This window comes from Lathyrus oleraceus, chromosome 7 (genome assembly GCF_024323335.1).
Source record: "Lathyrus oleraceus cultivar Zhongwan6 chromosome 7, CAAS_Psat_ZW6_1.0, whole genome shotgun sequence".
NCBI lineage: Eukaryota > Viridiplantae > Streptophyta > Magnoliopsida > Fabales > Fabaceae > Lathyrus > Lathyrus oleraceus.
Genome location: NC_066585.1, coordinates 507,417,428 through 507,489,516, shown reverse-complemented (window position 1 = coordinate 507,489,516; position 72,089 = coordinate 507,417,428). Strand labels below are relative to the sequence as shown.

Here is a 72,089-nt window from a genome sequence, read left to right as displayed (position 1 = left end):
AGTCACAACCAATGTCACAACATCATGGAAACAGGAGGATTAACCATCAAAAGAAGAAATTTCAAAGATGGAGATGCTACTACTGTGGAAGATTTGGTCACATAAAACCCTTTTGTTACAGGTTGCATGGTTATCCTAACCAGACCCCTCAAGTCAGACCTAAGAAGAAGGCACCTAAGCATAATTCCCCTATCAAGAAACAACAATGAGTTGCTAGAATAGCTCACACATCTCTAAGGGCATCTACCAAAGAAGACTGGTATTTTGATAGTGGGTGCTCAAGACATATGACTGGGATGAATAACTTATTGGTAGATATACAACCTCATACTACCAGTTATATGACCTTTGGTGATGGAGCTAAAGGAAAAATCAAAGGTGTTGGTAAGCTGGACAGTCCTGGAGTTCCAGAACTGAATAATGTGTTGTTAGTAAAAGGACTAACTGCTAATCTCATCAGCATAAGCCAACTATGTGATCAAGGCTTCAATGTACAATTCACTAAGGAAGAATGTGTTGTGACAAATGGAGAAAATAAGGAAGTTATGAGAGGATCCAGATCCAAAGATAACTGCTATCTATGGGAACCTAAAGTCTCAAACTACTCCTCGACGTGCTTCTTAGCCAAGGAAGAAAAGGAAGTGAAGTTATGGCATAGAAGACTTGGACATCTTCATTTAAGAGGAATGAAGAAGATCATATCCAAGGAAGCAGTTAGAGGAATCCCAAAGCTGCTTATTGATGAAGGAAAAGTCTGTGGAGAATGTCAGGTTGGCAAGCAAACCAAGATGTCACATCCTAAGCTTGGACATCCTACAACATCCAAAACTCTGGAAATTTTGCACATGGACTTAATGGGACCTATGCAGGTTGAAAGTCTTGGTGGGAAGAGATATGCTTATGTGGTTGTTGATGACCATTCCAAATACACATGGATAAGCTTCATCAGAGAAAAATCAGATGCATTTGATGTCTTCAAAGATCTATGCATAAGACTCCAAAGAGAAAAGGATAGTAGTGTTATCAGAATAAGAAGTGACCATGGAAAGGAGTTTAAAAATTCCAAGTTTGATGATTTCGGCTCATCTGGAGGAATAAGTCATGAGTTTTCCTCACCTATTACTCCTCAGCAAAATGGAGTAGTTGAAAGGAAGAACAAAACTATTCAAGAATCTGCTAGAGCTATGATTCATGCAAAGAAGCTTCCTATGCACTTTTGGGATGAAGCTATGAATACAACTTGCTATGTTCATAACAGAGTTACCTTGAGAAAGGGAACCTCTTCCACTCTGTATGAAATATGGAAAGGCAGAAAACCTATTGTGAAGTACTTTCATATCTTTGGAAGCAAATGTTACATTCTTACAGATCGTGAACAAAGAAGAAAAATGGACCCCAAAAGTGATGAGGGTATATTCCTGGGATACTCTACTAACAGCAGAGCATACAGAGTTTTCAACTCTAGAACTAATGTCCTGATGGAATCCATAAATGTTATTTTTGATGATAAAGATGAAGAATCCAATGTCATAGAGGATGTTGGAACATTCCTTGAGACTTCACCAGAAAATGTACAGGATACTCCTCCTGGACTTGAGTTAGAAGCATCCAACAAGGTGCCTTCTATTAGGATTCAGAAAGACCACCCTAAGGATCTTATCATAGGAGATCCCAATAGTGGTGTGATTACCAGATCAAGGGAAAATAGCTCAAATTCCTGCTTTGTATCCAAGGTTGAACCTAAAAATGTGAAAGAAGCTCTGACTGATGAATATTGGATCAATGCTATGCAAGATGAACTGGAGCAGTTTAAAAGGAATGAAGTATGTGAGTTAGTTCCAAGACCTGAAGGGACTAACATCATTGGTACCAAGTGGATTTACAAGAACAAGTCTGATGAGAAAGGAGTAATCACTAGGAATACAGCAAGACTAGTGGCACAAGGGTATACTCAAGTTGAAGGGGTTGATTTTGATGAGACTTTTGCACCTGTTGCAAGACTTGAGTCAATAAGGTTGCTGTTAGGTGTTGCCTACATTCTGAAGTTCAAATTGTTCCAAATGGATGTGAAGAGTGCCTTTTTAAATGGCTACTTGAATGAAGAAGTCTATGTGGAACAACCTAAAGGGTTCAGTGATCCTAATCTACCAAAACATGTGTACAAGTTGAGGAAAGCTTTGTATGGATTGAAGCAAGCTCCTAGAGCTTGGTATGAGAGGCTGACTGAATTTCTGACTACTAATGGTTACAGAAAAGGAGGGATAGATAAGACTTTATTTGTGAAGGATGAAGATGGAAAAATCATGATTACCCAAATATATGTGGATGATATTGTCTTTGGTGGAATGTCAGATAGAATGGTGAAACATTTTGTTAACCAGATGCAATCTGAATTTGAAATGAGTTTGGTTGGGGAATTGACTTATTTTCTTGGACTGCAAGTTAAATAGATGGAAGATTCTATGTTTCTCTCCCAAAGCAAATATGCCAAGGACATAGTTAAGAAGTTTGGTATGGATAATGCTAGTCACAAAAGAACTCCTGCACCTACTCATTTAAAGTTAACTAAAGATGAAGGAGGTTCTAGTATTGATCAATGCTTGTATAGAAGCATGATAGGTAGCCTACTATATCTAACTGCTAGTAGACCTGATATTGCCTATGCAGTTGGTGTGTGTGCTAGATACCAAGCAGAACCCAAAGTGAGTCACTTAAATCAAGTCAAGAGGATTCTCAAGTATATTAATGGGACTTGTGATTATGGTATGCTCTACTCTCATGGCTCTGAGCCTATCTTATCTGGGTATTGTGATGTTGATTGGGCTGGGAGTGCTGATGACAGAAAAAGCACATCAGGAGGATGTTTCTTCTTGGGAAACAATCTCATATCTTGGTTCAGCAAGAAACAGAACTGTGTATCATTATCCACTGCAGAAGCTGAGTACATAGCAGCTGGAAGCAGTTGTTCCAAACTGGTATGGATGAAACAGATGTTGACTGAGTACAATGTCACTCAGAATGTCATGACATTGTTCTGTGACAATCTTAGTGCCATCAACATTTCAAAGAATCCTATCCAACACAGCAGGACCAAACATATTGACATTAGACATCACTTCATAAGAGATCTGGTAGAAGACAAAGTGATTACCTTGGAACATGTGGCAACTGAACTACAACTTTCTGACATATTTACAAAGGCTTTGGATGCTACTCAGTTTGAAAATTTAAGGGGCAAGTTGGGAATATGTCTTTCTGAGGAATTATAGCAACTAAGGATGTTAGGAATTTACTGTTTAATATTTCAAATTATTAAACAATTGAAAGTGTGCTCTGATTGGTCAACAGATAATAGTTATTTTACTTGCAACAAGTGTTACTTCTTCCACTCTTTCAACTTCCATTCACGCAAGCATCCTCTCAGAGAAATTTTTCATTTCGTCTCTAAGATACTCATCATGTCTCAACAATCTAACTCTTCTCCTTCCAAGAACATGCCTTGTTCTCCTAGCGCTGAACCAAGCAACCCTAACAGAGAAGATCCTGTTGCTGACTCTGTGAATACCCCACATGCAAGAAGACCTAAAGAAACTGAATCAGGCTTCTCCTCATCCATCGTTCTTGAGGAACGAACCAAAGAAGGTTCCAGGTATGTTCACAATGCCATTGCCACTATAGTGACTGGAATACAGTCTGGAAATCATGAGGTCCCTGGGGTTTCCATTCCCTTAAACACTATTGAACCTGATAGTGTTGTTGATCAAGAAAATACTGAGTCTTTAGGAAAGAATATCTCTGATGATGTTGAGCAAACTGATGCCCATAAGGAGTCAAATGTTGACAAACCCTTAGATAATGCGGTTGGTGAGGAAGTTCATGTCACTCATGATGTCAGTGACAACCCTAACTGTGAGGTTGAAACAGTAGACCTGGAGGAATTTTCTGATAATGAGTTGTTGTCCTCTGTCCTCCCTAGCATAGCCAAAAGGGTTAGGACTAGGAGAGAAAAGAAAATTGTGGCTCAAAGGTCCCCCAGAAAGAAGATTGATGTTCCAACCTCTTCCAAGACAACGGTGGCAGTCGAGAGTTCCCTCAAGAGGAAAGTTCATGGTCCAACCAAATCTTGGAGCAAAGTGGTGCCCAAGAAAAAGAAGACCAAGTTTGTTGTTGTTGAGTCTGACTCAGATGTTCCTTGTAATGTCTCTGACATTCTGTCAAAGAAGAAGCCAACCACTAGCAAGCTTGCAGCTAGTGTCCCTGAGGTACCAATTGACAACATATCTTTTCATTTTGCTTCAAATGTAAACAGGTGGAAATATGTTTATTAGAAGAGGCTGGCTTTGGAAAGGGAATTAGCTCAGAATGTCCTAGACTGTAAGGATATTATGGATCTTATTCAAGAGGCTGGTTTAATGAAGACTGTGACTCAGTTTTCAAAGTGCTATGAGATGTTGGTAAAGGAATTTATTGTTAATTTGTATGAAGAATGTGCTTATGGCAAGTCTAAGGAATTCAGGAAAGTGTATGTGAGAGGCAAGTGTGTAAATTTCTCTCCTTCAGTGATCAACAAGTATTTGGGAAGGCCTGATGAAGCTCAACCTGAGCTTGAGGTGACTGACAACAAAATCTGTCAAGTCATCACTGCTAATCAGGTAAGGAAGTGGCCTCTCAAAGGAAAATTGGTGGCAAGTAAACCGAGTGTCAAGTATGCAATGCTGCACAAGATTGGAGCTGCTAACTGGGTGCCCACCAATCATAAATCTACAATTGTTGTAATGCTTGGAAAGTTTATATATGCTGTTGGAACCAAAGCCAAATTTGACTATGGCTCCTATATTTTTGATCAAACTTTGAAGCATGCAGGAACCTTCAGTGCGAAGGGTCTTATAGCCTTTCCTTCTCTCATTTGTGGTATTGTTTTGATTCAGTTTCCAAACATCTTAACTGAGAATGATTCTGTGAAGAAAAGAGACAGCCCTATGTCTTTCAATCATAAGTTGTTCCTAGGTACCCATGTCCCTGACATTGTCATGACATCAGGTGAGACATCACGTGTAAGCAATCAGCCAGGTAAAGCTGCTGTCATTGCAATGCTCAAAGAAACCTGCAGGGAATTAGAGGCAAGGAAGCTGAACTTGGAAAAAATGATTAGCTCTTTGGAGATGACTGAAGGTGATGTGCTAGCTGATGGTGGAGAATTTGGTGAAGCTGTTGCTATTGCAGAAGAAGCTGAAAGACAAGGTGAAGAGGGAGAAGCATATGCCAATCCTGATGATGACACAGATGATGATGCTGACTCTGAGTCAGATGACTAGAACATTTCTTGTGTTTCTGATAATTGCTTGTATTTTTATTTTTTTGGTATGTAATATTAAGTGTTGCTTTGGCAACATTTTTGACAAAAAGGGGGAGTAACACTTGTACCCCAAGACAACAGATTTCTTTGAAGTTGAAGGTCCTCTAAACAAGAGGTTATATTACTGTTTGCTCTCTGCTTGATCTTCTCTTGTGTTGCTGCTGTTTGAAGTTTAACTTCTATGTTTGCTAAGTGTATTAGCTAATTTAATTCTCTGCTTGGATGTGTGCTTTCTGCTGCTGTGAACTCTGTTGTGATGCCAAGTTGTTTTAGCCAAAAAAATTGCCAAAGGGGGAGTTTGTAGATGTTTTTGATTGGCTGCATTTTATGTTAAAACACTTAGTGTACTTAGATGTCTTGACTGATGTCATGACATGCTTAAGTAGTATACTGCATGATTAGCTAATACAGGATTTACTGGATGTCAAACTGAATGTTATGACATTCATTCATGACAACATTTTCTGGATGTCAAACTGAATGTTATGACATTCATCCCTGACAGCAGATGCTAAAGTATAAGCTAATTTTTCTGTTATGTTTCAGTATTTATCTCAGGCTGATTTTCAGGAAACTAACAGTTGTGCTAAAATTAAGAGACCTAGCATATAGCCTATTTGTTAGCACCCTAATGTGTGGAAATTAGGTTAACTTGCTTAACCCTAATTTTATGAAATTCAAGTTCAAGGCCCAAGTACTGCATTATAAAAGGATGGCAATCCTACTTTTAACAATTCAGTGATTTGAAGCGTGAAGAATTCAATATATCATTATATATCATTGATGTACTTTGATTGTGTCTTGAATTAGGTTTTACTTGTGAGCCAAGCAATTATCACCTAGATGATTGCATTGGACTAGGGTGTTTATTGAGTTGTAATTGTTGTGTGACTCTAAGCTTTTAAGAGTGAGTGTTGTGTTTCTTGATTAAAGCTTTTAAGCACAATCAAGAGTTGTTTGAAGTATATCTTCACCACTGACTTTAAAATTCTTAATGGTTGTAATCACTGTTGTGATTGAGGGGGAGTGAGTAGGTACTCAGGTCTTAGTTTAGATTGAAATTGCATTGGGTATGTCTTAAGTGATAGGATTAAACTGGTGGTTTAAGTCCTGAATTAATACCTCTTATAGTGGATTTCCTCCCTGGCTTGGTAGCCCCCAGAGTAGGTGTGTTTGTCACCGAACTGGATAAACAATTCTCTGTGTCATTTACTGCTTTTTACATTTACTTTCTGCATACATTACCTGTCTGCGCAGAATTGGATGTCATAACATCCAATGTGACATCGATAGTCTGTTACTAGAATTTCAGCTACGCCCCTCACCAAGAGCATTACTTGATCGACCAACAGACCATGGAGATTGACGAAACTCATGAGCTTACCTACCTCGATAAGAGAAACATAAGATTTCTTTACTTCTTGCAGATACGTATTCAGCTGAAGCGTCAGCTTAAAAATACTCTCCTCCGATTTGTGTTGTTATTCATACTGAAAGACATCCAACAACTGATACCACCGTTGGGAAAAACAGCAGAAGCACACCGAGTATAGTATGCCTTATTTTTTTCAGCTCCTTCTCAAGAGGCTCGCTTGTCAGATTGGCAAGATAAAATCAATCTTATTTTGAGGTAGACACCTGATGCTCTTTGGAGGTACGCAAACCCATCCTTGCAAAGACTGTAGAAGCCAAAAGACCTGACACATACAACGATGGCTAGGAATTATTAAAGACATCAAGACCTCACTTCACTCCTTTTCAGTTACCCTTTTTTTCTTTGTTAATCTTTTATTATTTTACTATTTTTTTTATTTCTATTAACCTCGATTACATATACCAATTGAGAGGTAATATATTGTGTCAATATTTATTAATTACTTTTTTCAAAAGCTTCTTTTTTTATTTACTTTATGAACTCATATACCTCGGTTTTCTTTGAAAATCGACGTGAAAGCTTTTAATTGAGTTCCCTGAATATGCTGCTATATGGTTTTTATTCTTTTTTTAATTAATGAATACACGTCGATTTTCTCTAAAAAATCGATATAGAATTTTTTTGTATGAAATACTTCAAACAACCAGTCTCTAACTTTTCGTTTACCTATCAACACTCTAACTTCATCATCATTCTCTACGCATAAACCCTAGGTGATTTTCATCAAAACTCTCATAAAAACTCTTCAAAATGTTGGTGATTTTCATCATCACTTTCATCAAAACACGAACATCATCTGTATTTCCGACTTCAATTGAAACTTTATCATCACATTTGAGGTGTTTCTTTATCACATTTTTGTTTATATTACTGAAATGGTTTTAGTTCACTGAAATAGTTTAGTATCACTGAAATGTTTTATATCAACAAGAACATCATTTATATTCCCATACAACATCACTGAAATGGTTTCTCTTAATCATTATTTTTTCATTTTGTTTATATTTCATCAGTCATGGTCCAACTGCATTTGTTTTTCACTGAAATGGTGTCTCTCCATTTGTTACCCTTGCATTATTTTTTCACATGCATTAGTGTTAGTATCATTGAAATGGTGTCTCTACTATTATTATTTATTTAGATAGTCATGGACGATACGACAAACAACTCTCATACAACATCAACGACTCACCGGGAAGATGTTGGTGTCTCGATGAATCCAACCTCCACGACTCATACAACTACCTCTACAAATACAAAATGTAAAAGAAAAACTAGAGGTGCCATGATGTATACCAAGGTGAAAAAAGCCCACGAAAACGGTATTCACTACCGGATTATAGTTAATGTTACAACCGACAAGACTTATGGTGAACATCCTGAGGATTTTACGGGTTACGTTGCATTACAAGGTAGAAGTAAGGTGAGTATTTTGTTTGATAGTTGGAAATACATTTATGGTGATTCTAAAGGTAACTTATGGACCAATATTACGGTATTTATATTGAATTTTATGATTTGTTTTACAAGTATGTATGATCATTTAATTTTTTTAATACTAATAACAATTGTATTGTGTAAACATAAGAGGTAATTGATGTTAGTCCAGATGATAGTAAGGTGAAAACGAAGGTGCTTACATATGTTGGTGAGCGTTGGAAGGACTTTAAGACACAACTCGCCCATGATTATATTACTAAACCAACAACTAAAAGTAAAGAAAAGCCTCCATACGCGACATATTCATTTATTGATCAGGATTGTTGGGGGGGATTTGTAAAGTCTCGCACCATTCCCGAATGTTTGGCTAAGAGATAAAAAGGAAAGCTTAATAGATCTAGAAATGTCTATCCACATATATTATCTCGTGAAGGATATGACAAACTTGAAAAGAAGGTGATTGAAGAAAAAATAAAACAAAAGGAACAATAGCTGGGTGATTCTATAAGCCTTGATCGCACTCCATCTCCACCATCACGCAATGAGAAATAGAAGAAGGCACGTCAAAGAAAAGGCAGGGAGTTCACATCAGAGGCTACACATAAAGTGGCTGAAAAGATTGTGAGTAGATTCCTTTTTCAACAATATTATTTATTTTGGTTAAATCAACTTGGTAAACATGAAATTGTATATGTGTTGTAGGATGTATTGGTTGAAAAATCCAAAGTCGTCCTTTTTGTTCCATAAGATCGTCATGACATCTTGGTTGAAGCGATTGGAACTGAGGATCATCTTGTATGTGTTCATGGTCTTAGAAGAGGCATTGGCTTCAAGATTTTTTTGGACGATCTAAATCAACTAGAGTAGTACACAATAAAGAAGAGATTGAAGAGATAATTATTGTTGAGTTGGTGGAGGAAAGGGAGGAATATAATTAAGAGGAACATTGGAGGGTGCAAATGGAGGAGCAGGAGAGGATGTTGCAGGAGGAAACTAAGAGGTTGTTGCAGCATGTGCGGAGCAGATCCAGAAGGAGCAAGATGAGCGAGAGAGGTTGGCTGAGGTGGAGCAAAAGAAGACGAATGATGAGGGGTGTGAGAGGATATTCGTGAAATGTACCTACGATTTGTTGGAGGTAAAAGTATACGTTAAAAAATTGTGTTGTATGTTATTATTATTGTTTGCGTTTTGATTTTTGTATTGTATTTCTGTTGTTTTTATGATGCAAAAATTGAGTTCATTGGGTTTATTCGACCAAACAAGTTCAAATCAGTTGGACATTCAAGAGAAAGTAATGAGTGATACAAGCATAAAATAAAGTTGTTCTTCCCACCAGGACAATATTGAAACTACACCACAACAAGTAGATGACATTTAGAGACTAAAAATGATAGTAGAGAGTCTTCCAGATATCTGCGAAAATATTCAATTATGTCATGTTCCAGAATAGTTATAGTACTTCTTAAGTATATTATTAAGGTATTTTTGGAGGAGGGTGAATGGCTAGACATTACCATATTATAATTGTGGTGCTCGTAAGTATAATTTTTACGATGATCATTTCTATTTATATTCATACATTCTCGTACTTTAACAATAAACATTTGACTCTTACATGTACTTGCATGAGATATGTGTTGAAAGAGGTTTAAGAAAGTATTTTATCATATATCCAAATTTTATTAACCTTCATGGTGGTACGGTAGCAAACAATATCAAAATTTACTTAAAAGATAAATTAATAGAAGAGAACAAAGAATGTTTTTGGCCCCGTTTTACCACGCATAAGTATATATTAATTTGTGTTTTCATTTATAAATCAAATATATACATATTATTAATTATTTTGAATGTTTATGCAATAATCATTGACAACTAATTATTATATGTCTGAGGCAATATATTGTAGTTATGCTTTGCTCTATGCACAATCCCTTTAATGAAGTTATGTTAAACATTTTGTGTGGGTAAGTGATATTAGTTTTTATTCAAATTTGACCTTTAGTTTTGAATATTTTTTATGTGTGTTTACTTTTTACCGACATGTATAGAGTGATGGAGGAATACAATGCAATCAAACATAATTTTATTGGTAAAAGACCAAGATCATTTCCCCAAAAGTAAATATTCCTTGTGCTTTTTGATATTATTTTATTTGTGTGTATTGATTAGTAACTATATGAATATTATTTGTAGTCGAGAAGGCAACCTGACATCTATTTTTGTGGATACTATGTTATGACACATATTCATTATATTGTCACGGAGGCATTACAAATGGATGGACCAAGCGTAAGGTATTAGCTTAATCCATATACATGTAATTTATGTATATTTCTTAAGTCAATGTTGTTGTTATTGTTAGCTTACCATAATTTAAATTTTGTTCTAATTATTAGAGTTTAGTGACGATACACCATTCTCACAATAAGAGATAGATGATATTCGATCAATTTGGGTTGGTGTCTTCTTATCATTTTGTCATGAATTTCAACAACAATAGTTTTTCTTTTGTTTTAAGTAGAATTTGTACATATAAAGGTTTTGAAATTTTCATGTGCAAAACTCTAACTTTTGTATTATGTGTTGATGACAACAATGTAAATTTGTATTTTTAGTTTTGCCACAATGTAAATTTGTAATTATGTATAAAAAGGGAATACCAATTTTGTCATCTGATTCTGATTTGATATTTTGTAGCAATTTTATAGTTTCCGCATGTGTACAAAATGATACAGGCCTGCTAGTAAAATGAGAATTAAAATAAATTTATGTAGCAATAAAATTGATTAAGCCCATCGGTTAAAGTAAAAAACCGATGTACAAACATATCTTATTATCTCGGTTATTAAATAAAATCGAGAGGTATATTACACGCGCTAGTCAGTTTTGAAAATAAAAATATGATGTTGTTAGTGTTGGTGCAAAGGTAGAATATATGATGAATGGAAATATTCTTATTCAAAGAATGATGGCTACAAAAAGGATTAAAAGTTACAATGATTGACACCCTATTTATAAGCCTCTAACAAACTTAAATATGAATCAAATCTAATATTTAAATCTAATATCTAACAAACTTAAATATGAATCAAATCTAATATTTAAATCTAATATCTAACAAACTTAAATATGAATTAAATCTAATAATTAAATCTAATACCATCCCTTAATTCATATTCCATCAAAACTTGTAACACCAATTCCATCCCTTAATCTGAGAAATTGATCAGTCTTGATAGCTTTCGTCAGAACATCTGCCAACTGCTTCTGAGTGCTGCAGTGTACAACTTCTAACACTCCCCTCTGAACTTGATGTCTCAGAAAATGATACTTGGTCTCAATGTGCTTGCTTCTCCCATGCAACACTGGGTTTCTGGCAAGATTGTTTGCAGACTTGTTGTCAATCATCAGCTTCAGAGGTTTGTTTACTTTAATCTTCAGATCCTGCAATAGATTCAGAATCCACACAGCTTGGCATGCAGTAACAGCAATCTTACAATTCTTCAGATCAAATCTCTTCAGAAGTTCTAATTCATACTTGAGCTGATGCAAAATAATACCTTTCTCAGAGTATCTGAACTCCATCCCTAGAAAGTATGTCATTTTGCCTAGATCAGTCATTTCGAATTCATTCATCAGAACTTTCTTGAACTTGGCTATCTCTTGTTCAGAACTTCCAGTCTTGTTTCTCTCTATAGCATCAAGTTCTTCTTTCATGGCCTTCAGCCAGAGCTTCTGCTTAAGAGCCTCTTCTGTACTTATGGGTTCAGAGTCTACTAACATGGCACACTGAATAACTTCTCCTTCAGAGTCTACTTCAGTGTCTTGCAGCATGTCAAATTCTGCATATCTTCTGGGGATGTTTCTTATTCTTTGTGGTCTCTGAACTTGTTCAGAGTCTTCAACTTCAGAGTTTCTACCTTCAGATGGTTGACTTCCTCCAGAGCTTTGACCATCTTCAGGGGCTGGCATATTTCCAGAGTCTGAATTGCCACTAGAATCTGGATTACCATCAGAGTCTGGGTCATCAGAGTCTGGATCACTATCAGAGTCAGAATCAACGTCAGAGTTTACTCCAACCTCAGAAATTCTGAACTCTGACCTTTCTTCAGAAGTTCTAACATCAGAATCAGATTGAGACTTTTCCCAATTCCAAACTTCTGATTCCTTCACAATCACATCTCTGCTGAATTCAATTTTATTGGTTTCTGGACAATAGAGCTTGTATGCACCTGTACTGTGGTACCCTATCAGAATCATCACTTTGCTTCTATCATCCAGCTTCTGTCTTCTGGCTTCTGGAACATGTTTATAGCAAACAGAACCAAACACCTTCAGATGACTAACACTTTGCTTATCTCCAGTCCACTTCTGTATTGGAACTATTTCCTTCAACTTCATCGTAGGACATCGGTTGAGTACATACGTTGCAGTGGCAACAGCTTCTCCCCAGAGCTTCTGAGGAAGCTTCTTCTCCTTTAGCATGCTTCTCACCATATCAAGCAAAGTGCGGTTTCTTCTTTCAGCAAGACCATTGTGTTGAGGGGTATAAAGAGCAGTAACCTCATGCTCAATTCCATTCTCCTCACAGAACTTCTAGAACTCTTTGGAGTTATACTCACCTCCACCGTCAGTTCTAAGAATCTTCAACTTCTGACCACTCTGATTCTCAGCCTTCATTCTGAACTTCTTGAATTCATCAAACACCTCGTGTTTAAACTTAATAAGGGATACCCATGTCATTCTTGTGAATTCATCAACAAATAACACAAAGTATTTATTCCCTCCAATCGATGCTACTGGAAATGGACCACACACATCAGAATGTACAACTCCCAAGGCATGTTTTGCTCTTGGAGCAGTTTCTGACGCAAATGGCAATCGTGGTTGTTTTCCTTCCATGCAAACTTTGCATGACTTTTCAGGCTTCTTAATTGCAGGAATTCCATGTACCAACTTCTTTGAATTCAGATGTTTTAAGCTTCTGAAATTCAAATGACCAAATCTTCTGTGCCACAACTCACTCTCCTTCTCAGCACTTGTTGCACTAAGACATTCTGAGTCTGCAGTTCTGACATTCACCTTGAATGTTCTATTCCTTCCCTGTTCTGACTCCATAATCAACTTCTGATTGCAGTCATACAACTTCAGAAGATTGTCTTTCATGGTAACTGAAAAACCTTTCTCAATTAATTGTCCCACACTCATCAGATTGCTTCTGATGCCAGGTACATACCACACGTTCTGAATCAATGCTGTTTTCCCATTGTTCAGAATCACTCTGACATTTCCCATACCTTCTGCATTAAGATATTTGTCATCAGCACATCTGATCTTTGTCCTCTTTTCAGAGTCAAAGTCAACCAGCCATTTCTTGTTTCCAGTAAGATGATTTGAACAGCCAGTGTCCATATACCACCAGTCTATCAGATCCATATCATCAGATTCAGAGGCCATCAATAGCACAGATTCGTCATCAGAACTTCTGGCTATATTTGCTTCTTCTGATTTTCTCTCCTTGTTTGACCAACAGTCTCTAGCAAAGTGACCAAACTTCTTACAACAGTAACATTGGATCTTCTTCTTGTCATACTTCTCTTTTCCCTTCTGAGCATTCTTTTGTCTATCAGAGGTTGAGCTTTCTGACTTCTGACCACCATCAGATCTTCTCCTGGCTTCTGACTGCTTCTGATACCTCCTATCAGAAGTTGCTTTCAGAGCCTGCTGCTCTACTTCCCTTTCAGAAGTTCTCTCAGTCAAACGCAACTCTTGCGCTTCTAGACTGCTCTGCAGCTCTTCAATTCTCATGGTGCTCAGATCTTTGGAATGTTCTATTGCTACCACAATGTAATCAAATTGAGAGGTAAGGGATCTCAATACCTTCTCCATGATTGTTTCTTCAGAAAGAGTTTCTCCACACGCTTTCATCTCATTAGTGATCAGAATCACTCTGGAGATGTATTCAGAAACTTTCTCATTATTCTTCATGTTGAGATTCTCATATTGCTTTCTCAAGGACTGAAGCTTCACCTTCTTCACTGATGCGTCACCCCCATAACATCTAACCAGTGTGTCCCACGCAGCCTTTGCTGTCGTTGAATCTGCAATCTTCTCAAACACATTTACATCAACACATTGATGAATGAAGAACAATGCTTTCTGATCCTTCTTCCTTACTTCCTTCTGCGCGTTTTTCTGTTCATCCGTCGCATCTGCTGCTACCGGAACATAACCATCAGTGACAAGATCTAGAACATCTTGAGCACCGAACAATACACGCATTTGGATCATCCAACGATTCCAGTTTTTACCGTCAAATACTGGAAGTTTGGTGTTCATGTTGCCGTTTCCGTTCATCTTTCTACCTTGCACAGTACACTCAGATTTCTCACACAGTGTTTCCCAACCCACAGAATTAAAATTCTGATCAGATTTTGTTCAAGATTCAACACGAATCTAAGAATCAAAATCAAACACACAAGACCTCACGTTCACTCGTGTTTCCCGTGTTTCCCAATGAATCCGAACCGGAGCTCTAGATACCAATTGTTGGTGCAAAGGTAGAATATATGATGAATGGAAATATTCTTATTCAGAGAATGATGGCTACAAAAAGGATTAAAAGTTACAATGATTGACACCCTATTTATAAGCCTCTAACAAACTTAAATATGAATCAAATCTAATATTAAATCTAATATCTAACAAACTTAAATATGAATCAAATCTAATATTTAAATCTAATATCTAACAAACTTAAATATGAATTAAATCTAATAATTAAATCTAATAGTTAGGGATCAAACTATTGAACTTTGCATTTAAACATCGACTTTATAAAAACCGAGGGGTAAAGTTCCCATTTTTCACGTCACTCTTCGTTACCTCGACATTGTAATCGAGGTGAAATCCATTCCGCATTTTACATGACATGTGTTATTTATAGTAGTGCTTATATCTTACTGCATTTAGGACTGACATTATGTTTAGTGTATGCATGTGCACTCAATATCAATTTGCTACTAAGGAATCACATTTAAAATTTATAAAGTGCATCCTTAGATACCTTCATATTACATCTAAGCATGGGCTTTGGTTTTCCAAAGGTAGCGATTATAGTTTGGTTGGTTACTCACATTCTTATTTTGTCGGTTGCAAATCGGATAGGGAAAGTACTAATGGAACTTGCCACATATTTTCAAACTCCTTAGTTAGTTATCATAGCAAGAAGTAAGTCTTCGTTGCTTTGTCGACTGCCGAGACAGAATATGTCACAACCGATAGTTGTTGTGCTTAAATTTTATGGCTTAAACAATAACTGCTTGACTTTGATATTAAGCTACAACATATTCTGATAATGTGTGATAATACTAGTGTGATTAACCTAATCAAAAATATAGTGCTACATTCTCGTACTAAACATATTGAGATAAACCATCATTTCCTACGAGACCATGTTAAAAAAAGGCGATATCATTTTTGAACATGTTGATAGTAAAAGTTAACTTACTGATATTTTCATAAAACCTCTTGCGATTGAGCCGTTTTTCAATATTCAACGGGAATTAGGTATTCTAGATATCTTAAATCTTGCCTAATATATTTTGTTGTATGCCTTGAATAAATCCATATTAGGTCTACCAAATGTCTTCATTTTTCAAGTCTATTTGTCTCTGCTCAGTATGTATCCATACATAGAGATTTGAAGTCAATACATAGACAATATGTATTGACTCCTAGAGTGTATGAGTCGATACATAGCTTGTATTTCTCTATTTATAAAAAAATTGTTCAGTATGTGTCGATACATTTGTGGTTTTGTTATTTTTCTCTCTCTCTAAAGTTGACTCCTTATGAACTGAAGTCGACCCATGTGGTACCTTGAGTTTTTTTCTCTCTCCACGCGTTTTGACTATACTTAACCACTCATTTACGATTTTTTTCAAACTTCTCCTCATTCCAAGCCAACCAAAGTTAATTTTTTTTCCAGTTCCTAAAAAAAACCTTTCACTTCTTATCATTTCAAAATCTCCATAAAATCTCATCACTTCTCATTTCCAAAAATCACATGTCTTCATCTATTCTCTTCTAATTTGTGTGATTAGAAACTAATTCTTATAGATTGGGTAAGTTGGTTTCTATTATATCATTCAAAATCTTGACATTTTCATTCACACATTTTCTCAAACACCTTGTGTGCATACCTTCAAATCCAAAATTCACGGCTCCCAAAGTGAACAAAGGGAAGAATGTTGTGGGCACATCCTCATCCACACCCGTAAGTGCTTTCTCACTTCTACATCACACTTGTGTTATGGATTTTGAAAAATCCTTCAGAAATAGAATTGTTGTGAAGCAACATGTTTATGACCTTGCAGTTGCCTGTAAGTTACACATTCTAGAGATTGTTAATCTTATGGAATATCAAGAGACTACTTTTTTTTAAAGTCTCCACTAATTATAATGAATACTTAATACGAGTATTTTATGTGGGTTATAATCAAGGGAATGGTGCTCTTTTCGTTTTAAGATGGGGAAAAATTCCTATCACTTTACAACAGATTTATGGAAAGAAGTGTTTGGAGTTTCCGTGCTCTCTCATGAAGTAACCCTGTCTGATCATGCTTTTCATCGTGATTTCGATTTGAGAAGTTACCTAAACTTTTGTCTCAAATAACCAAGGCTAGAAGAAAACTTTAATAAAGTATCAACGAGTTATTTAAAGAGAAATCTACATATTCTTCACTGGATTGTCACTCATGTGTTGCATCCAAGAAAATGAGGTAATTCTCAAATTGACACAACTGATATACATCTAATGTATATTCTTAAGAACACATTTAAGATTAATTAGACAAACTACTTTGTGTCAAGAATATTTTCTGTTAAAGATTGTAACATAAGGTCCTCCTTATGTTACGTTTCAATCGTTGCGGAGATTCTGAGGAACTTTCATATTGGTGTGTCAAATCTTCAAAACATATCACATGGCGAGGCTCAAGAGTTTAACACGAGCATAATGAGACACATGGAGTACCATTAGGATAATGAACTCAAGGTTTATTACTATAATATTAAAGAATCTGGAAATGTCATATATAATTATGATGATCTTGCTGAATTTGGTACAACTAATGTTTAATAACAATGGGTGGAAGACAAAGTTCACCATGTGGGCACAGACATGGCTGATACTCGCCATGATAATGATTATGCTTGGATACATGATGCAGAGTAACATGAATACCCACATGTGTGGGGTAAGTGGCAATAAAATTCCTAGACCAAACATGGGACGACTTATGGCAACTGTTATGGTATTGGCTAAATTGGTGAAAAATCATCTATTATCACCTTGTTGGAAAACATGTGCATTGAGCAACGGGAGCACCACTAAAAGGAGTCTCAAAGACATGACGCTTTTGAAGCTGCTAAAGAGGAGCGATTCAGAGTGGTTCATGAACATCTGACTTCCCAAGACAACAATTTCAATAATTTTGCCACGTATGCTACGGAGCAATTTAATGAAATCTGTCAAAACATGGATTTCAACCATGGTGCCACTCAAACCGACATCAATGACACGATTCATTATCAAAATGACAATCACCATTACTATCAACAATTTTACAAGGAGATGCGTGAATTTTTCGATGTTGAGTATGGAAATGAGGGTGTAGCTTGGTATGGGGGTAAGACACATGAAGTTAGGGATCGTAGAGGTCGTGGTCATGGTTATAAGCTGAGATTTATTGTGGACCAAGTTTATGTTGCATGCATTTATGTTTTCATGTTTTTATGTTTATTATTATGTTGTTACATTATGACTTTCTTATGACAAAATTGTCATGAATTTCATTTCTTTTGTCTATATTGGTTGCTTATTTATGTTTATGCATGTTTCACCTTAACACAATTCTATGTGAGTGCACGTTATCATTTAATATTTTATCTTTACAATGCCTTTGAGTGTTATATATGTTGTTGTATGTGTTTCATGATGCTTCTTACATTTTGTTGCTTTGCCTCTTTTTGATGTTGTCAAAGAGGGAGAAGTTCATGCAAGGAACAAGAGTTTAATGCACATATTCAGGGAGAGCTATGATCAAGACACCAAATGCTTCATAAGTTTTGCCATCGTCAAAAAGGGGGAGTATGTGAGTGCCCTATCCTTTTAGATATATTTTGAATGATGTCAAAACTAGGACACTTAGTATTTGTGTACATTGAATCTTACTGTCCATGTCTAGATGTGCATTATCATAATAGGACACTTAAAGTCAGGTTAGATAGGCCATTACAAGTCAAAATTATGATTTTCATGAAAAACAAGTCTATGGATCGATACATCAAGTCTATGGGTCGATACATACTGAACGGATTTTTTTTAATGAAAAGCAAGTATATGGGTCGATACATCAAGTATATGGGTCGATGAATACTAAGGATTTTTAAAAATAAAAATTATGCCTTCAATGTATCGATAAATATGAGTATGTGGGTCAATACATAATGCGTTTGAGTCGACTCATCCGTGTTTGGAGTCGACTCCAACTGAAGGTTTTGGCAAGCCAATGGTTCTGCCTTAATTGTAATGACTTCTAGAGTCTATATATCGACTCTCAGGATTATGTATTGACTCATGCTTATATGGAGTCAATACATTCTGTTTTAATTGTACAAAACATGTAATTTTTGCTAGAAAATCTGTTTTATTTGTTTTTCTTCTACACACACATACATATAAACATGCATTATTGCACCATTTCTCATTAATTGAAACCAAGAATATACAAAGAATTTTCTCATCATCTTCAACCGTTTCTCTTCATACATTCAACAATTACACATAATCATTTTTGTTAAGTGTCATATAGATTAGATTTATAAAGTTTAATTTAGGATTGTTGTAGTCAAATTGGGTTTAGTATTCTTTGGGGGTTTCATTGATAAAACCAGTTAGGATTTTTCTCCACGATCAAGGATTGATTTGGGGTTTTTTTTACAAGATTTCACAATGAGGATTCATCCGAGTGAAAGCTTTGATGAACGAGGTTTTGTCAAAGGAGTAGTGGTAACCGGAAGATCGACTTGGAAGTCTTGGGTCACTTGATCTTGCTTAAGATCAAGGAGAGAGAAGAAGTCAGGATCAACATCAAACATATGGTTTAGGGGTTTGGATTGGTACTTTTTCTCTTGTATACAACTCTTGCAAAGGTTAATTACATATCTCAATTATATTTGGAATTAAGGGCAGACGTACCCATAGTGAGGATAATTGGGAAATTGCCTAAACAAATCTTGGGTGTTCTCTCTCTCTCTCTCTCTCTCTCTCTCTCTCTCTCTCTTTTTCTCACACACACACATACTCTCTCTCTCTCTCTCTCTCTCTCTCTCTCTCTCTCTACATTTTGATAATTTACTTAGTGTGCAATTTGATAAACTGATAATTCTGTTTGTATTGAAGTAATTCAAATTGTTTTGTAAGATAATTGCAGTCTAAACAATTGTAATATGTTTTTCATATCTTCAACACAAAGGAAAAACTACCTGGTGTTTATTGCATACCAAATGTTTGATAAATTGTTTGTGTCAATTTTTATTTCCTAATTCATTGGAAATTGGTTACAAAGTGTGACATTGTTCAAACGATGATCTTGCAAAACATATTGGTTTACCTTCTCATCATAGTTATACGTTTTGTTACGGTTTATGCGCATATCTGATTCTTCCGATAACAGTTCGGGATAGACGAGTGTCAATCCGGAATTGCTTTCGCTTATCATAGTAAATATTTTTAAAACAAAATTTTAATTGAATAAAAATTTATTGGTGATTTATTCACCCCCCTCTAGATCGTCGCCCATCATTTAACACATGTTGCTAGCTCTATGAGGCAATACATTTTTTAATTAGTGTTGCGACACCTTTTTTGTTTTGAATTTCTGATACTTCTTTTACATGGATGAAATAATAGTTTTTTTTTCTGTTGTGTCCATTTCTTTATTATTCAATTGGTTGTAGTCCATACTAACGCAACTTTTTATTTTCCCCGAAGTTATTCCTTTTGCAGCACTGGCCCCACCATTCATTTTTCCTTTGAAAGTAGTTTTACCATGCGTTTCTAGTCTAGTGCTATTTTTGTTACCTCCACGTGGTGCCTTTGTTCGTTCCCATTAACGCCTTTGAATTTTTCACCCTCATTGTGCATTTTATGGTGTGCCACCTTTATTCCACTCATACTTACGATCAAATCCTTAACAACACGCGAAGTAATAACAATCTCTTAAGTGTTAATAATTCCTTTTAAACTCTCATCGTTTCACCCATTATTGTTTGTCTTCCCACTATTATTCTTTTGAATAATTTGCATTGATTGTCCTTGATTCACTTCTGAAACGGGTGTCTTTCCTCTTACCATGATTCGCGAAATATTACCTACTAATATTTCATTATTAATATTAAATGAGTCATTAATTTCAGGCGTTTCTTCGCTCAGCATCACAAATCGTGACCCCACCAAACTTGGACCACCATTAGTCCGAGACATTTGATTCTTCTAGTCGATCATGACCGTCTTCCCTTTTCTTTGTTTTTGAACTACTCTCCACGAACCTATGCTTGATTCTCATGTCTCCGTGCTACCATGATTCTGCTGACATCCATTGTTCACTGCACAATTGCTTACATCTTCCATCAATTTCTTCTCGAGGCAACCTTCCTTAAAATGCCCAAATCTACAACATGTTAAGCATTAACAGATGAAGCCCTTCGTATTATATTTTGAACATTCTCCCTTTGATGGTAAACATAGCTAAAAAAAGGTGTTGTAAGATTCACTTCCACGAATATACGTGCATACTCCCCCCTTTCCACATGTGTTTTGTTTTTATCAACTTTCACCGTCTTTCCAATACGATCCCTTATAGTTGATAAAATCTTGGTATCATAATATTCTATTGGAAGTCCAACCATTTGGATCCAAACTGCTACAACCTCCATGGTATATAAGTAGTGATCGTAAATGAACCATGTACCATATGATAAGAGTGCATTCTTATCCTCTTCATGGGAGAAAGCTATTAGATAGTAGTCATCTTCGAGATCAATTATGTTTATAACTCTTCTTGTCACCCACGATTATTTCAAACGAATTTTCAACGTGTTGTATCCTATTATTCTCCTCAACAATTTAATTATAATATAAAAATAAAATATTAAATTAATTAAGCCTAAATCTTAACATAAAGTCTAAACATAAAGTTTACAAATATTATTTTGTTAGATAATGGTTGTGCCATTGTAATTTTGCAAAAATATATTCACGAATCACGATTATACCAAACATACCATGATCTTTATGGTACAAGGGAACGAAAGTTCGAGACTAAACACACGAAGGCATTGGCAATATTCCATGTATACATACACCGAAACAAAAGAAATAGGTATAACTTTCCCACCATCGTTTCATTTTCATCTACCATCTCTGCTATAACAGTTCATAATCACACATCGACGCAAAATCCTCCGAGTGGAAAATACGAGCAAGGGTTGTGAGAATCAAAGATGTTCAAGAAGGCGGTGGAAGCAAAGTCTCAGCAGAGATTATCCGGTGCCGACAGGAAGAAGCTAAAACGAACCATTAGAGACAAATTCCCAAGAGCTTCTGATTCTGACCTAGACATTCTACTTCCTCCTAAGGTATAATCAATTTTCTATTCGTTTCTAATTCATGCTGATATTTGAATTTTCATATTCTGCTACTTGTATAACCTAATTGGGACTAATCATAGTTTGAGCTATGAAGCACCAACATAAACCCTGAGATGTACAGACTGATAATAATTTTAGAAAATTTAGAGAATATAAGTGTTTGAATGTAACTATAATGTGTCTCTGTTGGGGTTCACAGGGTTCACAGACACCAAGGGTTCATAGACACCAGACACAACACTAACAGACACCGGTAGTAATTTAAGAAAATAGAAGGAATAATAGAAATCTATCTGTCATTGTTGTGTTGGTGTTGGACATTGACATGGGTTGAACACACACTCAATTTGAAGTCTTGGTGTGATAGGTACCTACCTGGGTACTATGGTGTGCCCAAATCCCATATGGAATAGCATGAGATGGTCGGTGGAGTATTTAAGTGGTCTCGTTCCTCTTGATAAATAGCTTTTAAAGGGCTGTTTTCAAAGTGCTACATTGAGTAGTATCAGATGCTCGATTGCTCGGTAGAGTGTTTAAGTGGCTTGGTTCTTTCCCTTGATAGATAGCTTTTAAGGGAGTGTTCTTGAAGTGCCACATCGAGTAGTATGATATGCATTGCTGGGGCGGTTTGACTCTTCCCCTTGATAGATGGCTTTTAACGGAGTGTTTTCAAAGTGCCACATCGATTGCTTGGTAGAGTATTTAAGTGGCTTCACTCTTCCCATTGATAGATAGCTTTTGAAGGAGTGTTCTCAAAGTGCCACATCAAGTAGTATCAGATACTCGATAGAGTATTTAAGTGACTTGACTCTTCCCATTGATAGATAGCTTTTAAGGGAGTGTTTCCAAAGTTGCACATCAAGTAGTATCAGACGCTCGACAGAGTATTTAAGTGGCTTGGTTCTTCCCCGTGATAAATTCCTTTTAAAGGAGTGTTTCAAAGTGCTTTAATGCTTATCAGTGTTACATAGATCTTGAACTTTCATGCTTTGTATTAGTTAATCAATGCTAACCAACTAACTCAAATATATTAACATTAATAATTAACATAATGCATTAATAACAGGTAGAGCTAACAGTGGCCAAGTTTCAAACTCGAGTTCATGTGTATGCTGTGGAGGGAGGTTTTCCTGTGTTTTTCGACGTTGATGGTCGCGGTTCGGACATTTTCCCAACAGGTACTTTGACATTTATGTTTTGATTATTTTTTGGAAATGAATATTAATGGGATTTATCGTTTGTAAATAATAAATTAGTAAAAATGAACTGCAAGATTGCAATGGAAAAAATGGCAGGAAACATGTTTGAAATTCTTCCATGTGTTTATTATGGATGTAAGAGGTAGTTAACTACAGCTAGAGTTAGTTGTGCATGCACTTATGATAGTTAGAAAGTTTGTTATTATCTAGCAGCCATAGTTTGTTGTATATAGATGGTAGGTATAAACCTCATATTAACAGAGTCATTCTTTTTGCCCAAAGTAATGACATTCAGTATAAGTGTTCTCTCATTTCTCTCTGGTACTCCCTCCGTTCCTTTATAAGTGTCACTTTTTTGCAAAAAAATTGTTTCTTTTTAATTGTCACTTACAAAGTTCAAGATAGTATTAATTGTAATTTTGTCAAAATTACCCCTAGATAATGATTGCAGAAAGAGAAAAAGTAAAGTGAATGTAATAAATAATTAAGGGTATTATAGGTAAAAGAAGAATTATTGTTTGAAAAGTAACAATAATGATTAACTTCCTTGGTATGTGAAAAAAGTCAAAAAATGACACTTAAAAAGGAACAGAGGGAGTAGTTTAAATGATGTTTATATTCTCTCTTTTTTCTAATAAAAAAACTACGGCTAGTATAAAGTATCAAACTCTCTAATTATCATAAGATTCATAACCTAATCAACTAAACTTAATATTGAATTCAAGTGGTGTCGTTGTAGATTTTGCTCTAGGGGAAGATTTTTTCCGTAGAATAGATTGATTAACAAGTGCTAAACTTATAAATTGAAATGGTGTTGTTGTAGTTTATGCTCTATGGATGGTCCCTGAGCTTCTGCCAGCTTTCATACTTAAGGGTGGCGAGGTTTCTCGGTATGTTATAGGTGGAGCTGACTTGATGTTCCCTGGTATACTTGTGCCTCCTGAAGGTCTTCCATCATTTGCGGCTGGGGAAACATGGGCGGTTAAAGTACCCGAAAACCCTGCACCCATTGCGGTATTAATTATTTACTTTGATTGTTTCCTGTAAATTGATACTTGAAACCTGGAAGTATCTTAAATTTGCATTTGTTCTTGTCCAGGTTGGGAGTACAACGATGAGCAGCGTGGAAGCTTTGAAAGCTGGATTACGTGGAAAAGCATTGAGAATAACTCATTATTATCGCGATTTACTTTGGCAAGTAGTTTTAGAGCCTGATTGTTCCATGAATAATGCGGTCAAATATCAGCCATGGCCCATGGTGGATGGCAGTGGCAGATTTTTTGGCAATGGTGGCACCATGGTGTTTTATGACAAATATGGCAGTTTTAAATGGTGGATTGTTGGCTTTCCACCATGGTCCACGTCTACCATCTGCTATCGATAATATTGTTCATGATCCATTAGTCAGTGTTAACAAATCTTTCAGATATTCAAATTTTTTATTTGTTTATTTATTTATTTATCTGTGCTGCTTGGTTGGATTTGTAGGGAATCAGTTGAGGGCCGTTACGTGCCTAATGAAGGTTTTTTGGAAGATGTTGTGTTTGGGCATCCTTCTTTATTATCTCCACCTTCTCATGACACTGATTTGGCTGAGGCTTCTGGTGAGACATCAAATGGCCAACAAAACAACACGAAAAGTGATGAAGCGGAGGGATCTCTAGATGTAAATGAGTTGCCAGCCGACTCCAGCCATACATCAACAAGACCAAACAGTGACGTAAATACAGCGGATGAAATAACTGCTGGCATGGGTGATCTGAAACTACCTGATAGTGGCTCGCCTAATGAACCAAATGACCAACATACTCTATCAACCTCAGATGTAGATTTGTTGTTAGATAAGTGCCTTTTGCAAGCACTGCATACAACATTGAAGGATAAAGACCTCCCCATTCCTGGACGCACTCTATGGTAGGACTAAATCTCTTTCTCTATCTCTATCTTGCATCTTGGTTGACCAAGTTGAACTATTGTAAATAGATTAGCAAAAAAATCTTGCAATCCTGCGAGTTAGTACTTTGGTTGACAATTACGCCCTGGTTTATAATTATTTTTAAAAACTGATTTAACATAATTAACCATTATATGACCACCGTGTAGCCTACTTTTAATTGGATGAGATCATACGAGCTTTGGTAGTGATTTTTCAAGTTGTTGATGCTTATACTGAGCAACAGTCTGGGTATTATTTTAATGAATAAAAAGATTTGTTTAAATATTAGTGCTGAAGAATTTAACATTAAATTCTTGTTTGAAAAGAGTTTAGTTTTGTGTGCTGAAAGTGTTGGTATATTAAGAAAAGAGTTTAGTTTTGTGTGCTGACGAATTAAACATTAAATTCTTTTTTAGTAGTTTCCAATTTTGAATTCTTAAAAAAGGTCTTGGGCATGGTTTCAGTATATATTATTATACATGCAAGTCAGTATTTTGATTTTTGATACTAAGCTGAACCTAATTATACGAATCTCTAGTGTGTATCTATTTTTGACCATTCTAATCTCACTTTGAATCTAGATTCTTTATTTGTCCTGGTATTTTTAACACGAATCTCCTTTTGAATCTCATTTTTTTGTCATTTGATTTGTGACTTGAATCTTGAAATATTTGAGGTTCATTTAAGTTTAATAGTTTGTTATGTCACTTGTTATAAAAGTGTCACATTTTTTGATAATGTATCTTACAATTCATAATAACATTCAGTTCACGATTTGGATAATAGGATAATAAGTATTCTGATTCAGAATTTGAATCTTGATTTGATAACCACGGTTTTAGTTGTTCCTGTGCATTTGTCTATCATAAAGATATTACGTAAAAGGAAGTTATTGTCATTTGATGATATAAGTAATGACTGCCTGCTTGCATAGTACAATCAGTGACTACTGACGTCCATAAATGTATGTAGTATTGTTTTCTACCGAAATTCATTTAAGATTATATTGCGCATACACTTGCAGTTAGTGAGTGCTGGACTAATAGTTTAAATTTACATCCACTAATAATCTAACAAATATTTGTTTTTGGGCGTTGTAGGTCAAACCATGTATTGCCATGTAGGCCTTCAGGAATGACCTTAGACATCAAGAAGTCATCATACAAGAAGTTATCTAAGTGGTTACAGGCAAAATCCTCCGCTGGCTTGGTATGTCATCTAAGTCTTTCTTTAGCAGGAAAAGTAGAATAATAATAAATGGAAGCTTGTAGACATTAACTGATGAATTTTTACTTGTTGATGAACTTAAAAATATAAAATGTGCTGAGACAGGTTTCTACCAATTTGTAGTCTTTGTGAAATGGATCTTTCTTGTTCGGTCAGCTCCACGTTTTGCTATGTTTTTATCCCTTGACCTATTCATTCTGATTTGTAAATTATTGTCTTAATGTTTCTCCTAGTCCTTGAACTTCGATTGACCTGTCCCATTTGGCTTGTATCCTTAACAAGTGATATTTTCTTGTTAGGATGAACTAAACTGTAGCATTCAGTCACTTTGTATCTTCTTTAGTATGTTAGATATGTAGGCCAAGCTAAATGGTTAAAAAATGAATAACTTTGGCAAAGATTTTGCTTCTATAGTATTGTCACAAAGAATTGGAATGAAGTTAGGAGCTTAGATTTTGTTTCAAGAAATAATTTTAGCATATTAGTTATGAAACCCAAGACACTATGGTGAAATAAATAATTTTGGCAACATTTTTATTCTGTAGTATTGTCTCATGAAGAATTGGAATAGATATAGGTGTTTGGATTGAAGTGCTCCATTACTTCACTCTGAAAAGTATGAATTGGATGCTTTTACAGGAAAGAGAAATACCTGAATTAGTAGCAATAAAAAAATTGAATGGGAAGCTGTGATTCAATTATAATTGGGATAAAACCTAGGGGCAGTTCCATGGATCCTATTCTTATTGTTCCTCTTATAATACAATTTTTTTATTATTAAAGAACTAGTTCTTTCACGCCTCTTCAGATAAGAACATTGTCTCAAGTACTTTAGCTATGTTTTATCCTTATAAATTATAATTATTCCCAACTATCGTGATTGTTGAGGTGATATCTGTCATGATAGTTTAAATCAATCTGAGAAATGACTCAATTTGCGACTATCAGTCAGATTTTCAAAGTTTATCCATGTAGTATTGTATTAGAGTCACATATGTTAGAGGATAGGATGAGAAATACGTACTGAAAATGTACTGCAGTATAGCAGAATGAGACACATGGCATAAAGGGAGTCGGTGGGAATTGATTTGGGAATCATAGGGAGTTTAAGAGGGAGTGTGACATATTTGGAGAAGCATGTAAGAATTAACAATTGATTTGGGTTGTTTTGAGATTAGTAGAGATGTTGGTTCTCTCAGAATTGGCTTTTATCTTTTCCCTATTTGTTATTATTCAGCATCTTACGAGGAGCATAACTCCATTCTATTGTCATTTCATCTTTTTAGCAGTTTAGTTTAATGCACTAACAGAGGCTAACTCCTCTGGTTATAAGGAGTTGTATCTTCCAATTCAAAATAGTCCATTTATGTCTGCGTCCTATTTGCATCATACGGAAAAACAGAGGATAAAATAGGTTTAAAATACGTGTCTTTTGTGTGTAAGTTGCGGAAAAAAAATTATTGACTTTTTAAAATTTATTTTTGATCATATGGTAACATCTAGTAAAGTTTCTTGCCTTGAACTTATTTGCAATGTCATTTCTGGGTTCATAATGTAGATTTTCATTTTGGACAGATATCAGTGAAAGAAGATAAGCATAAAAAAGAAGTGGTGCTGTTATCAGTTAACCGAAAACATGCTGATTATTCATCCTTTAAGCCTGAAAAAAGGCCAGTGGAGAAAATTGAGCAGTCCAGTGTCCAATCTGTCAATGAAGTTCGTTCATCCAAAACTCTGGAAGTGGCTGAAATCTATAAGCCAAGTGTACACGTCAATCCCATCTTTTCATCTGTAGGAGCTGATACGGCGAGTCTTTTTACTGCTTCTGAAGCCACTGATATTGTCTTCGCATATGTTGAAAAGGAAAATTTGGTGAAACCAGCAAATAAATCCCTTGTGGTTCTAGATGCAATGTTATGTGATGCACTGTTCAAGGGGGCTATTAAAAAAGGAACTACCTATCCTACAGAAATTCACAAGAAAGATTTAGGCCAAACATTTGTGAGCCGAATGCAGCCTCACCATGTTGTGACTAGAGGTAATGAATCTGTAGTTCGTAAAGGTGCACTTAAAACAATTCAGATGTTGACAGAAAGGCGGCAAGGCAACAAGAAGGTAACCAAACTATCTGGTATGGAATCATTTCTTATAGATGCTGAAGCATTAGCATCAGAACTTCAGAAGAAATTTGCTTGCAGTACCACTGTTGGAGAACTACCAGGTATTTCTTAGCCATATTAAAATTGGAAGTTTTATATTGGTTTGTGCTTGTTATGATTTTTATTTTATATTTTGCCAAAAGCTTATTATGATGTTTTTTTTGGACTTATATTGTTATGATGTTATCATCAAAGAATGTTGGATTTTGATAGAAACCAACTGATATAGAATAGAAAATAGGGAAAATCCTTTAAATTACAGAATAATATTGCATAACTTCGAGGGTCTGCACCTTCCCTAATGCCAAAATGGTCCTTTTCCTATCAAATTCCACGATAATGAACTTCTCTTTATCTTCCCCTGTTTATTCTGATCACAAACCTACATAATTAATAAAACGCAACTGCTCCTAATAATATTATAATTTCCCACTAACCACTCTTAATAATATAAAAATTGCTACTTAAAAACATACTCCCTCCATTCTCATTTATAAGCCAATTTTAACTTTTTACATTCATTAGATAGTCGATGTATCTAATCTATATATAGTTCAAATACATCATTTATTCAATGAACCTAACAAGTCTAAATTTGCTTATAAAAGAGAATGGAGAGAGTAATTGCTATCTCATATGAGAGGTCTAACAGATTTCCATCAGATGTTTGTTAGATGTTTCTTTCCTTTGTTTAAATTCAATCATGCATCTGTCCCAGTTGCAGGCATAGCATTTGATTTCTCAGTTTTAGTATTGAGAGTGTGATGGGCTGTATTGAATTTTTCTGTTAGAGGCAGGAAATAGTCTATTCTCTGAAGGAGGCGAGCTCTGTGGAGTAGTAGAAGGGATAATCATCCCTCAACTTGTTTCCTTTTCTTCATAAATAATACTCACATTCCCATTTCAATTCTCCCGTTATTCTCGATTGTTTGTGTTTTTTCTAACAAAAAGTTAAGGCTTTGTTCATTTTGAGGAAAAAATAGTTGTTTTTATTTCCATTTTTTGCCTCTAATTGTAAAACTGTTACCTTGTTTTCATTTTTTTTTTCTCTTTCAAATATTTGTACCTCTTGAGCAGTGAAAATAACTATTGTCTTTGTTGTTTTTTGTACAAATATTTAAAAACAGAAACAATGTAAAAACAAAGTGAAAACATGAAACCTAAACCAAAATTATTTCCTGAAACCAAACAGACCTTAATTATTTTTTATTCTTAGTCTTCAATGTCTGTCATTCTATCTTATCCTTCTTTGCATCAATATAACTCTGCGAGTAAGTATGAGGTGAACCGACAACAATATTTTGTTTGAACCGACAACAATATAAAGTTGGATTCTCTATGTTGTCACTAAAAGTTGAAATATTTGTTTGCAGGTAAGAAAGGGCTTGAGGTTCTGGTTCAAGGTGGAGTTATTGATGACCTGGGAAGACATTTGATTGAACAGTATGGAGTTCCAAAGAGGTTTATTGAAGTTCTTGATAAAACCAAGAGATGATTTCTAAGAAAAAGAGGTTCTTTGTAATACAGTAATTTGTAGCAATGCTGGGATTCTGGAAAACATAATGCATTTTTGCACTTATTGGGTTTTAATTTTAGGTTGAAGTGAATACAGAAAGAGTAAACTCATAATTGGAATTGACAACGGTTCTTTTGAATTTAAATATTTGTCCTTTATAAGATTATTGTGAAACTTTGCAAAATTTAATTTCAATTTTGATGAGTAAAGTGCAATCTCGAGTCCCTGTTGTAGTTTTTCTCAGTTTGATATTGTGATGGATGGTAGGATTAAGTTATCTTAAGTATGCTTTTATTTTCTTTCTTAAATCGCCATTCCATTCTAAGGGAGGGTTGATCTCATACCCTAGTAAAAAACTAAAACTAAAACTAATATTATAATACGGAATCTCTCGGATAGTTTTTTTAGATGTTGAAGATAATTGCTGTGTTATATGCAAAAGCTTAATTAATTTGTTTTCCTTCTCTTATGTCTTCTTCTTGTCCCCTCCATGATCCATTCAACATTCCTCCTTTCATCACAATTCTTGAAAACGATTTGTTCCTTTTCTATTTTCCATGGTGCGAAAACCAATATTGCATTCACGCTTTAGGGTTATTGATATTCTTATTGTTGAACTCATTTTTCATTGAGGTGAGTTCTCTTATATTGCGGTTTTAAATTGGGGTCACCCTGTTATTGTGTGAGAATACATTTGCAACAAAGACATCTAGTTCCCTAAAAGATCAAGTTCGTTTGGTCAAAAGGAAAAAATTGTGAAAGTTGTTATTGAAATACACATTCCTTCAATGCTACACGAAACCTTTAGAAAGAAATCTAGGTCCTTAAAAGATCAAGTTCGTTTGGTCAAAAGGAAAAATTGTGAACACTACGAGATTGCTCCACATCCAAAATGTATGGTAAGAGGTAGTATATCTTTTTTTATTCTAGTAGTTTTATTGTCAAAATTTTCACTTTTTAAAAGTGAATAAATTAGATGTCATGCATTATCAAAATTGTGCAATTTATTCAAGTGTTTTACTTCAATTCCAATTCATTCTTCTCCCATATATATTGACTTGAGCGTTAGAGTGCTAATCTTTTACGTGTTCATCTTCTCCACCGTATCGGAAGATATAATCCACTGATATCACGATCCTTACTCCATTTTTGGTTTCAATACGGAACAATGACGTCATATGTGAAAAACGACTTCTAATTTCCGTGTTTTCTATGATCTCATGTTCGCCCTTTGATTCTTCAGTTGAAAACCTTTTCAGGTCATCAAATCAAGAGCTCTCAAAATCGAACACAAAGGTCTGTCATGTTTGATCTAATCAAGTAACATATCAACTTTGATTTCTTGAATTTTCAGATCTCTGATTCCCACGCTTCTCAGTAATGGTTGGATCTAAAGCTACTCACTCTGTCGCAACGCGAGAAGCCACTGTCGCAACTCAAACAATAATCAATTCTCCATAGTGTAAATTACACACATAAACAAAGTTAGGGGTGTTGTCACAAATTCCATGCACGTGCGACTACAACAATAATTTTCCCACAAACAATAATGGTCAATCCTCTCTGGAAGCTAGCTACTCCAGAGGCCGTTGTGGATCATCCACACGTCGATCTTAGACCAAGTTTTCACCTGTGCAGGAGAAGGGGAACCGACCTTTGGTCAAGAACGTCTCCAGAGATATCAAATAAACTTCGAGGGAAGATCTCTTAAGTTTACACGAAATTTAGAGCAACGTACTCAAGACCACACAAACATACCTCAAACAAGTATATATTCCATTACAAATATACATATTTATTCCTTTACTAAAAATTTATTTTACACTCATGATGTGAAAAAAAAGCAAAAAAGAAAGGGGAATGTTATCACAACAGGGTAACAACTTCTCAATATTTGAGCATCTGGTTTGGGAAAACCTGCTCCCTCGAAACACACAGAGGATCGTGAAAATGCTCCACTTACTACAAGGCTTTCTCAAAAGACAATGAGATGGTCCCAAGATTGGAGCTCTTGCATGTGGATCCTTCTTTTGCAAGTTACTAAATGAAGATATGCCATGATGACAACTAGAGTTTAAGGATAACAATTATTATCAAGCATAAAGCGGTTAAAGATGCAAATTAGGTTATTAGGGTTTGACGGACTTGAACTCAGATGATGACAACCAAAAGGAATATAACTCAAGTCTCATCACAAAGTAAACTCAAGCAAGTGTCTATAAGAATGAAACATATGATAAGTCTTGAAGTATATGAAAGTCTGCCTCGAAACATTTGAGTGAATATATTGAAAACGTATAAGGGCCTTCTTGTAAAATGCATGACTAATCATAGACACACACACAGCGGGCGCACACACACACATGCACACGATAATGCACACACACGCGCACGCACACACACACACACATTTACGCACACACGCGCGCACACACACACACACACACACACACACAAAACACACAAGTTTTCAAATCATTTTTCTCAAGAAAATATTTTCCTAAAATGCATGGAAGTCATGTCAGACAAGTTAGGAACTGTCATAAAAGATATGAGCAAGTTTTTGCTCTTCCAATCGATTGACACCTTATGACAATCGATTGAATCAATTCTAAAATGCACACTAATTGATTAGGATGGTGCCTTAATGAATGGTAACAGATAAATAATTTTCCTTTCCTTCTTGAACTCATTAATCAATTAACTTAGGCTTTCCAATCAGTTGGAGCTATGTGCCAATTGATTGACTCATCATTATTGATCATAAAATTAATTCCTTTTTCGTGCCAATCTCTAGCCTATGAATAGAGGTGTCTTCCCACATGTTTTAACATCCAAAAAATGTGATTTCATTTTTCACTTCTCAATATCTCTCTAAAAATCCTTTTTATTTACTTTCTCTCACTAAAACTTTAGTCGTAGCTCTTTTCGAGAAAGTCGTTTTGCGAGTGAGGAAGTTGTAATTCTGGAAGGGTAATTTTGTAAGTTCACCAATGAAGTTTTGATTTTTTTTACCTTAGTTAAGCATTAGAGGTGGGAATAAGCTGAGTCGAGTTAGACTTTGTAAAGCCTGAGCCTAGCCTGCTAAAATATTCAAAGCCTAAGTCTGACCTGTAACCTACCAAAGGCTTATTTTTTGACCTGAGTCTGGTCTTTTCGAAGACTTGATTGACCTATTAGCCTATTTAAAAATCATATTTCATTTGAACATATCTGAATAAAAAATTCAACTAATGTTTAAATAGACTAGAGAATAAAAAGTACAATGAGACTAAATATTTGTTTTCATTGACTTATCTGAGCTTACCTAATAACATAAATTTTGTGAGATGATTTGTTTGAGATAACTTATGAAAACACATTATAACATTATTCATAAGATTTCTTTCAACTTATTTTCATAAGTTATTCAATATAATTAAGTTATACTTTTGTATTTTAATATAAAGTGTAAAATACAATATAAAAGCAATAAATTCATTTACATTTAATAAATAGGTAGGCATGATTGACTTATAAGGATTTTTGTATGGCCTGCGGCCTAACCTATTTAACTAAATAGGCTTATACAAAAGCCTAAGCATTTTCTATTTTAAAAAATCCTGACATGACCTTGGCTTGTGTAGGCTAGGTCATAGGTCCCTGTTAGTTGGTATGACATATTCCCACCCCTATTGAGTATTTCATCCATTTAGTGATAACTTATTTGGGTTTGAAGCTAAACTTGTAAAAAGTTTTGGTTTGGAAATTGTGTGATCAAGAATTTGTTTAGGTTTGAAAGTTCAACCCGCTTAAAATCTTTCAAAGGTTCGGGATTAACATGATGGTAAAATGTCGTAGGCTCTTGGTTACCCCATAATAAAACCAAGTTTCGGTTAAAACTCAGTTAAGGTAATGGAAACACAAGAAATGAGGGTTTGAATTGGGTTTCAAGAATGAAAACTTTTGCAATCCAAAATCATAATGAAAAAACTAAGAACAAAAATAATGAACACAATTATTTTTATCCTGGTTCAAATGTTAACAAAGCTACCTCCAGTCCACCCACCAAGGTGATTTCTCCTTATCAGAAGGACTTAATCTACTATAACCAAACTTGATTACAACCACAAAGATTAACTTCCAATGTATTCTTGAGTAATTATGACTAAACCTTAGTCACTCAAGGAAATACAATAAAAAATATTGGGATACAAAGTGTATTTATAAAATGCTTCTAAGAAAGTAGAATACAAAAACTGAATTATAAAGTATTTCACACAAAATATGTTTTATGAAGAGTATGAGCAAAAGTTCTTTGTGTGCTTATTTTTCTCTCAAAAGCATTCATAGTATGCAATATTCATGTATATGATATTCTCTTTAGAATTCTTAGCACTTGGTTACTCTCTCATTCTTCCAAGACTCCATATAGAAAATGAAAAGATCTGTTGGAGGGTAGAAATGGAATACATAAATATAGTTGTATTCTTGCATAAAGGTCTGTGAAAATGGGAGACACAATGGTAGAATAATATAGTCCTTATCCCACAAAATAAGTATAGTAGAAGGAATATTTGATCTTGTACTGTGTACTATATTCTCACGTAAAACCTTTTTAATCTTATCTTCAAATATTTAGGGGCTTCAGATAGAGATTTGATGAATCATACATAGAGGATAAATCAAAGTCGGAATGAGAGAATCTTCAGAAACTTGATCTTCAGAGTCTTGATCTAGTTCATCAGAACCTGGTCTTCAGAGTCTGGTGACACAGTTCATCAGAGTTGTTTGCACGCAAGACTTCAGAGCTTGAAAATGTTAGAAGCATCATAGTCATAAAGCTTTGGATAAGCAATGTTCAAAAGTGTTGAGTAGAGTAGTCCGGAGCTTGATTATCTTGTAGAACACACATCTTAGAGTCAGAGTGTACTAGGTTCAGAATCCGATGACGTCATACGTCATTCCTGATGGAGAATTGACATCTAAGGCGCAGCGGAATTTAAAATTTTCTCCATTTAGTGATCCTTACGGATGGGCATGATCAGTGATAGAATCGTTACCTTTTGTGGCGATTCAAACCTTTGGTGCAGATTTCTGATAATGATCAAAACCTTTGATACAGATCCACGGGGCGATCACGAACGTTGAACGATGACAACGTCTCTACTCAGTCCACACGAACGGATTCCTTCAATCGCAGTGCTAGCTGTTATGAATGAAGGCTTTGAGTGAGAGAGAGATACGAAATTCCAACTCTTCAGTTGTGTTTTCGGTCTCAGTGAGTTACCATGCTTCTACCCAAGGGGTTCTATTTATAGAACCACTTGTGTGGGCTTCAAGCCAAAAGGCCCACTTAAGTGCATTTTGGCCCATATCTCATAATATGCCAAAATCACGTAAGTATTTGGTACCTTACCATATTTCGTATTCTACTTAAGTACGCCGTACCTTACGATGTTCCTTAATTATTCTATCTCTCATCAATCCGTCCTTTGTGTGTGACCCTATAGGTTTTCGCGACGTTGGCAATTATATTAAATCACGCATTTAACATAATAAACAGTGAGCAGTATCTAGCAACACATCACTGCTACCCAAGTCACGAAAATGTCATGTGATCTGACAAAACCTCGTGTGATAATAATTATGTGTATAATTACCCCTTTGCCCTTATGTCTATATTGAACACAAGGTATAAACCGTGTCACCCTTGTCCAGTTCAATATTGGGCCCATAGACATTTATACTGTTACGCAGGATAGGCAAATTCCATCTAGGACACTCATGTCCCTCAGCATGCTTTGTGGAGTACCCATCAACTGTCTTTATGGTTATCCAGTTACGGACAACGTTAGATCAGCAATAAAGCACTCGACTCTACATCTAGGATCCATAGTGGTTTCAGGTCGAAGAGTGGTATACACTATTATCACCATGAGAATAACTTATGACACTTTGCATAACTTTCTATATAGTATTCTCATAGCGGGTCAATCCGGTATAAATATTACTCCTAATATTCATACATATGTTTAAGACTTGGTAACTCTTTATCCATGATCCATGAGATGTAATCATCAGTCTACAAACATAATAGTCTTAATGCTTTAATGCTATCCCACTTCACACTAAAGCTCGACTACGGATACTTTAAGAATAGTGTCCTTATGTTTAATGTGTTCTCATGATTAAGTCGCACTTAATACATTAAACGGACTATCTATTCTAGGGACTTTATTAATCAACCATAATAAAGAAAATGCCTTTTATTATTAATAAATAATTCGATACAAGTACCAAAAGTATTGGCCTCTAGGGCTTACACCAACAATTCCTTCAGAGTCAGAACTTATATCTAGTATCTGCACACTAAACAAAACCAATTGGGTACAAAATTGTTCGATATGAATCTATGTATTGTTATCATCAAAACATAAGGCCAGATGTAGAATCAAATTTTGTATTACAATCTCCCCATTTTTGATGATGACAAAACCATATATTTTGATGAACAATTTTTACCTGGTTTAATCACATAAAAGCATTAGAGTGAGGTTTACAAACTCCCCCTGAATTTTATACTATTAAAAATATTTATCAACTAAAAACTAAAGATTTAGGTTTGCAAGCTCCCCCTAAGTTTAAGACTCAAAATAATTTTAACACATAAAACATTTCAATCAGCATGAAAGTAATAACTTTCCTGTACGAGGAAGCCTAGTTGCAATTTCTTATGATTTGAACTTCCTTGACTTCAGGTGTCATAATGTTTTGTATTAGAAAGTTTGGATATCAAGAGTATGTCTTGTATCAGAGTCTTGGTTAAACTTTTATAAGATCTTGATGGGACATATTCCTTGTATCAAAGCTTGATTAGAAATAATTGAGTCCATGTGTTAGAGCCTAATTGGAAGTTGGCTTGTATCATATCTTAGTTTAAAAACCATATAAGCTTGGTTAATGCATGGTTAACTATGAAGCTAAAATTTGGATAGTCTGATTAACTCAACCTCTTAAGGGCCTGATTAACTTAATTGAAAAGGATCTTCTTAGTAACATTGGTGAAATTTATCAAAGTTCCTAAATTACTAATCAGAGTCAGATGTTAGAAAGAAGTATCAGAGTCATAAATGTTGGGTATTAGAAAGGAAATAAATATATCAAAATCGTATCCACTATTCTCCCTATTTATCATCAATAAAAAAACAAAGATAAAGATAAAGATAAAGGAAACTTCATTTAATCCATAAAGATAAAGATGCAAAATTAAAAGATAGAAACTCAATCAAAACAAAAGAAAGCAACATTTAAAAGGTTTTGGTTTCTAAGTTAGGGTGGTAGTCTTGATAGAATGACTTAAAGCAATCCTTCAATCTTCATGTTAGTCTGAGCCTATTCCTTGAACATGTGTTCTTGCTTGTTGAAGCGAGTCCTAACAACCTCATTCTCTTGCTTAAGTTCTTCTAGAGTCTTTAGCACAAGAGGAATGGGTTTAGCTTCTACCACGGGCTTCGTTCCAGACACACTTGCAATCTTAGTTTCTAGAGGAGGAGTGACTTCTGTCTCTTATTCAACTTGTGGTGCATGAGGAGGTTTAGTAATAAACATCTCCACAAGAGACTCTATGATTTCAGACAACTTGTCATGAAATCTCTTCTGAGCAGTTTTGTAGCAGAGTTCTCTCATATCCAAGGAATGTGAGTTCATCCATCTTCTGAAATCATCCCAGACTGCATCAATCTCAACATGATTTATAGAGCTAGTGAAATATTACGTCACATAGTGGAGACACTCATTTGTTTCAGACTCAAACTTTCTAACTAGATCATCAACTTCCTCATAGTTAATTTGAGGTTCAGGCTCAGTTTCTTTCTCAGTATCAGAGGTAATGTTAATGGTTTAGTATGAGGAATCATGGGTTGAGGGTTCATTGTTTCTGATGTGTTCCATGAAGGTATTTATAATAGGTTCATCTATGTTATTAGGTTGAGGTGTTGGTGTTGGTATGTCTTTTGGAAATGCAGAAGCTTCAGGAATGACAATGTTGAATGATGTATGGATTGAATGGATATTTTTAGAATGCGGGTTTTCTGGTTGATTTAGTTGAGGTTCTATGGGGACTGTTTCAGAAACTGTTTGTTGTGTTTGTTCAGATGGTTGTAACATTGGGATGGTCAGATGGAGTATCAACAAATTGGTTTAGAATTTGAGAGAGAAGTATTTTTGGAATTTGTGGTGGTTCATATACAATGGTTTCATATGGTATATGGTTAGATGATTCAGGTGCAGAAGTAGTAATTGTTTCAGATACAATTGGTTGTTTCTCTTTGGGGTTGGAGATGGTTCCAAAAGGTATGGATTCAGAAGGTATATGGGTAGGTTGAAGAGAAGTATATGAAGTAGTATTAGAAAATTGGTTAGAAGTAAAAGAGGTCTCAGTCATAGGAGACTTACCAGGTGGTTGCCTTTGAGCAGGAGAAGCTTCAGCTTGGTTAGCATTGCCAAAGCCTGCTGCTTCTGCTTCTGGTATTGGTCCTAGATTACTTATGAGTCCATTAAAAATCTTGGCCATCTTGGCTGGAGGCTTCACTTTCCCATATGGCCCTTCACCCATCGTCTTTGATTTCCTCTTCCCCTTGAGAGAATAAACATCAGAAGTAGTTTTTGGAAGCTCGTCAAAGGAGTATGCTACAGGAACGACACTTGTTACTAAACAGTCAACAATGTATGATTCTAGAAATTCTTGGGGATCTTCCTTTTTGAAGATTGGATAATCCTAAACATGCATCCTTCTAGAGGCTAGTGAATTCATATCCAGATCTTGTAAAGGATCAATAACAATAGTTATCAAAGACATATTCTTCAGATTCTTCCTATTGGAGGCTTTCCCAATGTCAATGTCAACTTCTTTGGTCAAACCAATGTCTATCAAGGTATGAAATAGTTTGCTTTCAAAAATAACGTATGAAATAAGTCTACCCAGAGGAATCCACTTTATGGGTTTTAGACTTCCATCTCTGGTTTCCTTGACCAGCTCCCTCAGATACTTGAACAAGATTGAGGGTAAGTTCATCTTGGTTCCAAAAGAGAGATAGAAAAGCATATACTTTTGATTTTTGTTGATGTAGTCATAAGAGTTTATTGAGGGTATGTGATGCACAACACCCAGAAGAACCTTGAACGATACTCTAAGATGGTTGTAAATATTCTAAAGGAAAAGGGCGATCCAAAATGCAGCGGAATTTAAAATTTCTCCTTTAGTGATCCTTACGAATGGGCATGATCAGTGATAGAATTGTTACCTCTTGTGGCGATTGTAACCTTTGATGCAGATCTACGGAGCGATCATGAACGTTGAACAATGACAACGCCTTTACTCAGTACACATGAACGGATTCCTTCAATCTCAGTGCTAGCTGCTACGAATGAAGGCTTTGAGTGAGAGAGAGAGAGAGAGAGAGAGAGAGAGAGAAACTGCACAAATGCTTCTACACAAGGGTTCTATTTATAGAACCACTTGTGTGGGCTGCAAGCTAAAAAGCCCACTCAAGTGTATGTGGCCCATATCTTATAATATGCCAAAATCACTTAAGCGCGTGGTACCTTACAATATTTCGTATTCTACTTAAGTACACCGTACCTTACGATGTTCTACAATTCACTTAAGGGCACCGTACATTACGGTATTCCTTAGTTACTCTATCTCTCATCAATCCGTCCTTTTGTGTGTGACCCTGTAGGTTTTTCGCGGCATTGGCAATTATATTAAATCACGTATTTAACATAATAAACAGTGAGCGGTATCTAGCAACACATCACTGCTACCCAAGACACGAAAATGTCATGTGATCTGACAAATCCTTTTGTGATAATACTTATATATACAACTTTATTGTGTCAGTGTGGGCGGTCCTTTTTCTTTCTTTGCATTACTTTATTGTGTCAGAGAATGTCCCCTTGATATTCAGGCCAGTAATCCTCTTTTGCTACCACTGAAACACGTTGTAGTAGTCTATCGCAATCTATTAGACCACATTGGACCAGACGATGTAATACTACTACACAACTCTACATTTGATTTTTAAAAAATTATACAATAACATATCATCTAATCATGTCATATTCTTGTACAATTTATTTGGAGGTCATATATGGGTATTGATCATCAGGTTAACCATGATGATGATGCAGTTTGGATAGCAAAAATTCCAATTATCTAGTTCACTACTATGGAGATGCACTAGAGTGACCGTGTAAAACTACAGTTCGGCATGCAGCAACAAATTCCATAACCTCTGACGTGTTTGGGCGATTGGCATCAACAAAGAGTCGATGTCCAATGAGATTATTTCGACTGGAGAGACTTCGCAAAAGAGATATGTCGTCATTGGAGGAATCGACGACAACACATCTTAAACGAATCAGTCATGCAGGGTGCTAGACCAACTCAACATTATATGGCATGGTTTAGGTCGGTTACAACGTCACAATTTGTGTCTAAGTCAAGGTATTTGATTGATACACGCCAACGAGCTTCGTCATCACGCCCAACAACAAATCCCCGTCCAAGAACAATATCAACCCACCCAAACCCAACAATCAACCTCACACCATCGCCCTACCATATACACCTAATAAGCAAACACATAACCTCGCAACCAATTCATGTCGCACACCCAAACTCATAACCAAGAATCAAACCCTAACCACCAACAATCATACACAGCCACCACAATAATCTATAACCCAGATGATTCATACAATTCAGCGTCATGCCATCGTAGCCCCCCACCAATGAACACCCAAACATCTCATTGCCACAACACCCAACCAATGTTTGACTATAGTACACCTTAGGAACCATTGCTTCGTTTCCAAACTGATTCAATGTCCAAATTCGGGCAACCATACCGTCCACAATTCACCCAACCACATCGATCCAACTACGACAACATGGACACCAAACTCAATTACGGAAGTGTCGTTGGCAACAACCCCTCAACTGTTGGGGACAAATGATGACACATCTATCAAATACCGTTGGACCTTCCACCGGACCTTGACATCAGCCACCATTGGATCATGTCAACACTCAAATACCCCAAACACCTCAGGAAAATTGTGGGAGACCTCGAAGACAGGTTAACGCATCTGAATGTGGAACAAGGGGGCATTTCAATCAGGCAAATCATTGAATTTCTTGTCAATTCTATGTAATTTTTTATTATAACATAATATAATATTTATTTTCAGTATTTCATTTAATTAACTATAATTATAATATTTAAAATTAAAAAAAAAATGAAACTAGCATGCATCACATGCATTGGCGCATACACTATGTAGTGTATGCATGCGCCAATGCATGTGACGCCTACATGCATTAGTTTTTCATACATGTGCCAAGGCTCTAAGCGTCTCCTTTGATGTTTAGTTGGATTCGCCAATTCAGCTAGTGCATAAATATAAAAAACTGGTTATTTTTATTTTTTTTTAAATTAATTATTTTGAAATTTAATTTAAAAAAACTGATTATTTTAAATATAAAAAATCACAAAACCCAAGGTGAAATCGTATCAACAAAAGTTCTATAAATACCCTTTCCCTCCAAATTTCCTTTTCAAATAAACAATTCAAACGGAAAAAAGAATCACCGATACCGCGATCGCGAAGAATATGGACGAATATTTGCAGTACATGAAGACTCTACGCTCTCACATGAACGGTACCTTCCGAATCACAAATCTCTTCACACCTTTTACATCAATCTGAATTTGAAAACTGTAACTGATTCCAGATGCGGAGGATCAAGCCGCAAAAATTTCTGCAGAAGAGCAAATGCAGATGACGAACATTCACACTTTGGAAAGCGACATCGATTCAGGTTAAATTTCAAATTCGCATCGAATTTTCGTGCTTATTTCATCGATCCGAACACTGTTTATAGTTATGAAGTAAAACAATCAAAATCTGCTAATATATTGTATGAACTATATAGTATTCGTAGAATTGAGATCTCATACAACAAAATTCCTTACTCTCATATGCAGCAGTTTAATTTTGCTTCAAATTCGCACTGTATTTTGATATCATTTTCATCGATCTAAACACTGTCTGTTATCTAAGAACTGAACAATCAAAATTGGTAGAGTATTCGTAGATTTGGAATCTCATACTTCGCATTGAGTTTTGATGTCATTTTAATCGATCCAAACACTGCCTGTAGTCTAAGAAGTGAAACAAACAAAGTTTTGTAAATATATGGAATTAGAATCTCATAGAATGTGATTTTTTATAAATTTTCCATGTCGTACTTTTTAAACATTCTAATAATTATTTTAAGCAGCAAAATCTGAAATTACGCAAGTAGTTGAAGATACGGAGAAAATGAATAAGTCTAAGGTTGAGATATGCTCGACGATAATGGAAAACCAGAAAAAGCTTGCTGCCTTGGAGTCTGATTCATCCAGACTTACGCAGGTAAATAGGAGTTTTCCATTGATAGATCTTGTTAAAAGTTATTTCCATTTGCAATGTGAAACTGAAAGGAGAATGTAATTTTTTAATACTGAACTTGGTTTTTTTTTGTTGTTGTAATGCACGGTCCTTTCTAGTGGAATGCATGATATATTTGTTTTCATTAGTTATTGTTTTGGCATTTAGGAAAACATGAACAGTTATTATAAAAGAGTTTATATCAAATACACTTAGACTTAGCAAGTTGTTTCTGCTTTGATATGCATGCTGAAAAACTATTTACATTCTCAATGTAAATTTTGAATTTGAGGTGGATGTGAAGAAAAGAGACGACCTGACTGTTTCTATAAGCTCTATTGGGACTCAAAATAGCTCGTGTACTATTACACTACATACATTAGTTTGGGGTACAAAACTAAAATGTAGAAGCTAGAAATCTATAACAGTAACAATAAAATCTAAAAACTAATTGCTGTGTCTTTGATTTGACTTCCAAATTTAGTCTATAAGTCTAGAGTCGATTTGGGGATATGAATACTTCATAAATCTTTATGGAGCTTTAGGACTTGATTATGAAGAAATTGGAGCTCATTTCTTGTTTAGACATGTTACTTGGTAATGAATGATGAAATAGAAAAGAAAAGAAAAAGCTAGGAGAGAAAAAAAATTGATGCCTTGTTCTGCATTCCTGATGTTGTTCGTGACCGTCTCTTCCGATAGACCATGGAGCTTATTCGGCAAGAGAAAGTTGGGTTATCTGCTAAATTTTCAGAGAGAAGGTAAATGAGGATGCTGAGTGGTGTGAGAGTCTTGTACAATTTATGGTTATCCATCTAAATCTGATTTTCATTTTCAGAGCCTACTATAGCACAGTTGCAGAGGACATGGTTGCCAAATTCGAGAAGCAACAGGTTTTCTTTTGTTGTTTTTTTCAATCGTAATTCTTACCTTTGTAGTGGCAGGCTCAATGCATGAAACAATGTCTTTTGACAACTTAAAACAAATCTTGACAAGAAAGGGATGACTATGTCTGGAAAATAATGTCATTTGAAATACATGCTCAGCATGGAAATTAAATTTCACTTTTTTATCTCGACATTCAACATTAATGATTAAGCCCCTCGATATTTTCCATTGTTCTTTCATTGGGTTTGTTGCAACTATGTACTGAATAGAAATCTCTGGCAGGAATGGATAAGAACTAAGAAGATTAGCAGAGAACCGAAAGAGCATAAAGTTTGTATGCCTTTCCTTATTCATATAAATATCTTAAGATCCTTCAATAGAATTTTAGATTTGAGTTCTCTGATCATATGGGGATTTCACAGAGAGGCTTATATGGCAGATCTCACTATTAAAATTTATTGAGTCTTACAACTTAAAATTAAATAGATTTTAATATTGAGATCTCCCACACAAGCTCCTCATTGAAAGTCCACACACATGAGAGGATTCAAACGATAGAATAAAGAAAAATAATCCCCCTCCCCCCCTTATTTACATGCTTCACTGACAAGTCTCTGCTAGTCACTTTTATGTTGAATTTATGCAGGCCGAGGATATAGGTCATGTACAAAGAAGTGAATCTGAAGGCATGGCTAAACACTGAATTGAAAGTCCACTTTTTTGTTTTTAGATATTCATTTTATGAAGGGGAAAAATTATTGAGCTGCAACCACAAGCATTATATATTTAAAAGCAGTTTTATGAAACTAAGTTGATATCGAAATTTCTGTTCTTAAACCTAACATGCAGGGAGGACTGGTGCTGATGGTAACCGTGCCATAGATAAGCTGGTATTTTACCTTTATCATCAATTTGTGCTTCACGGAGTTGGAATCTGGTAATTTATCTTTGTCTGACAGGGGAGTGATGCAAAGGGGAACTTAATCACTGACTTGGATTCAGCTAAAGCAAGGCTTGATGAGATTCTTGTTATGCAATCCAAGATTCCCATGGACATCGATAAGGCACTTAACTGAACCCTTTTAGACTGTTAATTGTTCATTATTCATTACCCAAGTTTTTGGTTGTTTAGTTTTACCATATCGCAAAACATTTGAAAATTTGTTTGTTCCATATATCCTTCCTACTTCTCTTTACTTTTCCAATTTTCTTCGACAACTTCTACATTTTTTGCCATTTCATCTGTATTTTCTACCACACATGCTGGAATGTGCGCATCGCGCATCCTATCTACCATGATCAAGGATGAACCCTGCATTCAAAATGAAAATAAAATGTTTTGAGCATCATATCCAAATGTTCTGTTCTTTTTTTTTTTTGCTGCCTCTTGGTTTAGAACTGTGATTCATTCAATTTAATTAGTGTTTTATTCGAATTCTCGAAAAGTTCTTCACGGATAAAATGTCCTTATTACTTATAAAGGCTGGCAATTTTATTTTTGCACTTACCAATTTTTAAGCTTTCACAAAGTTAATTAGATGCAACCATTTTTCCTTTTGTTAAAGTTTCTGTTGATTGTTTCAAAAATCAATATTTTGCATTCAGAAGAATCCAAGTATTGGCTCAAAAAATCATGAGGGGAAAGTCTTGTGAAAATGTTAGCAAATGTGACTTCTATAGCCATAATCCAATGGGATAATTTGAATTTGATTTGTATTATGCTAATACGGTAGTACGGTCTTCAAACTTTCTTTGCTTCTTACTATTACCTGTTTTTCATTTTAGATAAAACTCGCTATCGAGGATGTCAAGTGCAGAGAAAATGAGTTTAAGGTTGGTTATTGTGCAGAGCTTTTAGAAATGTGATTATCATAACATTCCTTTAAGATGGACAAGGGGGAAAACATTTTCATTACACATTCAGGGGTGCACACACATGAATATTTAGAGATAAAGAAGACATTTGCATATTACACACACACATATTTCTAGTTATTTTTTTCTATATACTGATTAGCACTATCTTGGACAGGTAAGCTTCTTTAATTTTTCTTGATTGGAAATAATCAATAACTTTGTGGCTTTTAAGAAGTGATTTTGCAGAAGAACTTATTTAACTATTTGTTCTAATGAATAAGCTAGCCTGAGCTAAAAGCAGCTGATATAACTGCTATTGAAGAGGAGTATAATGCTCTTTTGTCAGACAAAGCTGGAGAAACCGAATACTTGCAGTCTATGGAGAAACAAGTTGAGAAACTCAAGGTAAAATAGGCTTACTACTGAAATCTTTTGTTTAACTTGAATAACAATCAACAAAATTGTTATGACATGTATTCGAGTGCAGACATCAAATAGAAATAATCTATTAACAATATTTAATAAAGATTTTCCGTCCCAAGTAAAAGTCAAAAACGTGTTTTAGTTATCCCTTAAATCTTCTCCCTTGACTTTACAGGAGATCTGTCATGAAATCAAATGTGCTTGTGGTGAGAAGTACACAGTTGCATTGAACATAGCAGGAGGGTACGAGAACATGAAAACTTCCGGTGGATGTGAGTTCAGTTCTTCATGAATCTCATCAACCCTATGCCTGTTCAAAATTGATACTTTTTTTACTGAATGGATCCTTGGATTCTGATTATATTTCCATTCAATAAATAGATTTGAAGTGATTTCTAGACCAATATATAGGATTCACAGAAATTCTTCAAAACAAAAACTGCCTTGGTGAACACATCAACCCTAGTGCAGAAGACAAATGCACTTGGTATCTAAAACTTCCAAATTTTAATGACAACCTTATGCAGTCCAATTCTGTTTTCCTTTTAATATACAAAATTTTAGATTGATTGGATTTTTACCCAAATCAAATTAATTAAAAGATCTAATTTGTATACAACTTAAAACTGGATCATGGATATTATAGTATATTAGAATAGATACAGTTACAACTAGTAGTTAGTTACTATGTCAGCTGTGTTAGACATAGCCTGTGCACCTATGCACGTGATTACATTCATTTATGAACCTGTTATGAGCAATCTAGAATTAGTTACATCTAACTTGAACATGATGGTTTCTAAGTTCCCAAGCATTTGTCTCCAACCTGTCAAGTCTCTTTCATCCTTATTTTCATTTCATAATTTACGATATTGGTGTTGCTTGTAATGAATAACTATTATATTTCGCCGATGTTTCTACCTTTTTGTGTTGCTTGTTATAACACACACACACGTTCTTTCGGTGATCTTTGGGCACCACCACCCACTCTTTCCTCTCCTGGTTACAATTATTACAAAACATTTGTTGATGCCTATTTAAGAGATTCGCTTGGATCTATTTGTTAACAGTCAAATTTAATGTCTTTCTTATTGTTAAACAAAATATTTTACTCTTAAACCATTTACTCAGTACCTAACTAACCTAGGAATAACTCATTGACTTATTTGTTCTCACACCCATCACTAAAATGGTGTCATTGAGAGAACACAAATACGTAGTTAACCTTGGCCTCACACTTCTTAATCAAGACTTCAGTGGGATCAAGCTTTTATTGCACCACTATCTTATCAATAGATTTTTCAACGTCTCTTTGCAAATTCAAATTCCGTATACAATCCTATTCAGACAGGATCTTGATAACCTCCTTTTAAAAATGTTTGATTGTGCTTGCTTTATGATGAATTAAATTAACAAGTGTACCAACATCGTCGTCAAATAATATGATTTATAAAAATCTGTCTTTATGAAAATTGGATTAATTCTTACGATACAATGCTAACTCTGCTTAGGTTGAATAAAGCAAAAGTAACTATTTGGTGGTACTCGTAATATGGAAAGTGGAGAACAGCGTGTATGGAAAATTAAAGAAAATATAATAATAAAGGTGATTGGAACCATTTTTGAATCATTTGTCATAGCCTAATTGTCTCGTTAGAACACATAATATGTTCTCTAATTAAAATAATTAAGGTTTAAATGTAGTTTTAGTTTTACTTCTTTAAATTTTATAACTGTTTAGTCCCTTTAAAAATAAAAATAAAAAGTAGATCCCTCCTTTTCAATAATCTTAGTTTTTTTTTAGAATTCTAGTAAGTGCACTTATAATGTGTCAAAGAATATGTTTGACCAATTTTAAAAAACATTATCCATGTCATTAAAATCAAATACGAACATTTTAAAATAAATATAAATTAAACTGATCTCATTTTAATATAAATTAGTTGGTGTAAAATCATGTTCTTCCTCATTTGGAATGTTATCTAGAAAATCGTGATTGATTCACCATTTGCTTTCATCTGATTTAGTAGCGATACTATATGCGTAAAGAATCCTGAAACTGGCTCAACTTCATCCACATCAAATTTTTATCTCCGCCATACAAATTTTTTAACTTGTCTCACGCTCGTTTTTGTTGTTTCTTCTTCAATGATATTCTCAAACATGTTAGGATTCACACATTTATGGATTAAGAACATAGCTTTTTCATCTTTCTTTCTTCGTCCATTGCGTACAGTTTTCTGAACATCGTTCGCACTCACTTCCAATGCACTTCCAATGCATGTACTCTATCGTTCACGATTTCAGCCACATCTTGAAATCTGAAGATGATCTTCATATGCACAACCCTCTTCTCGTAGTTCTCCCCTTTGAAAACCAATAGATTTATTGGAAATTGCATTGAAATTGTATTACATTTGTCATTACAGACTCTCTGAATCGCAATCGGATTCGTTGATACCAATTTGTTGAACTGATAAAACAATTAGGATTTCAAGAAGAAGAGAGAAATGATAAAAATATTATTGAGTAAGACTAAGGTGATTACAGAATGAAGTTGTTATCTGAAAACTACAAAACTATGTTTATATATAAGCAACCAAGACTTAAGCCCAAAGCATACAAAATTACATTTTGATTTTTCACACAACAATTAGTGTATTTGACACAACTTGCTCCTAATTCAACTAAGTCGAACAAATCTTCCTACAAAACACTGATATTGTAAACTAATTGATTAGATGTGTAAAATGTGTTAGAAGTCAAAGGTTAATTGATTCAACTTGTTACATAAATACTAAAAGTTGATCATAATTAAATAAATTGGTTAAATTAAGTAGTACTTCATTAAAAATAGAGTTGTGTATGCTTCTAAAACCAAACAAAACCGAATTGTTCAATTTGGTTCTTAAAAGTTAAAACCACTTTAATAAAATCAATTTGTATGTCTCAAAATTGGTTTTTATTTGATTCAGTTTGATTCAAAATTGATTCATAATTAATAACACTGCATCAACTCTCCATATATATAATAAAAGTTTAAGAAATAATATAATTATTTTTCAAAAAAAATAAAACATTTGAAATTATTCTAAAATATTCAACAATCATGAATTTAACTTATAAATAAGATATTTGTAAAAAAATACTGTTAGAAAAGGAAGAAAAAATCGCATTAAAATCAAAGAGATATTGTAGTAAACGATAAACAAATGCTTTCTAGATAAATAATATAATTGTCATTTAGTAAAAAATTTGAAAATACTTAAAAATATTAAACATTTCTATTTTCATTTAATAAACCATATCTAAAATAAATCACCACTTTATATATTATATATATCATATCAGTTTATATGAGAAAATTTCATTATTAAACACTTAAATTTAGTAATTGATTATTATTTTTTAATAATAGTAATTAATTATTTGAAACAGTGTTACAATCAAACAAATTAATTAATTGATGTTACTGATATCCAGTGCATCACTCTTGATCACCCTTTTTCAAGCTATATAGCAATAAGTTTTAACCTACTTTAAAATAACACATGCATTTGAATTGAGAAGTGTATTACTCCCTACAAATTGGTCCACCATAGTTCCAATTGGAAAAAATATAGGAAGATGGTTATTATGTTTAAAACCGGCTTGGATGGTAATACATGACCCAAAATCATCTGAAAGATAGAAGAAGAATGCTAACAACACCATATGAGATATAAGCTAAGGTCAAAGAATGTGTCTAGAAAAAGGTTGCACTTCTACAATCCTCAAGTTGAATTTATCAGTATAAACCAGAACCCATTTGGACTTGGATTCAACAAGATAACTAACTTATTTACTTCGGATTTTTACTTTCAAAGTCCAATTAAGCTTGCCCTCTGGCAAAGGGATGGACCTTGGTAATCGTAGTGGCACCTCATATTCTCCAATGGTCGACAAAGGTAATGGAAGATGCAGATTTTCAGGTGTGATGTTCACACAGAGTTGTCTTGCCACCTAAAAATGGCACGACAAAGGTCAAAACCAGAAAAGTAAGTGATAGAACAAGAGAAATATCACCAAAAAAAAATAAGAAGAAGAAAACATATCCTAATTTTCTTCAAAAGGAAACCAATTTTCTTATCATATAAGATTTGCAACAGAAACTAACATCTCAAATCGGATATAATTTCCTTTAATATGATAATGTGTAGCAGAGAGGGCATATGCGAAAACAATCATCTGTACATGCAATACAGAGCAAGAGTTATTTATTTTCATAGAAATTAGACTACTAATGTCAGAAGGTCTTTCCATTCTTTTCTTTTGAACACGTCTCTTTTCTATTTAGATACCCTCAAACAATTTAAGAAAAATCAAACGAAGTTCTTCCAGGATTTACTAACAAGGAAGAATTTCGTCTGATATTTAAAAGGAATGTTGCAGTTGATCCCATATTCAAAGTGTGTTGAACAAATTTTTAAATATCATGAGACTAAATAATCTGAAACTGGTATAGATTTGATGTGATATAGAAAACAAAACAACAGCTCCTATTTATAATTTCATAAAACAATTCAATATCCATCTGTAAAAAAAACTAATAATTAAAATCCTAATTCTGATTGGACAAGGAAACCACTGATGAAATAAGAAAACCACTCACATGTCACAAAGAGACACTCTATGATCATCTAAAAGTGTAAGATACATAGTAATATTGTGAAATAATTTTAAAACTTCATAGTTTCGACTAACGAAGGCAATAAAGATACATAACTTAGAATTTGATGTCAGGTTCACAGCAGAAGGGAGAAGGAGTACATGAAAGGAAGAGTTAATTATTACATAATTACTAAAATTGAGAGATACTGATATAGAAAGAGAAAGGAGAGAGGGAACGCAGAAAAAATTATTAGGACTAGACTAGGAGTGTATTTGGCCACTTTAGTTTGGCTCTCAGTTCTAGGATTGAGAGATTTCTTATCTGGTTTCTTGTTTCTTTTCCAAACTTGTAATTCTTTCCAATGTACTCAAATACTGTGACGAATTGAAGTTTGTACCAAAATAAAAGTAGGATTTCTAAGAAGTTGGGAATTTGTTGGTCTTAAATATATCAACAAATCAAAGAGGTCAGAAGGCCAAGAAAGTCTCTCTCTTGAGGCATTAATATTAGTTGCATTTTTGTAAGACTATCAATTTGTAATTTGTTACTTACTTGCTAGCAAGAAAACATTTAAATAACTAAGAACGGATATTACCTCGGCCACAAGAGCTTTTTTTGACACTGGTATACGTAACTCCAAGGGGTCTTCTTTTGATTCACGCGACTTTGCTTTTTGAACATCAATTAACCTCCGCAAGACCTATAAGAGTATCACATTAATGATTGTGTTTTAACATGAAAGACTGTCAAATTATCAAGTAAACTTTTTATCTTATAACTTCAACAGTTACGGTCATCTGCGAGTATTATTATCACAGCCATTTTTTAAAAATCCAAACCAGCCGTCAACAAGAAAACTCATAAATATGTTAGTGGCCCGTCCGCTTAATCCAAACTGCCAGCTGGAAAGCAAGGGAGCTCAGTTGAACAAATCCAAAACTAATGATGAAGAGCCAGTTTGAACAAAGTTTTTTTTTTGTATTTGTTTAAACATTTACAATTCAACCCAAAATAAATTACACGATAGAAGTTGGTCTGTAAGATTCAACCACGATCGAACAATGAACTATAAGTCCAGTTTCAGAAAAGTTCATCTGTACTTAGCTTTGGCGAATTCCACATAAATGGTCTCAACCAAACAGACTTGAAAGGCTTTGAAGAGAAAAACTACTAACCAGCTTAGCTTTATCAAGAATCTGTGCTGCCTTTTCATACTCTTTCATCAGATCTTCCTTCGACTCGCTAACAAGAACAACATCCTCGTGTTTCACTTCTTCAGTAGGTTGATAAATCTGAAACATTTAAAACATAGTTCTAGCAACTGATGAAGGCTGCGTAACTTGTTAAAAAGACTGGCTATGTGAGTATGCCAATGTTTATGTGCCCGTAGAAACATAATGTTAACAGAGTTTGCTGCACACAGATTCACATAAACAAAGAAAGACAGGGAAAGGATGTTATCATCGGATCAGATATCTAACAGCGTTATCATGATTCATATCGAGAATTTCAAAAGTTACTCCGGAACAATGTTATCAATCGAGATCATAAAACAGCATTTTGTACTAAATAGCTTACCGCGTAAAAATAGTTATTTCTTCAAATTCTACTACACTATAGCACTGCTACTTAACAACATTGCTCCAGGAGATTGTAAAACGAAGAGATGGATTTACATAACTGACATTGACCAGCTAATAGTATAGATAAGTACCAAAAACAAAACAGACATAAGGGAGCAAAAGAAAACCTTGCGCTGCTCAGTGACGAGATAAGCAAACTTATCAATGTTAGGAACAGCAAGGAGCTTGGGCATTAGGTGGTTGCGAAAATATCCAGGTGCAACTTTGACAGTTTCACCAGCCTTTCCCAACTTATCTATATCCTATAAATTGAACATTATAAACATCATACACTTGAATCAAATCAAATACAGTTGCAACAGCGAGCGATCGTTATTTAAAACCCTAAGATAGATAATTACAGTTGTAAGAATGACTTGGAGCTTCCTGTTGTATCGAAGACCTTGAGATGCATACAAGAGTGGATTCACCACAACACTATCGTTAACAGCATCTTTACTTCTAATAATCTGCCTAACGCAATGCCTTCCAAATTGAAGATAACCCATTCGAATTCAAATGCACAATCACCAACTTTATCTCCGCCAAAATACAAAAACAACAAAGTATCAATATCGAAGCCAACAATTTCATTTCTTCAAAAGGAAATTATTAGGAAAAATTAGGTTATTGCGGCTACTGCGGCCGCAAATCGCCCTGGAATCGTATCCTTGCGCGCTACAGGAGAGAAGGAGAATCCGAGAAATAGAGAGAAAGAAGAATACCTGAACGGAGTTAGTCGATATTTGTGGCGGTCGACGAGGAACTCCGATGCGGTTTCCGGCGAGATGAGTTCAGTGACTCTAACTCGGTTTTTTATACAGTGTAGGGTTTTAATTGTTTTATGACCGGAGGGTTTTAAATTTTAGTTTAGTTTTTTAACAGGTAGTAAAATTTAATTCTTAAAATATGTTACTGTGTGTTTATTTTAGAAAAATTACGTTCAATAATGTAAGTTTAGTTTGTTTTTTTTTATTAAAATTTTAAAATTCATCATTTATATTATATTTTGTTTATGAATAGTCTTTAAATTATATTTTTCTTCTACTATTATCCGTTCTTACTAAAAAAAAATACAATAGGTGACCAACTCTATTCATTAACATTAAACATTGTTAAAAGATTTTCAGATTTAGGGTGATGTTAAAGTTAGATCATTAATTATTGCATTATATTTTTAATTTATCTTCTTTTCGCTTTCTAATGTGTTTTTATCATTTTATGTCTTTTATGTCTTTTTGTTTTTATTGATTTTAGCTAATAAAGAAGTGTCGAACAAAATTGAATCGAAAAAAACGAAAAATCGCGCGTTTGCAAGTCATCCGAGTACACGGTCTGGGAGTGTCAGTTGACATGAGTCGTGTTGCTTGACACAGTCGTGTTCCTCAACACGACTCCCCCCCCCCCCCCCCCCCCCCCCCCCCCCCCCCCCCCCCCCGAATGTCTCTTTTGATTAATAAGTGACCATTTATGTTGGTGCTTGAAATTACGAGGCCTTAGTGACCATTTTTTATGAATAAATGTGTGACATTTTTAAGTGACCTTTTGCATTATTTTCAGTTTCAACTTTTTCTCCATTGTAATTTCTCTGCAACTTATTTGTATTCTCTTAATTTTTTTTTATCAATTCTGGTTATTTCCATTTTATCGCAATTGTGTCTACTTTATTTTTTATGAATGTTATGTCTTTATTTTATTTAATTTTTGTCAATCTTACCATGAGTGAGTAGTCTTGTAGGGACAAGGGGGTCATGAGATCTATCTCATGCCAAACCCCCGATTAATTTATTCGTTAACAAATAATGAGAAAAACATCTTAAAAAATTATTTTAGGATCTGAGTTCTTAAATACATTTGTGTCGATTAGCGAAAGTAAAGGCAACCCAAATATCGATCATGTACCAAAAGGTAGTGATTTGTAGGCATGACAACGGGGTGGGGCGGGGATAATTTTTATGTCTCCCAAACATAAATCTGAATTGCAAAACAATCATCATTCCCCTCCCTAATCCCCGTTGGAGATGGATAGTTAAAACACAAACTCATCCCAAATAGATTCAGGTTAGATTCTAGTATCCTCACCCTGCCACCATCTGTAACACCCTAAACCCTAACACATAATTTATAAAACATGCGGAATAAAAGAATAGTAATGGTGTCACATTTCTCAGCATAGCACTTCAAATTGTCTCATAATTAGAAAATCAACTTCAATATAGTTAATTCAATATCTCACGGGAAAAAAAACAAAATAAAGTATTACCAACCTAGTTTTGCATTATCAGAGCGACACGCGGAAAACTAAACAACACGAAAAGATAATCAACGGAGAAGTATAAGGAATAATGTTTTTACAGTACATTCACAAGGTGTATTGGTACAATATATAGAAACATATTTTCTGTCATAATAATTGCTTCCTACTGCTGTTGCTTGATTTTCTCTAATTAGTTATAATTTGATTTGATTGCTTGATCCTAAAATAACTCTCATCTTGAATGCTTGATCCTAGAGTATCTCTTAATTTAAATGCTTTGAATCTGTATCCTTAACACGCCCCCGCAAGATAGGGGTACCGTCAGATACTCCTATCTTGAATCGAAGATCTTGATGACGCTGCCTGGACAAGGGTTTGGTAAGACATTCTGCGAGTTGATCTTTAGTTGAAACATGTTGAACCCGAATCTTGTTATTGCGAACATGATCTCTGACAAAATGAATATCTATGGCAATGTGTTTCATGCGACTATGGAAGACGGGATTGACGGTGAGATAAGTGGCACCCAAATTGTCACAGTAGATGGTAGGAATAGTTGGTACATTGACATGTAGTTCAGAGAGAAGTGATGACAGCCAGAGAACTTCTGCGGATGCAGATGCCAGAGCTCTGTATTCGGCTTCGGTGGATGATCTTGCAACATCTTTTTGTTTAAAAGACTTCCAAGAAATGGGGTTACCACCATAAAATGTAACATGTGCAGAAGTGGATGTATAGTCATCTCGATTTCCAGCCCAATCGGCATCACTAAATGCATAAAGATTTTCGGAGGATGAACGTTTTAAGTGCAGCCAATGAAAAATGGTGGCTTTGAGATACCGAAGAAGTCTTTTCAAGGTTGTGAAGTGTGTGGATGATGGATGTTGCATGAACTGTGCGAGCTTATTTACGGTGTAGGCTATGTCAGGCCTTGTCATGGACAGATATTGTAGAGCCCCTATGATGCTTCTGTATTCCGTAAGATTTGCTGCACTTGCGCCATCATATTTAGTAAGATGAGAAGATGTGGACATCGGTGAATGGACCATCTTTGCATCTTTCATCTTTGTGCGATCAAGCAGGTCATGAATATATTTGTGTTGACTCAGAAATAATCCTTGAGTGGTGGGAATGACTTCAACACCAAGAAAGAAATGGATGGATCCTAAGTCTTTGATGGGAAACTTAGTAGCTAGTGTTGAAATGCACTTAGCAATTGCTTGATTGTTGTTACCAGTAATTAAAATATCATCAACATATACCAAGGTGTAGACTTTGACATCTCCTTTTAGATAAATGAATAATGATGGGTCAGATTTGGAGTTGACAAACCCATAAGAGAGTAAAAAAGAATGCAAGGTGTTGAACCAAGCCCGAGGGGCCTGTTTTAGGCCATACAAGGACTTCTTTAGCCGGCAAACATGGTCAGGGTAATCTGGATGATGAAATCCTGGTGGTTGTTGCATGTATACAGTTTCTAGGAGCTTACCATGCAAGAACGCATTGTTTACATCCAACTGTCGAATGTGATAACGTTGTTGAATGGCCAATGTGAGAACCAACTGGACTGTTGAAGGCTTAACCACAGGGCTGAATGTTTGATCATAATCTAGTCCAGGGCGTTGATGAAATCCTTTCGCGACTAGGCGTGCCTTCTATCTGTCAATGGAACCATCTGGGCGGCATTTTACTCGAAACACCCACTTACATCCAATGAGATTAGATGTTGTGTTTTTGGGAACTAGATCCTAAGTTCCTTGTTGTATCAATGCGTTGAACTCGGATGCCATGGCAGCACGCCCTTCAGAGGAAACCATCGCTTGTGATACACACGTGGGTTCATGGGATGATGGTAAAGGATGTTTTGTGACAAGTAAATATTTTTTGTTTGGCTTGTGTATGTTATGCATGGACCGTGTGATGGGTCTCGAAGGTTCAGAGGATGATGTTGATATGCGTTCCAATAGTGGTGTGGTTTGTGGTGGGGATGTAGGTGTGGGTAAAGGTGATGGTTGGATGTTATTTGAGTTTGAAGGTGTATGTTCAGTTGATTGAGGTGTAGTAGAAATGGCATGGTTAATATTGGAGCTGGTTTGAGGGGAGTCATGTGGGGCTGTAATGTGAGGAATTTGTAGTATGGAATTAGGAATGATGGTTTCGGATGTGCTAGGTTGATGTGGGTGAGACAGGATATTGGGAAGTGGGAGCCATGAATGTTGCGGCAGTAATGGAGGTGAGAGTTGAGGGTTTGGGTGTGAGAAGGGAAATCGGTCTTCAACAAAAACAACATGGCGGGATAGATGCACCCTTTGAGTGGCTCGATCTAGACAAATGTAACAGTGATATTGTGTAGAATAACCAAGGAAGACACAGGGTGTACTACGTGGAGATAATTTGTTTGGAGCATATGGACGTAGCCAAGGATAACAGAGACACCCAAAAACTTTGAAATTTTTATAGGATGGAAGTTTATTGTGAAGACATTCAAAAGGTGATTTGTCACAAAGTAGAGGCGTATGGCATTCTGTTAATGAGATATATATAGGCTTGAAATGCATAACACCAATATTTTAATGGGATGGAAGCATGACTTAATAGTGTGAGGGTTGTTTCAACAATGTGTCGATGTTTACGCTCAGCTAGTCCGATGTGCTCCGGGGTGTAGGGTGGAGAGATGAAATGGGATATACCATGTGTGGAAAAGTGGGATTTTAATTTTATATATTCTGTCCCTCCATCAGTGTAAATGGATTTAATTTTGAAGGAGAAATAGTTTCCAATAGTTCTTTGGAATTGAGGAAAGATTGTGACAACTTCAGTTTTTTGTTTTAATGGATATAACCACAAATATCGAGTGAAGTGATCAACAAAGATAAGATAATAGCGATATCCATTAACAGAGGTTATTGGAGAGGGACCCCAAACATCAGAAAAAATTAATTCAAGTGGAGTAGAGGTTTTTATTGATGATTCATGAAATGGTAATTTGTGACTTTTATTCAAGAAGCACGAGTTACATGTGGAACTTAAAATATGAGAATTGGAAGGTAGAAATGTATTGAGGGCTTGATGAAGTGTCTTGGGTGAGGGGTGGCCTAGTCGAGCATGCCATAGGGTGTTGGTGGACCGTGATGCGTGAAGGTTGGTTGGTGGAGTGGGGAGTGAGGGTTGGAGGGTGTAGAGATCACCACTAGTTGGACCGCACATCAACGTCGCCCCTGTCTTGAGATCCTTCACAAAAAAGGAGAAAGGGTGAAACTCAACATACACATTGTTTTGTTGACAGAATTTGGCAACAGAAATTAAATTGTGACTTGCTTTTGGAACACACAAAACATTGTTAAGATTAAAATTAGTAGAAGGAGTAGAGAAATGAGTTGAACCCATGTGTGTAATGGCTAAACCTGAGCCGTCTCCAATTGTGACCGAGTCAGGGCCTTCATAGTTGGAGTGAAGACTTAAATTGTTCAAGTCTGCAGTGATGTGATGATTGGCTCCACTGTCAAGGACCCAGTTTGTATTTGCAGCAACATAATTAGCAGTAGGATTGGATTGCATAAGTTGTGGGCAATATTTGGCTATATGTCCAGGAAAGTCACAGAATTGGCAGCGTGGGGGTGGACGATTCGCTCGATGATTGGAATGGTTTTGGTTTCTCGATGGTCCTTGATAGAGAGTCTGATTTGTACTATGATTGTTTGAGGCATTTTGGTGGCGTGGGGCTGACTGCGTCGGGTGGAATGAATCTGATGGAAAAGGATTCATATTTTGATTCGATCCATGACGGCCGCCTCGACGAAAAGAACTACGTCCACGAAAATTCTGAGATTTATTTCCCTGATGGAAATTTGCTGTTGGGACAGTAACATCTGCAGGTGCATCTTTTTTCTGCAGGAATTCTTCATGTGCAATGAGATGGCTGTGTAACTCTTCAAAGGTGAAGGAGCGTTCTCTAGTTCGGATGGAGGCAGCGATGTCGCGATAATCAGATCCAAGACCGTTGAGTATATTGAGAGTGATGTCGTCATCTGAGATTGCAGCATCCAAGACTGCTAGTTCATCAGCGATTCTTTTCACCTGAAATAAAAATTCAGTGACAGTTTGAGAGCCTTTACGGCTTCTCTGCAGCTGATTTTTGAGAGACATCACATGGGCTCGTGATGGATTTGCATACTTGGCTTCAATGGCCAACCATAGTTGACGAGCAGTGTCACATGAAGAGAAGGCAACGCTATCGCGTTCATTCATGGAGGCGAGTAGAAAGCTAGCAATAAGTTGATCATTAGTGAACCAATCTTCATAGGAAGGATTGTTGGTTGAGATGCCATTGGTGGTGATAAACTCAAGTTGTGGTTCTTCTTTGCCGGTGATGTAGCCTATGCATTTCATGCCAGCAAGTAGTGAATTGATTTGGCGGCGCCAAGCGAAAAAGTTGGACGTAGAAAGCTTAATGGATATTTGAGCACCATGTTTTAGAGGTGAAAGTTTGATAGGTTTTGAGTTTGTGTTTGAGGAATCTGTAGACATGATGGATCGTGCACTCTTTGGAGTCTGAGAGGCAGCTGATACCATATAAGGAATAATGTTTTTACAGTACATTCACAAGGTGTATTGGTACAATATATAGAAACATATTTCCTGTCATAATAATTGCTTCCTACTGCTGTTGCTTGATTTTCTCTAATTAGTTATAATTTGATTTGATTGCTTGATCCTAAAATTACTCTCATCTTGAATGCTTGATCCTAGAGTATCTCTTAATTTAAATGCTTTGAATCTGTATCCTTAACAAGAAGGCCAATTATGACATCCTCAAATGCAAGTGTCATACCCCAAAATTTGCCCTCCCTTTTTCATCTTTTCACTCAACCCTTGACTTGAGATTCATTTGTACACATTTATATTTCATTCATGTGCATCATTCATTCATGTTAACATTTGACAATTGATCATCATGGATTCAAAGCTCGTGGCTTGCAAAGCTAGGGTTTACTTGTGGATAAACCTTAGAGATGTGGCATGATCTTTGAAGCATAGATTCAAGAAAACCACATCATGACACTCCTCGGGACATTCAAACCCTAATTTCTTGATGATTTGGCTAAGGGACCTTGTGGATACTCTTTGGGCCTTGTATTGGCTATCTAAACCCTAGTTCAGGACTCATACATTGGAGATTTGCTTGTGAAGCATCTTGATTGATTCAAAGACCTTCATTGAAGCGTATGCCTCATGAAAACCCTAATTAGGAGAGATGTGGTCCTAATGCCCTTTGTGTGACCTCATAACCCTAATTCCATTTGATTCTCCTTCTTGTCATTGTTGTTTGATTCTCTTGATTGGTTAGAGTTCATTCAATAACCTTTTTTGCATGGTCATTCATGTTGGTCTCTTGGTTTTTATCCCATTGATTTCATGCTCCCATATGTGCATTTTGTGCTTGTGTCCATTGGTTTGAGTCCAAGTACATGTCCATAGCCTTTCATCTGGATCATCCTCATACCTAGTGCCTAGTTCATGGTTTGGTTAGGTATATTTCATTTAGTCACTTTTATTCAAATTCTTTGTCATGCTTTTAGTTTGGTCTGTGGATCCTTGTTTAGGTGATAACTCTTTGTACTTCTTGGTTCTTGCTAAGATCTTTGCTTCATGTTAATGGTTCACTCAAGTCATGGCCTAACCCATCATTCAAGTCATGGTCTTATTCATCATTCATGTTAATCCTAAACATGTTCAAGTTCATCATTTAGTTCACCAATTCATTCATTTCAATCTCTTTCAAACATGTTCATACAATGATTCATGATATGGTAAAGTCACTCATTTCATATACAAGATTCAATTGAAGACCAATTCAATTTCATTCAAATACAAGCAAATTACATCATTACAATCATTTACAATATTCATTACATCAAACAAATGCAAAAAAAAATATGTTGACTTTGGTAAACAGTTGACTTTTTTTGTCAAATTTGACCAAAGTCAACCATAACCCATTTTTCATCCTAAATCCCTAAATCCCCGTTCTAATCCTAATCCTAATCTTCAAATTCCATCTGATTCTTTGGATTTCCTTGTGCACATCATGCTTTATAATCCAAATTGGTCATCACGTTGCCTTGGTTCAACCACCATCCTCCATAAAGTAATACCTACATTGAACATGTAACATGAATGATGAGAGACAATTCCAAAGTAAAGTCAGAGTCAGAATATCCAAACATGGCCAAAAGGATCCTGCAACAAGAAGCAAAACAAGGTCATAATCAAGCAAAGTCAAAAATACATATTCTAACTTCACATCAATAAAGCATATCAACAGAACACACATACATGACTAGTAACACCAGTGAAATCACAACGAGAACCTAATAAAATGAACTGAACCAACTTCTCTTTTTCCTAACCATTTTCCAACTACTTCTCAACTCACCGCTAATTAAATGAGTTAACAATTAAACTTCTAACTAAAAATCCATAACTTCACTCTCCTCATAATCAATTGATTCAGAACCATTTCAATCCCTCATAACTAACCGAAATTGCCTCAACATAACCTAACTGCCAACAAACCTAACTTCCAACAAACCTAACAATAGTGTAAGACCCCAATTTTATCCCTAAGATCCCTCATGGCATCATATCATACCATATCATTGCCTCAAGGATCTTTGTGCACCTTTGCTTCCCTCCTAGTGGGTGGGTTATCTTGTGAGTGTGGTTCTTGATCACCAAGCATGTTTTGCATTTGTATATCATTGCTTTTCATTTGTTTACTAACCAAAAGTACAAAAATATTATCATCTAACCATGTTACTTGCAGATGAAGCAAGCTAGGTCAAATCAGTCAAAAACAGCCATTGAGCAATAGATGGTGGCCATTCTTGAAGAATTTGGGCACCATGATCATTCATCAAGAGTTCATATGAGTTGTGACATCATTTTGAATCAAGATCTCAAGTGGTAGGGGCTTGGAATTCATCAGAACATGGTTCAGTCAACCAAAACCCTAGCAAAGTCAACTGTGGTCAACTGTGCATTTAATCAGTGATTTGATGGTGGGAATTGGTTTGAGAGGTCTCATTCATGTCCATATAAGCCTCATATAACATGTCAAACATCCACAGTGAAGGATTTGAGGTCAGACAAAAAGTTTCCAAAAATAGTAAGTTGACCTGTATTTGGAATTTGCCAAAAATGGAAAGTTCTTCTCCTCAAAATTACTTCATCATACAAGCTTCAAATGAATTTTTGTCCAACATGAAAGTTGAAGATCTTGTTCTCCCATTTCCAAAAAGTCCAAGAACACTCATTTCTCATGTGTGGTTGGCAAGTTATGATCAAATCATTCTCAAGAATTTTTGAACTTCAAAGTGGCATAACTCTTGAACCATTTGGCCAAATTGAGTGAGGTTTTTTGCTACAAGTCACATTTGACATGCTCTATCCAAATCCTTCATCACATTTCACCAAAAATCATCCAATCAAAATGGCCTTTTTCAAGTGACTTGAATTAAAAAAGGGAGAGTTGAAAAATTGACTTTCAAATTAAGCCTTGCCTACACTTTCTACCATTTGCAAATGATCAAAAACCATATTTGGAATATGTTTAGGCCCATTTTCACACTGTAGCATGCCATGCACATGCAACATGAGTGATTTCACTAATTGGCCAAAACACCTCCATTGAGCTAATTTCATCTTATTAACCAAGTTTAGGCATTGTTAATCAGGAGTATATATTGCATATTTCAGACTGAAAACCCGAGCCACAATTTACAAAAACTCAGATCCAAATTTTTTTCTCTCAAAACTCTCAATTCTTCACTTGGATTTTTTCTGAAAAATTGCCAAAGAACTCGTGCCTTGGTTCATTGATTCATCATCTACCAACATTTTTGAAGCTTCTGCAAGCATCATTTCGCAGCTGTTGAACCGTTTTCCAGCACTGTTCCATTGAACCTCATCCATGGCGGTTGAACTTTGGAGCACGATTGAGTAAGAGTGAGCTAGAACCATCCTTCCATTCACCTCCTGGAGCATCATTGAGCTACTGTTTCAACAATACACGGCCAAAGAACCACGAATCAACATTGTTCTTCAAATCAGGTAAATTTTCGAACCTTGCCAATAGTGAAATCATGATATGCTTATTAAAGATCTTTCCATGCTGGTTGTAATGAGCTTTGAATCGTGGAATATTGTTGAGTATTAAGGGAGATACACTGATTTAAAGTTTGGTTGTTGGATGTTATTTTGCTTGATTCGTCTGTGATAGTTTGATTTAGGTTAAAGCATTGTTGGATTGTTGGTGTACACTGTGAGATGAACATAATGGCATATCGTTTGTTGATTTTGTTCACAAGTTGTTCTTGCTGGAAAATTCGATGATGAACATGATGACTGTTTGCATAAACCCTAATTTCTCAACCCAGAAATCGTGTTTGATCTGCTGGGGTTTCATTCTGCATGCATTTCGTGTTTTCATGGCCATGCACCAATAAGCGCTTGCCACGCCCTTAAGTGAAACGCGGCGTTTCACTTAAGGGACCACATAATTACAAAAATGTCATTGTCCGTGTTATATTTTATTTAAATCATTTTCATTTTCAATTTTTATTTCATTTGGCATGGTGATCTTAGAAAATCCATAACTCTTCCAATACTTGTCCAAATAATATGGGATTTTTTGTGAAATGCTCCTCTTGATCTCTAGTTTTTTATGGTGATTTTTCCAGATTTTTTGCACGTGTGGATTTTAAAAATGCCTAGGGTTTGTTCATGTATGTCCATTTTGTGTATGCCTTGCCATTTTGCTTATGAAATGATGATACTTAATCCAATGCCTCTTAAATTTTTTGTGCTTAAACTAGACATGTTCATGGTCATTTTGGTGTAGAGTTTGTGATTTTATCATTGCTGGTTGATGAGATATGATTTTTTGAATAGAGGTGTGACAATTTGTGTCACACCATTCATGTCCAACTTCATGATTTTAATTACCATGCTTATTGAACTCAAAATGGTCTGGATCTTTGCATGAATATACTTATGGATGTTGAAAATACATGTGAATTTTCCTGGAATTATTGATGGCATTTCCTATTTGATTGGAATTTTCTCCCCTGTTTGGTCATTTGTTGATTTTTTGTGACACATGTTTGTATTTGGTTTGTGAAATTCTGGTTATTAGTTGGATGGGTGTGAAATTTGGCATGAGTAATGTAGACATCTTGAAGTTTATCATGGCTTTGGTCCCATTCATTTATCATGTTTTGTTTCTGTTTTATGATTAATTGAAGTTGGTGCATGTTTTGATGCTTTGTATGAGTTTGCTTGAACTTGCTTTGACTTTCTGATTTTCATTGACCTACTTCCCTTGATCCAAATGAGCTGAAATTTGGTATGCTTATCATGTTATGGATGAAGTTGGATCATGAATTATTTGAGGATTTATTGAAATGTTTGTGACTGGATTTGAGTGGAGTCTTTCTGTTGACTTCTTTGAGGTCCTATATGACATGCTTTGACCTAATTTGTTTGTGAAATGATAATGATGAATGATATGAATGTGAAACCACTTGGGTTTGTTTCTTAATTGTTTGAACTTGATTTTGGATAGATTTCACTTGCTGTTTTGGATTTTTTTATCTCCTTTTGACCCTAGGCTTGTCCTAGTGGTCTTGTTTCTCATGTTTGAGTTTGCTTTTCAGGTTAAGAAGCAAATGCTTTAAGGAAATTAATGCAAGTTAATTGAGTTTGATTGATTGTCATGAACTAACTTGTTTATTTTGTAGGATGCTTAGCTCATATGCTTTGAGCTTTGTGCTTTGCACATGGGATTGATTGTGTTGACTGTTGATCCTTATCTTATATTGGTTTTGAATTTGAGTTGTATACTGATTTTATTTGATTGCTTTCAGGTACCATTAGTTGCTCAGTTCTTTTAAGAACTTGCATTGCTTTGCTTGTTAAGCACTAGCATTGAGGTAGAATCTCTTGTCTCTATGTAGTCTGGAAGACCTGGCCTGTTACTTGGCCAGGCAACTGTCTGAAGTCCTCCTTAAGAGGCGATGTTTGTGCTTGTTTACTTTTGTCCCAAGCAGGAAAAGTCCTTTGAATAAGGCAATTGGTAGAACCCAAGAGATATGTAACCTATCTCCTACTATTCTGTGTGTCACTCACCTTGCTCACACCACATGTGTTGATGCATAGTGAGTAAAAGCCCAAGATCTATCGAGTCAATAATCTGTGGAGAGAGTTCCTACTTTCTGAACTCCCACACCTTCTATCATTTGAAGCTCTCCCTGACCAGGGATAAGAGCATGAGGCACACCCCTCATATCCTTTCATCTGCTTCACCTTGGCTCTCAATGTCAAGGTTAAGAGCACCATTAACCCTATTCCAGTTGGCTTCAATGCCTAACCCTTTGTATGAGCCTAATTGTTTGGTTATAGAGTGTGCTAAATGACTTTGGTTGATTGATTACTTAGTTCATTTGTACATGTCTGCTTGCATGCCTTGTGCATTTATCATCATTAATTTCTCATTAGTGCATGATCATTTCATTTGTCTTTGTGACATATCTTTGTTGTTTGCCCATTGAGGACAATTGTAAGACCATTCATTGGCCATTGTTCCTATGATATGGAAGTGAGTATAAGACCATTTCATTGGCCACTCATTTTCTCTCTGCTTGATGCATTTGTTTGTTGTATGTGAGGATACAATTGTAAGTCCATGTAATTTAGCATTTGTTTTCCTATGATCATATGTTGGAGGTTAGAGTAAGCCCAGATAGATTGGCATCTGACATCCATGTCTTGTTGTGTTTTGTTGGAGATTGGTATAAGTCCAGATAGATTGGCATCCGGTATCCACTTCTTATTTCTTTGTTGAGGAGATTGGTATAAGTCCATAGAGTGGCCTCTGATATCCAGTTTTGTTTTAGGAGATTGGTATAAGTCCAGTGATTGGCATCCGGTATCCGCTTTGGTTGACTTTTCTTCTTTAGCTTTACTTGTTTGTTATTGCTCATTGCCTATTCCAAAGGACACACTTGAATCATCTTCTATATGATTTCAAGAGGTGAACCTTCTAGGAAGTTTTACACTCCATCTTCATCCATTCATCCCTCTTTGTCCTAAACCTTTTCACACATTGCTTTCAAAACTTGAGATAAATATTGTGCAAACATCTTCATGCTTTCAAATTAGAAACCTGGACCCTAAGTCCTTGACTTTTCAAACTCCATTTCATAAATACTTCTTTTGAATCAATCTTAATCATACTTTGACCCTCCTTTTGTGAATAATCATAATCAATTAACTTCACCCATTCAATTATTTTGTGGCTTTGTCCATTTTCGTTAAGTTTTCATACATTAGCCATAGGTTTGATTTATCCTAGTTGGTTGATGTTAATCTCACCTATTTGTCCTTAGTTGACTGAATTGTAAGTCTTCCTTGCTTATTATAGGGTTAACCCCTCACTAGCAAGTTGAAGCTTTTCTCACATGGTGGACTCGTTGTTTGTATAAGGTTGAGTTTTCTCCCGTGGATAACGTAAGACCTTAAGGCTTGTGTTTATAATTGAATCCACTAACTTTTGGAAATCTTTTAGCCGAACTACGACGTTTTGATCCTTACCTTTCATGGAAGGTACGTAGGCAACGGGTTCATCCGTTCAAACACAAAAACAATAAAAATTGTATATTCTTTTCTCATCATCCCATTCATGTTTGCACAATAATATTTCAAAACAAATAACATTTTAGTACAACAAGTGTGAAAAGGGCTCCCTAGGAGTACCTAGGACGCATTGGGTGCCTAACACCTTCCCATTGTGTAATTTACCCCTTACCCAGACTCTCTGATCTTTTCATTAGTTTTCTATGTGTAAAACTTCTTAGGCTTTTGTTCGCTTTTTAGCCAGTCCTTTGGATAAATAAAAGTGCGGTGGCGATTCGATTCATTGTATGCTTTGCTTTTGATTTAATCAATAAATCATATAGCGACGAATACACCGCTACAAACAGCCTCTAATTTTTTTCACTAACCCTGAACTTGATAACCCTCTTAATAAAAGTAACAGAACATAATTTCTCACCCTCTTAATAGAACTAACAAAATAGAATTTCTCACCCTCTCAACCGCCATAACAAACTCCTTCGAACTCATTTCAGAACCTCCTCTAACTCCCTCAACAAAAACCTCTTAAACCTTCCATAACAACTTCCAATTGAGGAACCCTCGAACTTCACGATTCACCTTTTCGATAACTTTCTCAACCTCCAATAAACCAAAATTAGGATTGAACCTTCAAAGAACTCACAAAGAATCCTATAGAAAATTTCCTGAACCTGCAAAAAGACTGTGAACCTCCATAACCAATTCAACAAAACCTATCCAATCTCCCTCGTACTAACCCTGAAAAAACTGAATTCAATTTCATCCCTCACCTTAACTCACCTAAAAGCCACACAACCCTTCAACACCTTCTTTAGTCCAAACGATTTCCAGAACCTTCATCACCCTCTTAACAACTCTAACAATCTCTGACTCTGCAATCCCTCTCAACCTTCATAACCTCAAACTTCCCACTTTTGGCCGAGAGAAAACAAACTTGTAATCACCCCTGACCTTGGACCAACGCCTAACCAAACTTTTAACTTCACAAACAGAAAGAACTCAAAATAGGAAAGCTAACAGATGCATAGCAGATAAGAGAGAAGATAACAAAGGCATTGTGATTCGAAAAACATGAGGGTTCTCACCTTTTCACAATCGAGAATCGAAGAATAACAATTGAATATCTTTGTTTTTCACCATCACGCCTCAATCCACACAACAAGACGAGATTACAAACAACAACAACCACGCATAAGCGAAATAAGAGACGCAATAATTGGGAGTTGGCGTTGAATCTAGTGAGTTCTTTTCCCTTCAATCTTTTCTCTTCTGTGTGTGCAAAGGCAAATCATACTCAATTCCGGTCTTGTTCCTTCGTGGTGTTGAAATTCTGTGCGGATTCCATTGTTCTTGATTCTTCATTCTTTGAGATCCTTGGTTGTTCATGCAAGATTGAAACGAATTCGAAGCGATTCCTCATGCCGCATTTGATAGCTCCATGTTTGGCTATAAGTCGCGCGCTACTGTGTAAGGAGATTCTGTGTTCATAGGATTGGAAGCTTGGTTCATGTGTTGTGCGTAGTATTTCATTTGTATGGATATGGTGTTGAGGATGTGTGGAGCTTGATTCATAAGGACAGGGAAACGTCATGATCCGGTTTTGGCATATTGGATTGTTTGGGAGCTTGGGCCTAGGGCCCAAGCGTTCTTCTTCTTGTACCACCCTGCATTGGTTCACAACCCATGTCCCATAGTCTTCCTTAATCCCCCATTAGTCCACGCTTAATGATTCCAATTTATTTTAATCTTGTTTAATTTTGTTGATTAACCAGAGAGGACGACGAAAAAACCTTAAGAATTTGGACGGCTACTGTAGCGAAAAAACCTAGTAATTTTCCACCGAAAAAGCCGCCTCCTCCTCCACCGGCGATTGACGAAGCGTAGGAGTTCGTGGGAGAAAGAGATTTGTATCGAAGCGGAGAGGTTTGAAGAGCAAGTGACAAAGGTGAGCGCTTTTTGTTGATTCTTTTCGAAAGCCACAGGTTTATTTGCGTTTAGAAAGGTCAAGAGAATGGGTGAGGCTGAGAGAATGCGTTCGTCTTCTTGAGGAAGATGAACGAGTTTTTTTGTAGCATTCTATATCACGTTCCCAGTTCTTTTTCTTTTATTTATTTTAAAGGCATTTAAAACCTATTTAAAACTTAATACCGTTTGGTTTTTCCTTGCATTTTTTATTACCTATTGTCTGCTGACATTAATGATAATTAAACTTTGTTATTCCCACCCAACAGCCAGGCGGCTAGGGTTACTCTTTGGGATTCCCTCACCATTTTTGTGGGCTTTAGTAGCCCATTAGCTTAAACAACCCATCTCATTTTAGTTAGTTTTTATTTTAATTTATCTTGATCCATTTTTGTTTATATATTTAAGTTGTTGTTAAGGAGACAAATGACCATAAGTGGCCGAGTGAAGAGAGAGCAATTTCATCCTCTTTAGTGGGATGGGTTCTCTACTTGGGATTAAAATATCTTCATTGTTTTCATTTTTGTGCTTGTTGTTTTATTTAAATCCTTTATAACTTCTTACTATTTACCTTACCATTTTTGTACCTTGTTATCTAGTCCTTTTTTACGCTTGTTGATTTTATTCTCTGGGATTTAATTTTTTTAATGTGTTGTAAATAATTTGTTTATTTATTTATTTATTTCGTTCGGTTTAATTTTGGACATATTCTCCACGAACTCATGCGCCATATCAATTTAATTGACCAACACCTCAAACATTCACATTAATCCTTCTATTCAAACGTATCTTCTTAATAATAATTTGAAGAAAAAGATTATCCTGGATGGGATATCCAGTTATAATCCCGGATATGGGGCTCAAGTTGTAAGAGCTTGTAAGCCATAAATGTTCGTCTTCTCTCCAAAACACCTGTAAATATCTCAAACCATCTTCTTAATAAAATTTGAAGAAAAAGATTATCCTGGATGAAATATTCAGTTATAATCCCGAATATTGGGCTCAAGCTGTAAGAGCTTGCAAGCCATAAATATTCGTCTTCCCTCTAAAACACTCGTAAATATTTGAACCATTTCTTTAAGCAATATTGGAAAGAAACAGACTGCCTGGGTGGAATGTCCAGACGTAGTCCCGAGTATTAGACCCAAGTTGTAAGAGCTTGCAAGTCACAAGTACTCGTCTTTCAAACTCCAAAATACTTAATTCCTATCTTAACCTCTTTCAATAAAGATGGAAATGGAACATGGTGTATACCGTGCACTCTTGAGATTAATATTCGAGGTGGATTCCTCGCCTATCTTAGCTCTCGCCATCATTTAAAATTGTCAATGCGGTTTCTTCAAACCCTTTCTCAATCAAATTCAAAACACTTAATCTTTATTAATTACTTTTTTCCAGTAAGATGGAAATGAACCATGGTGTATACCGTGCACTCCTGAGACTAGGATTCGAGATGGATATCTCGCTCATCCAAGTTCTCGCCATTACTCAAAAATACATCCAACCAATCAAACTCTTTTTCGCCGTCGTGCGATTAATCAAAAAACCCTTTTCATAAACGAAAGATATATTATCTTGAGGTGATGCAAAACAATGTTTCGACCACGATTGTTGAGTCGAGATAAGTGACGTTTTTCCGAATGTTGATTTGTAAATCCATTCAATGTGTGGTATACGTCTGCTCCTCATCTGTTTTGGGTAAAACAATATTTTCGTCGATTGACACAATATAGCTTTCGCTAAAATCGACCAATAAACAAACTTTTTCTACCCAGAACTACGTAAGCCTTGATTTCTCTGTTGAGATACGTAGGAGCAGGATTTGTAAATCTTGTCAGGCCCACTAATAAAAAACTTAGGTTTAGTCCTTCGTCAAAAATCCAAAAATATTCTCCTCTCTTCTATTCTTTCCCACTTAATAACTTGAAAAGCCTAACATTTAAAACTAACACTAATGCACACAACTAACCTAATGGTTCCTGTTGAGTACAACAGACGTGAGGGGTGCTAATACCTTCCCCTTGCGTAATCGACTCCCGAACCCTGATATTGGTTGCGACGACCATAATCATCGTCGTTCTTTCTTGGGTTTTATCGATATTTCCCCTTTCCTTTTTAGGAATAAATAAAGTTCGGTGGCGACTCTGTTCAGTCCATCATTGCAAGTGTGCGATTGCGCTTCGCTAAGTCGTGTTCCCATTTTTCGAGGTGCGACAGATGGCGACTCTGCTGAGGAATGCTTATCCCTAAGTGAGTCAAGCCTAGTTAGGGCGTTTGTGTGCCTTTGTTTGTTTACCTGTGTGGCTTTTTCTTTATTTTTTTTGCTATATTTATTGTCCTATTGATATAAATTTGTTGTATTGGTTCAATATGCTTTGGGACTCAAAGATACTCTGATTGCAAACCTTGTGGGAAAGACTTTTTACCCGAGTCTCGAGTAAAAACGTAAGATAAGACAAGGTTGAGTAGTGCGGGTCCGCGAGATGAATTTCTCGTTGGGTCGGTGCGAGAACCTTACTTAGAGTTGATTCTTGAGAGGATGTTGTCGCTCGGCAAGTAAGTTACCGTAAGCTTCGATATTTTCTTTAGGATCCATGACTCTGAGAACCATTTGTAGAACCTTAGTTCTTTGGCCAACTAGGAAAGATGGTTGTGTAGTGTGGGTCTACGAGATGAATTTCTCGTTGGATCGATGCGAGAACCTCACTTAGAGTAGATTCTTTGGATGGAGTTGATGTCTGGCAAGTAAGTTGCCATAGGCAGCAAACAGTCTAATGGATCCATGACTCTAGGAAATTTTTTGAAACCCTAGATCATACCCGGTGAGAACCTATTCTTGGAAAGCAATCAGATTCATCACTACCTCAGACTTTTGAACCCGTGTATTGAGAAAAAACAAATAATGCATGGCTTGCATTGCATTCATTTACATTCCATTGCATCTGCATCTCATCATAATGCATGACATTTTCCAAACAAAATACACAAAAAAACTCATTCATCCTTTGTCCATGATCAGCAAAGTGATTCCTGACACGCGTTTAGAACAAAGAACCATGTCTAAGGAAAATTCAAGGAGGAAGGCTCAAGTACATATATCTTGATTTCTGGGCCAAGTAATGTGAAAGGGAAAGGACCCCTGAAACCCCTCAAGGTTTTGTACTACAAGGAAGAGGTCAAGGATATGGCTAATGAGATATCATCATTTCCTGGTAAGAGCATTGAGATATCGCCTTGGATTTCCAATCCTCATGACATATAGCCAACTTCTACAACCTCTAATTCAAAACTCGTTGGTGGTTCCCAAGTCTCTCAAGCCGGTTCCATAACCTTACCCACTCGGGTATGACCCAAATATGCAATGTAGATATCATGCTGGATCAGAAGGGCATTCAACAAAAGACTGCAACGCTTTCAAAGCCAAAGTACAATAGTTGATTGACAACGGATACATAGCTTTTCAAGAAGGAAGCTTGGTGGTAAACGTTAACCCATCAGCCGAATAAGTGCAAAGATCTAAAGGGGTGTCCCCCGAAGTTAATGGATCAAGTTTGAAGAGGTCATTCCCTAAAGATGGCAATCATTTGGTTGTTTCAGCATCTCTTTTGGAGTTTCCTCGCATGTTGATTATTAATTGCTTTTAAGCATTGTTGTTTTCTTTGAATTGATAAGATTAATGAAATGTTTATGCATGTTTTGAATTAATCCATTCGTATTCACTCGTTTCTCATTTATGTTAAAAATAAAAATACTCCTCTCATTCACTTTTGTTTATCAAACCGTTGTGTTAACAAAGATTGGAAGGAGGATGATGAAAACGAAACACCTGAAATTGTTGTGGTATGCTTTTGAATAAAACCTTGTCGATGATGTAAGGCATTGTTTCAAATCCCCAAACACTGAAGAGATAAGGAGTTAATCCCTAGTCAACCACTTTGAGCCTAGAAGTTGGTGTTTCTTTTGGGTCTAAAACCTTTGATCTTAACCTAGGGCAGGGTAGTTGTGTTCAGATAGTTTGACGGTGCATTCGATCTTTCAAAAAAATCGTCCATATGCACGCCCCCCAATTAGGTTCAACCACATGTTATCCTTCGCGCACATGTTGAGGTGTCGAAGAAGTTGAGAAAAGCTAAAATTAGTGTTGGTTGATCCTCATCCGCCAATAACCTGGCAGTCAACACGTAAAAAAATCAGAAAAAGTCCGCTAAGTCAAATACCACAAAATGACTTAGGCAAAAGTCAGGGCATCCCGATGGACCAAAAGCTTCAAA

The 72,089-nt window shown here is 35.7% G+C and overlaps 4 protein-coding genes across 5 annotated transcripts; 3 read left to right on the top strand and 1 right to left on the bottom strand.

Annotated features, from left to right (window-relative positions):
* Positions 1–3,458: 3,458 nt before the first annotated feature.
* Positions 3,459–5,315, top strand: LOC127104638 (uncharacterized). The gene is made up of 3 exons (XM_051041816.1): positions 3,459–4,136; positions 4,329–4,610; positions 4,653–5,315. Exons 1-3 carry the CDS (start codon positions 3,459–3,461, stop codon positions 5,313–5,315), a joined length of 1,623 nt encoding a protein of 540 aa, XP_050897773.1.
* A 16,241-nt stretch (positions 5,316–21,556) lies between these two features.
* Positions 21,557–30,208, top strand: LOC127101542 (uncharacterized). The gene is made up of 8 exons (XM_051038982.1): positions 21,557–21,938; positions 23,017–23,128; positions 23,973–24,163; positions 24,249–24,343; positions 24,638–25,063; positions 26,186–26,294; positions 27,888–28,533; positions 29,845–30,208. Exons 1-8 carry the CDS (start codon positions 21,804–21,806, stop codon positions 29,964–29,966), a joined length of 1,836 nt encoding a protein of 611 aa, XP_050894939.1. The 5' UTR covers positions 21,557–21,803; the 3' UTR covers positions 29,967–30,208.
* Positions 30,209–41,530: 11,322 nt separating this feature from the next.
* Positions 41,531–46,164, top strand: LOC127106852 (uncharacterized). The gene is made up of 12 exons (XM_051044150.1): positions 41,531–41,694; positions 41,767–41,853; positions 42,316–42,449; positions 43,167–43,225; positions 43,303–43,357; positions 43,635–43,682; positions 43,999–44,038; positions 44,202–44,242; positions 44,312–44,416; positions 45,138–45,185; positions 45,495–45,614; positions 45,808–46,164. The coding sequence occupies exons 1-12, from the start codon at positions 41,646–41,648 to the stop codon at positions 45,922–45,924; spliced, it is 903 nt and encodes a 300-aa protein (XP_050900107.1). The 5' UTR covers positions 41,531–41,645; the 3' UTR covers positions 45,925–46,164.
* A 3,003-nt stretch (positions 46,165–49,167) lies between these two features.
* On the bottom strand, positions 49,168–52,779 carry LOC127105482 (uncharacterized). Of its 2 annotated transcripts, none has more exons than XM_051042671.1 (6): positions 52,631–52,779; positions 52,268–52,445; positions 52,034–52,168; positions 51,459–51,575; positions 50,879–50,983; positions 49,168–49,634 (listed from the first exon to the last, which is right to left on the bottom strand). In XM_051042671.1, exons 2-6 carry the CDS (start codon positions 52,412–52,414, stop codon positions 49,470–49,472), a joined length of 669 nt encoding a protein of 222 aa, XP_050898628.1. In that variant the 5' UTR covers positions 52,415–52,445; positions 52,631–52,779; the 3' UTR covers positions 49,168–49,469. The 2 variants fall into 2 exon arrangements, with proteins under 2 accessions (XP_050898628.1, XP_050898627.1); XM_051042670.1 differs by having other exon boundaries at positions 52,268–52,439.
* Positions 52,780–72,089: the final 19,310 nt, after the last annotated feature.

Coding starts and splice junctions, on each gene's coding strand:
- LOC127105482 (XM_051042671.1), bottom strand. CDS start 52,414: ATGGGTTATCTTCAATTTGGAAGGCATTGCGTTAGGCAGATTATTAGA. Junction 52,169..52,267: donor TCCAAGTCATTCTTACAACT/GTAATTATCTAT, acceptor TTCAATTTATAG/GATATAGATAAGTTGGGAAA. Junction 49,635..50,878: donor AAAAAGCTCTTGTGGCCGAG/GTAATATCCGTT, acceptor TGCCATTTTTAG/GTGGCAAGACAACTCTGTGT.
- LOC127104638 (XM_051041816.1), top strand. CDS start 3,459: ATGTCTCAACAATCTAACTCTTCTCCTTCCAAGAACATGCCTTGTTCT. Junction 4,137..4,328: donor CCAAATCTTGGAGCAAAGTG/GTGCCCAAGAAA, acceptor TATGTTTATTAG/AAGAGGCTGGCTTTGGAAAG. Junction 4,611..4,652: donor AAGCTCAACCTGAGCTTGAG/GTGACTGACAAC, acceptor ACTGCTAATCAG/GTAAGGAAGTGGCCTCTCAA.
- LOC127101542 (XM_051038982.1), top strand. CDS start 21,804: ATGTTCAAGAAGGCGGTGGAAGCAAAGTCTCAGCAGAGATTATCCGGT. Junction 25,064..26,185: donor ATTCCTGGACGCACTCTATG/GTAGGACTAAAT, acceptor TGGGCGTTGTAG/GTCAAACCATGTATTGCCAT. Junction 26,295..27,887: donor CAAAATCCTCCGCTGGCTTG/GTATGTCATCTA, acceptor CATTTTGGACAG/ATATCAGTGAAAGAAGATAA.
- LOC127106852 (XM_051044150.1), top strand. CDS start 41,646: ATGGACGAATATTTGCAGTACATGAAGACTCTACGCTCTCACATGAAC. Junction 44,039..44,201: donor ACAAAGAAGTGAATCTGAAG/GCATGGCTAAAC, acceptor CCTAACATGCAG/GGAGGACTGGTGCTGATGGT. Junction 44,243..44,311: donor ACCGTGCCATAGATAAGCTG/GTATTTTACCTT, acceptor TTTGTCTGACAG/GGGAGTGATGCAAAGGGGAA.